Below are 72089 nucleotides of genomic sequence, written 5' to 3'. Positions count from 1 at the left end.
GTATAGTTTTGTATATGGCTACCCCATTAATATATTATTTGACTACTCCGAACAATTTTGTTGGTTTAAAGATGGATAATGTTAATAAAATATTGATAATCTATTTAATTTAGTGTCAATTATAGATAAATTTGATTTCTTAAAACTTTATAGAGTTCAACTTTTATAAATAATCATCGTTAGATTTTAGTTTCTTCATTGTCGTTTCATTAAATATAAGCAATAATTATTGTAAATTTATTTTCATTATTGATTAAATTTCATATATTAGTTTTCAAAATATATTTTATTTCTTCTTTATATTTTGCCCCCTCGTAAAAATTGTGCTAGCCGCTGGGACAACACACATCAAACTTTTATGGCTTAATACATCATTTGGTCCTTTAACTTATTTTCTGTTTTCACTTTGGTCCCCTAACTATAAAGTGTCTCAAATTGGTCCCTTATATCATCTGCCGTTTATTGTTTTGGTCCTCTCTGTTAGTTTTTAACATCAAATATCTAAGGTAAACCATGGTTAAAGATGGTCCACCATAGACCTTTTTAAATTTTAACCTTTTGATTTTTTTCTTTAAAAGAGGATTGTTCGATCATGTAGGGTCTATTGTATTTTAGTGTGAACCACTAACATTTAATATTCTTTTCACTTTTCTTCATCTTCTTCTCTCATCTTCATCAATCTTAACCCAAAAAAAAAAAAAAATCCAGAATCCAAATTCAACCATTTTTAAGTTCTTTATCATGAATTAAAAAAAAAAAAAAAGAATTTCTCCAAATACTCTAATCATCATCAACAACAGCAACAACAATGAAGCAACAACAATAGCAAATCAAATTCAACCCTTTTTTGCTCTCTTTCATCATCATCATCATGAATTAAAATTATAAGAGAAAAAAGAAGTGTTTAGGTTCTGTGTTTGTAACACCACCAGTAACCCTAACCTCCATGGTAGGTTGTCCCAATCTTCATCCGTTAATCTCAACCTCCCTATTATCACAACAACCACCAATCGACACATTAGCACTTCCAGATTTATCCAAAATCAATCTCTTCGGTAAGAAGAAACCAGATCCTGATTCAATCGTCAATACTTCTCAACCTCCCTTGGTGTCTTGAAACATGATTGGCTTCTTAAACACCGTACCAAAATCCCTTCCGTTGTTTCTTCGCTTAAACATGAAAGCGCCCCTCATGGTACTCTTTCTCATAGCACGTGTTTATTATCAAATCAACAAGAGCAACAACAGATCGAGAAGGAAGAAGAAAAGGGATTAAGATTTTAGGTAATCCAATTTTTTATTAAGAGAAGCAAGAAGAAAAAGGTTTTCTAGTGTTATCGCTTTTTGGTTTTGATTTGGGAATGAAGAATAAAAATATAAACTCAGATTTTATAGTGTTATTATTTATAAAAAGAAATTATTAGTTAAAAAATTGAATTGAATTTTAAAGGTGTTTTTAATAAACATGGTGAAGGGATTAAAAGGATTAGGATGAATTCTTTTTCTTCTCTGTTATGGTGACTGTTGATGGAACTCAGATTTTATTTTTTAGATATTTTGATTATTGGTTTTTTGTGATATTGTAAAGCTGAGGTTTGGTTTTTTTTTTGAATTTAAGTTTCAATTACAAAAAAATCTGGAAGTTAATGACGACATGAGGAAGAAGAAGAGAGAAGATGATGAAAAGTGAAAAAAATTAGGTGCTGACGGTTCACTATTAGATACAATGGACATGCAATCAAATGGTTAAAATCACATAAAAAAATTTAGACATTAAAAAACTAACGCAGAGGACCATATTAGTAAACGGAGGAAGACTTATGAGACCAAATTGAGACACTTTATAGTTAGAGACCAAAATAAAAACCAAAAATAAGTTAAAGGACCAAAATATGTATTAATCCAACTTTTATAGTATTGAATAACTTTTGGTCTTGTATGATTTTTGATAGATAAAATGTTATTTTAGTATCTTAGACAACCTGTGTTTGAGACGAAAAGTTGTGCTATGATTTAACAGAGGAACAACAATTTCAATTTTTATCATATATCTTGCCTTCAGTTTATTCTATTCCTGAAACAGTTTTACAAATCGAAAGTTGTACAACTAAAGTTGTTCTATGTTATTGTCATTTTTTTAGCAAATCAAATTAAAGTCACAAATCTATTTCCGTGTCCATGAGGGTCTCAACATCTCCTTTGTACAAAAAAAAAATTGAATCACGGATCTTTATTTTTTTTGAGGAGATGGTTCAAGGAGTTTAATTGTTGTAGTTTGAGCTGAAAATATTTTCCTATCTTATACTATGAGTATAATTTAATTTTCTCCAATGAATATTTTAAAAAGAAAGCTAAGCCAAGGTTCATTTCTTCTTTATATCTCTTTCATTTGAATCTCTCCCCTTCCCTTTGCATATTTCCAAAACCCTTCGATTGAATTGAATTCCCAAAGCTGCTATTCACACAATTAACAGCATAAACAGTTTAAATTCAAATTATATATAAAAAAAAAATTATTATTATTTTTAAAATACAGAGAAAAAATGTCTTGGCTCTTCAAGTCCAACAACCCTGACACAGAATCTTCCAATCTTCACCGCACCGCCACCCACTCCTCTCCACCACCGCCGTCCACCGCCGTCGATCATGGCGTCAAGGAAGACCTCTCCCTTATTTTCCGCGGTGTCGCCAACTTCCTCGCTCCACCTCCTTCATCATCTTCTTCTTCCGCTTCCTCTGGTGAGTCAACCTCACCTTCAAAAACTCTCACCGGAATCCGCAACGATCTCGTCGAAATCGGTGGAAGCTTCAAGAGCTCACTCTCTCTTCTCTCCCCAAGAAAAGCCGTCACCGGAATTTCAAAGCTTGCTTCTCAATTGTTGCAGTCAGAGCGTGATCATGAAGAAGATGATGACGGTGCGGTGCCTGGAACAACTGATGATGTTGTTCGTTTCGTCAAGGAGATTTCTTCAAGGCCCGAGTGTTGGACCGAATTTCCCTTCCCACTCCATAATGGTAATTAAATTTATTAATTTCTTCTGATTATGATTATCTCCTTTGTATAATCTAGTTATGGAAACTGATTAGTTACTTAATTCTATACATGTTCTCTTAATTTAATGACTTTTTTCTTATTAAGTTGAGTTGAGCATAAAGAAGTAGAATTTTGAAAAAGAAAAAAAAATTAATTAATTAAATGTAATCACATGTGTCGGTGTTGGACACCGGACATGCCTTCCACCAGAAGTGTCAGTGCTATAGAGATAGTTTATAATAATCGGCGGGAAGGCAATGTTTCCTACCAAGATGGGAGGAATGCATGACATGACATATTGAATTTGATCGGGTATAATTGATGATTTAATTAAATTAGTGACAATGGTGAATGCTAGTGGCATAGAGTTTGGTAAAAAGGGTTTTCAGGGTTGGAAGTGATACCTTAGTTTGTCTATGAAATCCTTTTGTGCCAATAAGGGTAGGTTTATCTGGTAAACATAAAGCAATGTCAACAAAAAGGTCTTGAGTTTAATTTCTTAGTGATAAAGCAATGTCAACAAAAAGTCTTGAGTTCAATCCCTTAAAGATAAAGCAATGTCAACAAAAAGGTCTTGAGTTCAAATACCACATGTAATACTTCATTGGTAGGTAATCTATTAGTGCAATCATAACCTTTTGTTAAGGTTTATGACATTCCATGACCCTAGAACAGGGCTACCTTAACCTCCCCTCAGTCTGAACTTGGATGCATGCTTACTCAAGGCTATCATTTTTTATAGAGATTATCTAAAGAATAAATGGTATGTCAATTCAGTTTAATTTTTTTAAGGAGGCAACTTTAATTGATCTATTTTTTGGCATTTTGTACTCAAATACAGATATTTTATTTAGCTATTAAGCTCACAAGTCACAAGGTTCATACGCAAAGGCTAATGTCTTAACAAATTTTAGAAATAATTGAAGGTTCATCTTACTCATTATGTGAGCATTATTACTGAAATGACAAGAAAAAGAGAGCAAGCTATCATACAAACAACCAGAGCAATATAATGCTCCTCAGAGTAGAGTCTCTTTCTCTCTCTGCCAACCATCAGGTTCTAACAGAATACTTGCATGACTCTCCAACTAATCATTATATCGAAATATTCTAACTAACTGCTGAAGTGGCAGCAGCTACCACTCAGCAGTATCCTATTTATTCTTCTTACGCTATAAACTCTCCAAACATTGGGTCTATTCCGATTAAAGCCTACCCACTAAAACATTTCCATCAGACCCAACTGCAGGTTTTATGTTCAGCACCCTATCATGTGTCATGGATAACTCTTACTCTTGCTTGTTTACTATTTTGTATTGTATCCTTAATGCTATTGCTTCTGTATAACAAAATACAGTTTTATTTGGCAAATTTTATTGTTTTGCCTGTCATTTCTTAGAATTATATTGGGGAAATTTCTATGAAAAACTGATGCAATGCTGATTTCAAAATAAACTATTTCCATGTGAAGCTAGTTCACACTCCCTGTCAATATAAAGTCCATAGTGCTTGTGTTTTTCTTAGCACGTATCTAGTTTAATACTTACAGAAATATTCATTGAAGAGAAATGGTTTTGATATTGAATCTTTATTCTTTAGATAGAATGAATACAATAAAGAAAAAAAATGAAGAAAAATGAATGTTTTTTTTGGCTATATTGTATTCACTAATATATAAGATTGTCATATATTAATACGGAAATTTGATTTCTTTCTCAGCAGATTGCAGCCTGTCCAATTCTCAAAGAGAACATGCACTGGCTATAGAGCAACTGGTGCCTGAATTTGTTACACTTAGAATGAACCTTTGCAGTTACATGAACGTGGAAAAGTTTTGGATGATCTATTTTTTGTTAATACTTCCAAGACTTAATCAGCATGACTTTGAGTGCCTATCGACTCCAAAGGCAAGTTATGTTTATTCAATATTTTCTTACTTTCATATGAATAATAACAAGGCCAAGCTTTTGTTAAATACGTAAATTCCTTTGATGTATATGCAGTCATTAGCCTTTTGAAGCCACTTTTTTATGTGAGTTTTATTCATGCATTTTACCAGTGAAACATGTTATATATGTATTTTTTCATTGTTGGTGATTGCGACTCAGAAAACTACAAATTATTGCATGTTTTGCTGAACATGTATAGTACACATAAGTAATAAAAATTGATTGTAGTCAGGAGAACATAAAGCATTGTATATGAAGTATTGTGGTGATATTCATATAACCATTGTCATATGCTCTTGATGACAGGTTATGCTTTATTTTATTTTTACATGCTTAATTGAAGTAATGCTCTCTATTATATTATTCTTCTAAAATGCAGCTTGTAGTGTTGTATCATGTATGTGATACATGTGTAAATACTAATGCTATTATTTGTACCCAGTCTCTGCATGGCCTGGTTATGTTATTGTTTTTTGATAAAATATCATAGATCATTGGCACGAGTTTCCTCTGTAGCTTGTGTTTGTCCTTGCTTTATTCATGGCATTCTATCCTTATGATTCAGTTATATTAAAATAAGTATTGTCAGATTATTTGGTCTATTGCACTCGATATTTATGTAATCGAAGATAAATTTATGGATAGTTATGGCTTGTGCTCTATATGAACGTATTCGGGTGGAAACATTTTCTAAGGCTTTGTTTGGAGGGGGTTTTGGATAACAGGGAAAGGGAGGGGAGGGTTTATTAAAATCTCTCACTTGCTTGGGAGTTCTTAAAACAAAGGAGAAGGGTTTGAGGTTTTTTTAGAAACTTTCCTCCAATGCCTTCCTTACTTGCTTTTTTTAATCCCCCTCATTTCAGGCTTTACCCTTCTTTCCAAACAAGGTGAGAGGTTACCCATCCTTCTCCCATTCCCTCTCCTTCAAAGTCTTTCCCTCCTCTTCCCCACTAACTTCCATACACAACTATAGGTTTGTCTCTGAAAGCATATTTTTAAACAAGGGGAAGGGTTTGAGGAGTTTTTAAAACCTTCCACAACAAAGCCCAACTGTCTGATATATTATGTATATGTTTTTCTCTTTTTATTTTGTTAGATTGTTGAAGCAAGAGAGGTTCTTCTACGGAAACTTGAAGAGAGGAAAGATATGCAGGCTGGAGAATGCGATAAATCAGATGTTGTGGGTACACATCAAGAGGGTAAGGAGGACAGTGGAACAGAAAGTATCACAGTTGATCAAAATAAGATATTGACCGAGGTTACAAATGCAGCAAAGGGTTTGGAAATCGATGATGCGGTCAATAGTGAAAAATGGTTGACAGATACTGATATTGATGTTACTTCATTGACTTCCTGTACAAAACATCAACAGGAAGACATCTCATTCAGCGACTTAGAGGAGGATGGAAGTTATAGCTCTGATAATAAATTATCAAGTCATGGGGAGGTCATCAGGGGTTCATCACCTGATGGTTCAAGTGATTGGGTTCAGCTAAGTGAACGCCAGAGAGGTGGCCGGCAGAAGGCAATCCGTTTGAAAGGTAAGGATTCTGAAGATGAGTCAAACGACTGGCTCGCTGTTTAATTAAATAAAAGGCTTTGTCTTTACTTGTAAAGGTACAACATTTTTTTTCCTTTTGAACTGCTCTGTATTTATTTAGGGATTGCAACTTCCTATAAATTAAAGTGTTTCTTATGTTTTAATTGTAATTAGAAAGTTTCATTAGCTGGTCATTACTGAGAATGTGATGTCATAGTTGTTAAAATAATAATTAAAACTACGATCACTTCCATTAACATTACTATAAGGTTTTTTCTAGATTACCTTTGAATAATGGTGGATAATTTACCCACCAACCAATGAAAATGAGTAATTTGTTAGTGGTGTCAATATAGTTAATGGATACCACTTAAAAATATGCTTATGTGGCTAATGTGTATTGGTTGGGGTAAATTACCCACCATTCTTCTATGGGTACCCTAGTTGTCACCTTAATATAATAATCAATTATTTAAAAAATTGACTCGTTATGAAGAGGTATGATTAGGTTTCAAGCTTTTTTTTAATACATAAATTAAAGCGACACTAATTGTCATTTTTGGGGGTAGCATTTGGGTGACATAGAGTTGGGTGACATTGGTGACATTGACCAATCACAATGTCACAATGCTTGTGAAAGAGAGAGAAACACAAGCATTGTGGCATTGTGATTGGCCAATGTCACCAATGTCACCCAAGTATTTTTCCATTTTTGGGGGCATTTTAACCTAAGCACCTCAAGTGTTATAATTAGGTTTCTAGGTTAGTTTTCAAGATTTTAACCCTGGCCTTTCTAGTTATAATCTTTGATGGTTTAGTTTTATCTTACCTTAAGTTTTGCAAGTCTTGATTGTCATGGGGGATGCTAAATGTTTGGCCTAATTTAAGAGAAGAATTAACATATAAATAAGAAATTTAAATGACACATTTCAAATAATTAGAATATCGAGTGAAATGAAGGGAACAATAGGGAAAAAATTAGTGTTCCTTCAGAATTGTAAATATACCCATACAATAGGGTATCTTGCAATGCAAACTCATCCACATTGCGTAACAATTTTCTAAAACGTGCACTAGCCTAAAACGGTAACATTGCATCCCAATAAATACAAGTATGAATATTTCTTTTTTCTTTGACCCAGTATACATTATTGGTCAAAAAAGCATTGCAAAAATAAAATAAAATTTACAGTTAGCCTTGAGAGCTTATCTCCAACACGAAGTCAGAAAAGGACCATGACACATAAATGCGAGTATAATGTAAAAGACGATGGCAAAAATCATAATGAGTGCAACCCTGCATAAAGAAGAGATGAAGAAACATTAGAAATTTAAATTTAAATAATCAAAAAGCTTAACCTCAACGTTTAGAAATTGACACTTACGTTAGCCTAACATTACTCCACCACATGTTATTTTTATATCGACGAGCCTGCCTTTTGAAACGAACTGAATTGGTATTCATTGTTGCTGTTTTCTCAACCAGCATTTCCAAACGACCACCTCTCTCCAACACTTTCTCAATGTTATCAAGCATAACGGTTCTCACCTATATATATTTATCATACCACAAATATATTAAGGTATAATTTAGTCTTCATATCTTAATGTAAATAAATGGAACATAATTAGCCAGCATTCAACTTTTTTTCATATAGAGAAACAAATTAACGATTGTGAACTTACCTGAGTCATTTCACCTTTGAGACGGTTTAATCTATCAGCATTTGGGTCGGTAGAGTAATAATCCATCTGTTGGCTGAGGATCCTTGAGAATTCATCATTCATGGTATAGGCAGGAGCTGAAAGAATTGCACCGGCATATGTCTTCACAAATCTATTATGAATATCTTCAAGAAATGAAAATGGAATCCTTCCTGCAGTCATTCAAACAGAACATTTGTTCAAGTTCATTCATGGATGGTAAACAACATAATATTTGGATCATAATTGTTTCATTCAATTGACCAATCCAAATTCCAAACACAATCAATAAAAATAAGAGAGATAGAAGAAATTGATGCATACTTCCGAATGCTTCATCAGCCATACAAAGAACCGTCAGGCCATCGGTTCTTCTAACATGAAAAACATAACGATCGTGTGAAAATGAAACATTGCTATCATTGTAACTATTAGTCCCTTGATTAATCTGGTTAAGTATTTGTTTAGCTACAACACTTGCATTGCTTTGAATCACGCTAAACTCGGCCAAAACAACCTGTCCCCTTGCCACCATTCCATACAATATCCCCATATTGATGCTCAAAACATGTAACTTTTCGAGTGAAAAATGAGATTTTTTAAAAGGTTAAGGTAAAGGGTCGTCGTTGTTGTTGTTGGGTGGAAAGAAAAGAAAAGTGTAACAGAATTGGTTTTGGAGAAGGTGCAACAACAACAACACCAAAACCCAAACAAGGAAGAAGAAAAAAACAAAGTGTCCATTTTGATTAGATTTAATGTCCAAAAATGGGGTTATGTTTTTGTTTGGGGTAAACGACAGTCTGGAAATTCAATAGGAAGCTCTGTCTCTTACCATTTTTTATGTCTAGTGTGGCGTTTTTGGTGCCATCATAATTGGCGGAAAGCTAGGAACCATTGTTGTTTGAACTATTTGAACAACATCACTATATATAAAGCATAGGAAAAAAAAAAAAAAAAGGTTAATTGTATTTTTGGTCATTTACATTCAGAAACGTGTTTTTCAATTCATTAATTCAATCAATCCCTAAAAGAAATTCATTTTTGACCATTTTCTTTTTAGGTATATTGCATTTTGATTACATCTTTATATTTCAACAAAAGCTAATCTATTAAATTATATAATCTCATTTATTAGTCAACAAATACACATTTTTTGTAATAAAAAAATTCACCTTTTTTTTTTTGCATAATCACACGTCATAGATGAGAGAAATGATGATTGTATAGGACAAACTATATAAGTAATAACCATCCATTTTTCTTATCCTCCCAATAGAGGTACCTACTAAAAGTTACGGTTTAAGAAGACAACATCCTAAAAAAAGACAACCTTATCATGAGGGTCAACTATCTAATCTAATTAGGTAAATGCTAAATGTGGTTTATATTAGGTAAGCAGCACTGTCAAGAATGATTTTAGTGGTTAATTAGTTTGGAGGTGAATAAATTATATCTTTTTTTTTTCCTTCCCCATCCCAACTGAATCCATGCCACTGATTGCACCTTGAGCATGATGAGTGGGTATAGAAGCAAGGACAAATCAGGGGGAGTACCCCATTATAATATACCTAGTAGATCTTATTAGTTGGATATGTTATGGTATTATTTCCTTCAAAACATATTTAAATATCTAAGTAGTGAGAAATGATTAATAAAACGCTATATGTAGAGTTAGTTAAAAAACACACTATATATATATATATATATATATATATATATATATATATATATATATATATATATATATATATATATATATATATATATATATATATATAGTGTAGATAACTTTTACGGTTAAATTTTTGGATTAAATATATTTTTATTCTCTTTAAAATTTCCTATTTTTGTAGTCATCGTTTTCACTTTTTAGTCCCGACTACACACTAACATCATATACTAACAATTAATATATTTTTTTTTGAAAGACTAACAATTAATATTTGTAAGTATTGAGAAATGTTTTGGACACAATCTAAGTACAACATCGTATAATTATGCGGTTTTCAACTTTTATATATTTTTCTCATAGCACATGCCATTTTCCGCTCTCATCACACGAGTTCAACATCCACACTCATTTGTATAAGGTGTTAATTTTTGTGTGTCTAAATAATATAGTTGTTTGGAATTTTGTAGGATGAAAAATTACATAATATTTTTACTAATATGATGTCATATTAGGTACTGCCTCCTTTTGTAAACAAAAATGGTTACTACCTCTATTTTTTAAGTGTTGTGAATTCAACATGTCCAAACAAATAACAACGACAACTAAAACTAGACGGTCAAGCAAATAGAGATTCAAACTCGAACAAATCTAGATTCTATTAAAATCAGATTTTGTATAACTCCCCATTTATAAAAAAAATACAACATGATCTGAATCAACCTTTCTAAGGTTTTACCATGATTCGATTCTTGTAAGAATGCAAACATGATACTAAAAAACTGAGATGATTCGAATGACGAGGCTTGTGTGAGATAATTGTTTTTGACATAGAATACTTTCTATTGATATAAGTAAATGACGCTTTTACTCCAGCGGCAGTTAACAACCGTTAGATCATACGCCAACAGTTAACTGCCACTAGCTTCCAGCAGTTGTTAACTGTCATTGTGTTCGTGATATATTCAAGTCAGTAGTCATAATCCAAACACTCACTCCATCATCACCATCACCATCTTTCTCTCAAATTTTCACTCTCTCTCTCTCCAACTAAAAAAACTCTACCAAATCATCCAAAATTTCTTCCACTAAATCACAAGTAAGTTATCACTTATGCTATTGTCATACATTTTAGTTAGTATATGTGTTTATATGTTTATAATTTTAGTTGTTGTTTAATTATTAAATTTTGAATTTTTGTTTTTAATATAGTTATGTTGTAGATCTGAAATGCTATTAACATATATTATGAATACATGTTATAATGAAGTTATATTGCTTGAATTTATATTTTTTTTCGAATTTTAAATACTTTGTAAGGTTTGAATATTTGTTTTTAATATAGTTATGTTGTAGATCTAAAATGCTATTAACATATATTATGAATACCTCTTATAATGAAGTTATATTGCTTATATTTTTTTTTTTTTAATTTTATAAAATTTTTAGGGTTTGTTTTGGATTTTTAGGGTTTATGTCAAATTTTCACTACAAGTGTTTGAATGAGTTTTTCATTGATTATTTTTAATTTCTAATTGTGTAGATTTGAAACAGTGGCCGAGTGAATCGATGTTCATGCACAATTCAACGGCGGAGAACCTCAGAGGATGAAGGTTGGTGTAACGTTAAGAGGTCTCAAGGATGAACTGGCTGAATTCAACCAAGGAATCAACCCCAGAGACACAAGGTGGGTGGAACACGTTCGGTATAAACATCCAACGCTCGACGATGGGAGAGTATCATTCACTTGGATGGAATTAACGAACGACCAAAACGTGACGAGCATATTTTGGGAGCACAACATGTTCCAGTGGATCGATATGCGGGTGACGTTGCTGAGATCAACTGAAGATATCATCAAAAGTTTGATTCCACCAGAAGATCGTCATTAGGTATCGAATGAATGCACATTCCAGCTACAACAATTGTCTTCCTTTGAATGAGGTAATTCAAACTTGTCAAACGGCAGGACTCCAATGTTCGACCGACATTCCCATTGTTCCTGTCAAAAAATTAAATTTTTGTTAGGCAGGTTTAAATGAAGGTATTGAAGTGTTAAGGAATGGACCTCATTCTTTTGAATAGCGGTTGAGATTATAACTCGTATATCTTATCATTTTTACCCTTATTAATTTACCTAAAATTAATTTATACCTAGGTTTAATTTTTATTGCTACTTTTATCATTTAATTTTTTCATTGTTACATTTTTTTTTTGTAAAGTATAAAAACTGAAATGAATATAAGTTTAAAATTAAATTTCAACCGAATTTTTTTTAATATTATGTACAAGTAAAAGACATTCTTTTTTATTATTAAAAAATGAGTGGAAAAAAATATGGAGAGAACCCACTCTTGAGAAAGAATGGCTCTGAGTTATAGAAAAAATATAATAATAAAAAGGTAGGCGACTCATTTCTATTTCTAAAGAGAAGAAAACATTAGGGCAAAATACTGAAGCATACTTATTTAAGATTCTAATTTTTTTTATACCATTTAAGATTCTAAGTTGGTTCACAATGTTTTTGTAATTATTCAGGGTAGATCCAAGAATAAGATTCTCTAACTTTAAACCTACCAATAAAAATTTACTTTTACTAGATTTTATAAAAAAAAAAAAAAAAAAAAAAAAACAAGAGCGTTGCTATATCGCACGATAAAAAAAAACTGCACGAACCCACACGAACAAGCTTTCAACACATCTGTGCTTACACGTCTCTTGACCAGCACCTTCATAAAAGCCGCAAGCACCGTCTCCGCCGTTGTCTTGATCATTGTCGCCCCAACCACCATCATAACACCAGAATTGGTTGCTGCCACAGGTTGCCAACCACTGCAGAATCACCACCAACAATATGTCTCTGGCAGGTGAATTGTTTCAACATGTTTACTAGTTCCGACGTCGCTGTCGGCGGCGAGAACATTTGGAAAGGCACCGCCATGGGAGGTTACTCTTTTTACTACCATTAGAGCATTTTTATGTCAAATTACTTTCAAAGCCACCATTTTTTTTAGGAACTTTCAAAGCCACCATTGGAGAGTTGATTACTAGTAACGATTTCATGTAAAATGTTATTTCAAAGGACTAACAATGTTACGGTTAGTATAAAAAAGAAACACAATCATTTTTTTTAATAAAAATAATATGCAAAGAGAGAAGTTAACTATTTCGTGGGATTTACACGACACATCTTGTCGTGCGCTCCCCCTCCATTTGGCTCCCCCTCCATCCATGCCATTGATCACATCATATACCATGGTTGTCTCTGATATTATTCATTGAAATCGATTTAAGCCACCCATCATCTCAATCTAGATATTTATTCATGATCGATCTCCCCCGTTTCTGTAAACTATTGCCACTTGACACATTGCATATCAATAATTTTCATCAAAAACATTATGTTATTATTATATTATTTCTCATGCATATATGTCTAAACACCCCATGTGTTTACACCTTCATGTACATTTTGATATATCCAGCCAATCCTCCCCCACCCCAGTAAACCTCCAAAAATGGGAGTACTTGATTCAATCGCATTGTTGTTATTGATAGCCACGTCCAATACAATTATGATGACACATGAGAAACCATATGCTTTTTTTTTTAATTTCTTGCTGGAAAATTAAGGATCTATTCATTTCAATGTTTGCTGGCTGCAGTATGGAACCTTTGGAGATACCACACACGACAAATTCCATTTAATTGGTTTTAATGTCATTTGTCTATCATCTTGCTGGATCCTGTGGTCAAAAAGTTGTGGACCGAACCTTTTTTAACATTTAACTTGCATCAAAATTTCATAAAATTTTAACTTAGTTGTGGCGATTTCCAATGCTTCTTTTTTTACATATAAAAAAAAATGAAATTATTGTTGCACACCCAAAATTCATTCGACGTCATGAAATAGATAAAAATAGAGAGAGTGATATGATAGATGTGATAAATAAATAATATAAAAGGAAGAGACAGAAGTAAAAAAATGAAATGTTGAATGAGTGTATGAATATAAAGAGTGTTTAAATATAAGGGTCGTATCTCTCTAAAAAAAATAAGGATTGTAAAAAAAATTATATTTATATTAGGAGAAACATGCAATGATACATGTTCATCTTATAAATACGGTAAATGATGCATTTATAAGGTGAACAAGCATGTTGTCTATGATATATGTTCATATAGCATTACTCTTTTGTATGGATTTCATACCATGTTACTTCAATGTATAGGCACAAGATACTTGAGTTTGAGTTTAATTTTTATACTTTGACCTTGGGCCATTTAATTAGTTCTATCATTAACCTCTTCATATGATAATATGATATACATATTGTTTAGAGTTGGCCCCTACAACTTGAAATCTAAGATCTTTTAAAAAAAAAAAAAACTTGAAATCTAAGATCCGTTTCTATTTATAAGTTGATCTTGTAAGGATGGGTTAAGTCTAATATAACAAACATAATATGATATTAAGAGTCATGACATTTACAATAAAAAAAAAATTATCTTATTTCCTAATTTTGTTTTTCTCTTTCTTTGTTTCATTTTATTTAGAGAAAATATTGTTTCGGATTTCACCTTTTTTTTTCTTTCTGATTTAAATTTCTTTTCCATTCTTTTTTCTCTTTCGTTATGTGTCTATGATAATGGTTTATGAATGGAATATCATAGATGATGATCATGGCCATGGAAAGTCTCGTGGGTTTGGGTATTTGGATTTGTGGTTTAGTGCAATGCAAGCTACCTGAAGCAAATGCGGCATGTTTTGAAGGACAACAAACTTCAAGCGATGTGGTGAACAGACCAGTGTTCTGATTGTATGTTTGAAAGATTCAAGAAGCATTAATTAGAGCAGATAAAATGTCATTTTGTTGAAGTTTTTGGCGCATATAAAGTTTTTCATATTGATTTGCGTTGAACATGGTTCATAGGTACGCACAAGTGGGTAGGGATGGTTCGTACACGATTATACGGGCACAATTGACCGAATTTTATTACCAAACTTTGTTTATCTATTGTTTACGGTTGCCGTTTAATTTCCCTTTCATAATTGGTTGTTGTTCTAACAGTTTATTTATGTTGGAGATTTATGAAGAGCGCCGAAAATAACAACAAACCAACGATCTAGGATTACGAGATCAAAAATCATGTCTCCATATAAAATCTCAATGCATTGAGTATATGAGTCTTCTCTTGCATATATCTGACATTAAATTCATTCATATGTTGATACGAGACTAATCACTCACACTTGAAGTCAACAATCTTCCCTCAAGTGTGGACCTATATCCAATACTTGCATCACCATTATTACCGGCATAATAACATGTCTTCTGACTACACTAACATGAAGACTTTTGTAGCAAGTCCAAACATTGAGATATTCACTTTCGCTCTCTCGCCAATTAAAACTTGGCCTTTGATACAACTTGTTGGGAGAGATCAATGGAGCTTTGAGGAAAAAAAAAACAAACTAATGCCATGACCACTATGATATCTATACATCTTTATCCAAAACTTCAAGACATTCGCATATAGGTCACCTCTCTTATATATCAAACATTCAATTCATTTACGGTCAATGTGAGACTAATCACTCACATATGAACTCAACAATCTTCCCCTCAATTATCAGCCTTTCATATATTATACTTGCACTGTCGTTACAACCAACAAAACATGCCTCGTGACTACATCGTTAAAAATACTTCTTATACAACAATCAAACATCGTGGTTACTATTGCTCCTCCGTCAAGTCAAACTAGAGCTATAATATCATTTGTTGGAGAATCTGGAGAGTACATCGAGAGCAATAGTATGCCAATTATCTAGGACCACCAAGAGATCTAACACTACATCTTCATCCAAACATTAAGCCATTACATATATATATAAGTCATATCTCTTATATATCAAATATTTAACACATTTATAGTAGATGTGCCACTGACATTTAAACTCAACCATTACACTATTGTCTCGTTGTTGTTAACCCGTTATTGGCTTTGTTGTATGCTTCTATCACATAGTGGTTAACCATTTTTTATTCTCTTGGTGCTATTTTTTCCCATGATGATATATCAATAACTTCAACTTAGGAGATCATCAAATATCAAAATAGGCAAATGAGTTTGTAGGCGTGGCATATTCTTTCGTATGATCACATTTATCCAATGCTGACAATTTCAATCAATATGCCAATTCAATCGTAATTAAACTTATGATTAAAAAATTTCTTCTTTCATTCATTGGAATACAAATGATTATTCTCACGTGGTATTGGGCACATGCACGTTAAGCTAACACAGAAATTGGGTGGTGAAAGAAAGGAAAATAAGAGATATGATATCACATCAAAGGAAGGAAAGTTCATTCACGGATATACAAAATTACAAAAACTAAGAAAACTTTATAAAGTCTTTATCCCATCACGGACATGCAAACACCAATATTACAATACATCACAATCAGAGAGACATGTACAGTAGCTACTACTCTGAATCTTTCTCTATTCTTTCCCCATTCTCTTAACAAACTTTTTCACATGGTTGCCAACCTGTACTCTTTCCCCACTTTCCCTTACTATATATCTACACACTCTTCTTTTATCTTTTCATGGTGTACTTTGCGGTACATATTTGACATTGCTTTGGTCATTTCTACTTGTTTTACTCATGCTTCTTTCTTTACAATTATTTTCCTACAACCTTCCTTTGGTTGCGATAAATATTCATCTTGAACTTTTTTATTAACAAACGGTCTTGTGTAACATTTTATATATAATAATAATCATCTTTATCCTTTCTATCATTTGAATAGAAGTAAATCACATCACTTATTATTGTTTATATTTACTTTAATTAGTGATTATATCATTTTATATGTATTATCATTGGAGTACCTTTTATACTTTTTTGAATTAATATATTATCTTTGATTATCAATAAAACAATCACAAGACTTATTATTATTACAATCAGTCCGATTTCTTGATCACAAATTGTCAATGTGACAGCTAACTATATTAGTGTCTGAGTCTTCTTATTTTCTAAGATATGTTTCGAAGATGGTGGTTTTAGAAGGGAAATTTTTGGAGGGAGCTATATTCTTTTTCTCGTGGTGGTCGGGGTTCGAACTCCAGATCTTGCATATACTATGCATTGTTCCTACTAATTAACTGAGATAAGCTCACGAGGAGTACGGTTATAACAATATTCTGATTTAATTTTAAAAAATTGAAATAAGAAAACAATTCAAAGTAATCTTATTTGGGATATAAAGAACACTACTAAACACCTCTTTTAATCAAAATTTGAACGTCGTGTTGTAGTAGAGTAGCATATTGCTATAAGCCAATAATAAGAGTCTTACTAACGAGTGCATCCGATGCACTCTTAAAAAAAATTTAAATTAAAAAAATCAAATAAGAGAGACGGATTGTTTAGAGATCAATTCCAATAATATGTAGACACGTATTTATAACCATCTGAGTCTTCGCACGCTGGTTTCTCTAAAAACAAAGCATGATTTGCATTGCATGCATGTACCCTGTTATCTCTTCGTGATTATACTGCTCTTAATCAGAGAAAGAGATACAGTATTATTCTATTATTAATAAATAAAATAAAATAAGTGAAAGAAAGCAACATGATAAAGTAAAAAAGCGAAGTTGACTTCAAACCCAATATGTAATATAGTACAGATTCGATTCTGTCTAAGCGCTAAATGCGGTCCTCCTAATAAGGCAACAAGTGTTAAATTGGTAAATTTGTGATATTAATTCCCATGAGTGTGTTTGGGGAAGATGATATACACAGCAAGAAGAATGATCCTCAATGAAAAGGAGTTTTGAGCGGAAATCAATGGGAGGATGGTAGAAAAAGATGGAAACCATAAAATAGTGGATGGATAGCAATGCATACATACATGTCATATGTGTCGTGTAAAATTTTAACAAGAAAAATGATATTTAAAGTGAAATAGTAATATCTCGAATTTTTCACGACACATGTGGCATGTATGTCATCCATCCACTATTTTATGATTTTCATCTTTTTCTCCCTTCCTCCCATGATTTCCGCTTAAACCTCCTATATTGGCTTGTTTTCATTCGTGATCGATTCAAGATCATTCTTCTCGCTGTGTATAGCATCGTTGTTCTCACAAATACTCGAAATATTTAAAAACTTATAAATGAAAATGAAATATCTAAAAATAATGTGAGGGTTGGAAGTTTAGTTCACTATTTTTTTACAATGAAACTTTAAGATTTTCACCCTTCAGCATGAAAATAAAAATTGAGTAAGTAAACCGCTTATTAGTGTGAATAAAAAAAAATAGGTATAAACTGTTATACCCGTCAAAACTAACATAGTCTATCGGTGAGGTCTAGATTACCCTATCTTATTTAGGGGGTATTTACCCTTTTAAGATAGCAACCAATCAAAAAAAATAATAATAATAATTTTAATCCTAAGGTAACATTTAATTTAATTATATATTTAGGTATTCAATCTTAATTAATTTACACTATAGGTCTTGTAACAATTAAAATTTCACATCAAATTTAACCCATCATATAACACTAAAGGTCCTTTATCTTATTTATTTGTAACGCATTAGCCCTTTAACTTTTTTTTGTCCCATTAAGGTCCTTTATCTATTAAAATGTGCACAAGTTAATCCTTTTTTTCATATTTCTATTAAAAAAAATGAAAATAATAATTTTATTAATACCTTTGTTTTATAAAATATTTTTTTAATAAAAATAAATAAATTCATAAATCCTATGAACATTTCATCCTCATATTCATCACATTCATCTTCTTCCTTAAATCAAAAAAATTGTCCATCCAAACAAACCTTCAAATTCCTTAAATATTTCTACTTCCATCTTCTTCTAAACACAAAATTCAAAATACTCAAATTTTATAAACCCTAAGTTTACCAAACCCATAAATCTGAATTTTGGATTTAAAGAAAGAAATCGAGAATTCTAAGTATCGGGTTTCTTGTTTTCTATGAAATTTGATTATAATGGTGTTTGATGTGAACTTGACGAGGATTGTGCATATGAGCTAGCTGTTTAGCTTTAATTTTTAGATTCTTAACCTTTTTGGATTTTGGACTAGTGCTATACAATGGTATAAACAATTTTTTATTGTTGCAGGCCAACCTCGCCTTCACTAACATCGGAGATAGGAAAGCTATAGGGAAAGTGATGATTGTATTTGATGAGAAAATTACAAGATCTAAGTTGTGATGATCTTTACTAAAACTATGCTTGAGCACTCAAACATGAGAGGTTCACAATCCAAATTGTGAGATTTTTCTTTAAATCCAAATTTATAGGTTTGGTAAAATTAGGGTTTATGAAATTTGGGGATTTTGAATTTGGTGTTTAGAAGAAGATGAAAGTGAAAATATTTAAGAAATTTGAAGGTTTATTTGGATGGACAATTTTTTTGATTTAAGGAAGAAGATGAAGATGAATATGAGGATGAAATGTTTATAGGGTTTATGAATTTATTTATTAAAAAATATTTTATAAAACAAAGTTATTAATAAAATTAATATTTTCATGTTTTTTTAATAGAAAAATGAAGAAAAAGATTAACTTGTGCACATTTTAATAGATAAATGACCTAAATGGGATTAAAAAAAAAGATAAAGGACTAATGTGTTGCAAATAAATAAAATAAAGGACATTTAGTGTAATTTTGCTTAAAAAAATTGACTCGTTTATTTGACATTTAATGTTACATTTTGTATATTACATTTTGATTGGTTGATATCTTGAAGGGGTAAATACCCTCTAAACAAGATAGGGTAATGTAGAAAAAACCTAATCTATGTGGTATCATGAAGATATTTAAGGATTGTTACATTGACCTTTAAGTAACCACGTAAGTGAAATTAAACATAATTTCTTCATCCAAAATTTTGAGACATTAAATACGTGTATCTCACTTGTAGATGTTCACCCTCCTTTTTTTCATTTAATTTTGGAACTCTTACTCATACTTTACATCCAATCTCATATTCCTCAAACATCCCATATAAAAAGTTTATTTGATTTTAGTAAAAAAAAAAATATTAAATAATTGACATAGGAGAATTAGTATATAAACATATTTCACTCGAAAAAAGAAAAGAGATAGAAAAATATAACTATATATATGTGTGGGTGAAGAAATCAGGATAAAAACAAAATTAAATAATTGACTTAGGATAATTAGTAGACAAAAAAAAATGTTACATTCGTCATAGACTTCCACGAAACTCCGTTTCTACATATTATCCCTTAGGTTAGGAGTAGTCCAAAATTTTCCCATATCTCAGGGTCTATTAACATATAATTGATGACTTTAGCATCTACCCAAACTTATTCTATAAAAAAACAGAAGAAAACTAAATCAAACTTGAGGACAATTATTTGTTGGACATAATGAAGTTAATGTATGTGTGACTTGCTAAATTGCCAATGGAAGTTTATACTTTCGATATTTGTGAAAATATTCGATTTGCCTAAAACGCAGCTATATTGTCCTGTTTATCTTTTCTAGGAACTATTTGAATGGTGAAAAGAGTGCATAGAGAACAATTACTATTCATTTCAATATATGATTTTCAAATCTAATAATTTATTTTAAAAATTAATCAGCAACAATATTTATAAAGTAGTACAAGGAATATATGCTCATGGTCTCATTCATCACTCTCTTAAGAGGATTGCTTGATGTCACAAATATCATAGGATTGAGAGCATGCTGTCTACATTTCTGCATATAGGTGTATATGCCTTTGCTAGCTCATCCTAGCATTTAAATTTCTTGTGCTATGGATTAGTGATTGACTACGATATTTTGCTTTTTCTAAAATAACAATTAATGAAATTTTTACAAATTGAAAAACCATTTCAAAGAAAATAATTTTGTCACAAGTAAGAATCTGAGGAATACAATTAGGGTAAGGAAAGTTCAATCACAAATTCCCAAAAATAAACTAGTGCATGACATTATGCAAAATTGACATCTAAGTGGACCATGTTATATATATGTTAAAACAAAAAAAAATGTGGACCATTTATATATGCTATTATATATTATCAAATATTAATCAAAAACCTAGATCTCAGATATCAATCATTTTTATCATCAAAAACAAAATTCACTTGATCATTAATAGTTCAATTTTTTATTTTGATTGGGCAAATAAATCAAACGAGAAAAGTTATTAATTACTCAATTAAAGAAAAAGATCACTAATAATTGAAACTTTTATCTACACATACACTTTAATCAATCAAAGTAAGAATTAGACCAAATTATGAATCCCTACAAAAGGAAGGTACTGTTTTGATTAAACTTTATAAGGTGTTTCATTTCCCCTAAAACACTAGCAAGCTTTAACAAATTAATTAAGGTAAGATAGCACAGATAAGATGGCAGTAAATTAAAGGTGTTTCATGAATTTTTTTACATATAGATGGAAATTGATTCATGTAATGTACACTTGTAAGGTTTGCCAGCTTGCAAAACTTGGAAGTAGGCTTTAGAATGTGTCTAGCACCATGTTCACGTGATATGCTATAATAAAGCCCTTTTGTATTCTTATCATACTCCTTCCTATCACAATTCCTATATATCACCTCTCACTTCTTCTTCTTACAATCACTCCATTCTACACTCTAATTCCCTTTTTCTCCATTTCTTTCTCTTTGTAATTACTAAGAGAAAAACATGGAGTCCTCATCATCAAAGTTCTATGCTTACCTCATCATTTGCATGCTCTTCATCTCTTCAGCTACACCAATTCTTGGTTGTGGCACTTGTGGAAAACCCCCTAAGAAACACAAGCCAGGTAAAAAACCAATTGTGAAACCACCAATTGTGAAACCACCTGTTACAATTCCTCCAACATTGCCTATTCCTCCAGTTCTTCCACACCTTCCAATCCCTCCAACTTTGCCTATTCCTCCAGTCCTTCCACACCTTCCAATCCCTCCAACTTTGCCTATTCCACCAACTTTGCCAATTCCTCCAACTTTGCCTATCCCTCCAACTTTGCCTATTCCACCAGTCCTACCACACCTTCCAGTCCCTCCAGTGCTTAACCCGCCAAGCTCAGGAGGGAGTACTCCTAGTCCTACTAGTCCATGTCCACCAAAAAATAAACCGGCGAAAGACACATGTCCAATTGACACTTTGAAATTGGGTGCTTGTGTTGATTTGCTTGGTGGTTTGGTTCACATTGGACTTGGTGACCCTGTTGTGAATAAGTGTTGTCCAGTTCTTCAAGGACTTGCTGAAATTGAAGCTGCTGCTTGTCTTTGCACTACTCTTAAGCTTAAACTTTTGAACCTTAACATTTATGTTCCACTTGCTCTTCAGCTGCTTTTGACTTGTGGGAAAACTCCTCCTCCTGGTTACACTTGCTCCCTCTAAACCAGTTAAGTTTACCTCTAAACCCTAGTTTTGGCTTACATTTAAAAATAAAAAAATAAAAAAAAACAGTTTTTTTTAAACACTAAAAATAAATCTTCTACTAGGTCACTTAATTCTATACTAGCTAGTACCTACTGGATTGTATTCTCTCAAGGAAAAAATACTTGAGAAAATAATGTGTGAATCTTAACCACTGAAATATAAAGGATCTATTCCCAGAGTGTGCCTACTGTATGCATGCGTTAGGACAAGCTAAGTGGTTGATATGAAAGTTAAGAAATTTAGACATCAGTGGTAATTTGAACATATTTAGTATTATATACATAAAACTTAGTCAGAGAAAAGTTAAGTTCTCCAAGGAGATTCGTTGCACTTAAACAAATGTGATACATATTAAAAAAATCATGCATGCATCATTATCTACTGTATTATTTTTTTTTTGGTACAATTATCTACTGTATTATTATTATTTTTTTCTTTTTTTTTTAAGCTTTATGACCCATGCATAGTATACTAAAAAGAGAATGTGCCTAAGGAATTTAATATTGTTTATATAAAAATCATTATAATGATTGGATAAGCTTACAGAATTGAGATTAATTTTCTATATCACAGAACAAGAATATTTGTTTGTAAATAATAACTTTACCCGATCTAATATTCATTAAAAAAAAGTGGTGAGTTCAATTAACATTTAAACAGAAACAGTAATTTAGTGCAGTCAAAAGGAAAAGGAACAGCAATTTAACACATCGTAAATCTTAGGATTAAGATTGCATCACACCCCGAGGAAAGATATGTGATGTGAGAGGAGTAGGAAAATGATATGAAAGAAAAAAAATAGTGTTAGAAGATTAGGGCACAAGTTAACAAGATTATTTTTAAAATGGAAAAGTTAACTTGTGCCCATAATATGAAAATTAAATGTAAAATTTTAATATTAAAAATTGTGTATTTAACATCTAAAAAGTTTAAGAGTTTGTTTTTTCAATACAAAATTTATTTTTCATTTTTTCTTTTTAGTTTTTAATTTTTGCCCTAAGGGCAGAAGTTAGCCTGACCTTATTTTTAATTAGACTTAAATGCATTTTTTGTCCTTTATGTTTGCCTTCGTAGCAATTTTGATCCCCTAACAAAAACAATGCAATTTTGACCCCCTAATTTTCTCAACTATGCTAAGAAGCCGCCACGTATCCTAAAAAAGAGACCAAAATTGTAACTTTTTGGTAAAGATAAGGGGCCAAAAGAGCATATTTTCCTAAACATGGCAAAATTAGGGGGTCAATATTACATTTTTTTTCGTTAGGAGGCCAAAATTGCTACGATGGCAAACATAGGGGACCAAAAGTACATTTAAACCTTTTAATTATATTACCTTTAAAAAAAATATTTTATCTATATTATTTTCCAAGCAAAGAAAATAGAAAACCAATATAAGGTTTTGGATGAGCTAGTATTGTATATCTGATAAATGATATTTATATAATTATTTTATGATAATTTTTAAAATAATTCTCTTTCATACTTACATTGTATTTTTATTTTCTCTCTCTCTTTTTATCTATTGTTTTTATCCCTAAATAAAAAGAAAAAAACAGTTGTTTAAAAAATGTTCATACATATATAATTTATTTTTGTGATTTGTGTTACTATTTTAGCAATTATTTAAAATTATGAACATTGTCAGACAAACCAAGAAAAGCACATGGAATGATATGTGGATTCGTGATTTATTTGGTAGTAATGTTGTTTCCTATAAATTATTGATATTGTCGTGTTTGTGCCCGTGAACTTGAAGTCACTGTCTCATTGGATGTCAATGTCTACGTTTTGCAGGTGAATGGATTGAGGAATATATGGTTGAAATCGACATGAGAGGATGTCGAGCCATTCTCTCTCTTCTCTCTGGATTGTTGTTTGTTTGGCTATTAATTATTTGTAAAACCATTTGTTTTTAATTGAGATCAATGTTGCATGTATGTTTAATCTTAGGCAAGTAAAGTTGCAGCAAACATGCTTCTATGTAACCTTTTAAAATTATTCATTTCATTTGTGTTTTGGTGAATATTGAACTGATTCGAGCTTCTAGTATTATATATATTATTTGTTTCAATCGGGGATCATACACCTGCTTTAATCTTTAATCTCTAAAAAAATAATTATATAACCATGTTAAACGTATCACCGAGTCCGTTTCTAAGATTTTGATAGCCTAAGGCAGAGGTGGAACTAGGGGGCGGCATGAAAAGGCCATGGCCACCATATTCTTATCCCGTTTATTTATCTATAGTGCTATAAATAATTCTTCTACTTTTCTTAGTTTTGTTTTGGTTTTTAAGTTTTTTCTCCTTTTATTTTTGTCATTAAATTATAAGTATTAGACAATTTAATCTTTAAGGTTATTTCATTTCATTTTGGTCACTTAACCTATTTAATACTAGATACTTTGATCTTTAAGTTACAAACATTAGACATTTTAGTCTATCTTGTTAAGAACCAAAATGTCTTAGAATTTGTGACTTAAAAGACCAAAATATCCAACATTCCTTCAAAAAACAAAATCCAACGTTCACTACTTAAGGGTCCAAAATAAAAACAAAAAAAATTAAAGGACTAAATTATATATATTTGTAACTTAAGGGACAAATAAAAAAGACTTAAGGGATCAAAGCAAAATCTAAAAATAACTTAAAGGATTAGTAAATAATAAATTATCATTAATATATATTCTAATTTTTATTTAGAAGATATAAAAAATATTGTTAACTAATTGATTAGTGACAAACAATTGACATGTGTCCTCGTAAGCTTAACTCAGTTAGTATAGACAATGCATAATACATGTAAGGTCCGGGATTCAAATCCCAACCACCACCAAAAAACAATCGACATGTGCATGAATTTCATGCTCCATCGACATTTTATGGTGACTCATTTAGAGGAAAATAATGTAGTATGAAAAAATATAATTATTGTTATCATTTGTTTTCTTTTTTATGTCAAAGATATTAAAAAAAATACATATTTTAAGTAATTATTTTAGTGACAAAAAATTGGTTTCCGTGTGACTTTTATAATAATTAGAAATAGTATATTAAAATTATTTTTATTTTTATTTAGAAGATATAAGAAAGTAAATTTACCTTGTAAAAAAAAGTAAATTTAACTAATTTATTAGTGACAGATAATTGTCTTGTATATGAATTATAATTTTTATTTTGTCAAAAAAATAATTATAATTTTTATGTCAAAGATATTAAAAAATATTTATTTTAAGTATATAGCTGCTGGCATTTGTCATGTGTGCGATATTTATAATGAATTATAATTAGTGTAATATAATGATGCTCATTTTTATTTATGATATATAAAAAACTAAATATAACCAATTTATTGGTGACAAAAATTTGTTCCATGTGTGAATTGTAGTCTCAATGTCACTCTTTAATGACTCATTTGTGTAAAAAAAAAAATTGTGGCTTTGACAAATTCAAGATTTTCAAATGCTAACGTCAACACATTTGTCAATGACATTGACAACACTTTCAATTCAGACAAAAAATATTATGTGCAACATCGTCCGACAAATCTTTAAGAGAAAACACAGCCTTAAGTTGTAGTGAGAACCCTTTTCTTCCTTCTCTTTAAGTTGCCGCTCCAACTTTGTTATTTTCTCTTTATACGCTGCTGCTACATTGTTGTTGTTGCAAATTAAGGATTTGAACTCCCTTTAGTAACATCGCATGATAAATTCTAAAGGGGTCAACGGAGAAGTAAGCTCATTACTAAAAACCACACCTTCCTTTCAAATTTAATCATTTCGTTTTGCCTCAACGGTCGTTATCTTCACCTGCTCAAATATGACCATGTGTGTTGAGTCTTGAGACATACAACTATTATTTACCGTTTTTTGGAAGGAAATTTTATATATATATTAACAAGATTAAAATTGTATGACTTATTTTGCATATATAATTAACAAGATTTAAATGAGTATTGATTTTCATGCACTTCTATTAATATTGTCCTAAAAAAAAAAAAGTCAATAGTCTAATCGCTAGAAATTTACACCATAAGTGAGTAAGTTGAGAGTTAGGGTGCGTTTGGTTTGCAAAACAACAAGTATAGTACAGAACAGTACAAGAAAGAACAACACAATACAAGGGAGAACAGCACAGGATAAATTTTTATGACATTGAATAATTTTTTGTTTTATACGATTTTTGGGGGACAAAATGCTATTTTGATATTTTAGACAACTTGTACGTGGGACAAAAAGTTGTGTTGTGGTTTGCTGAGGGACAAAAATATCAGTTTTTATCTTGTCTCTTACCTCCAGTTTGTCCTGTGCCTGAAACAGTTTTACAAATCAAACACTGAACAACTGGAGTTGTTCTGTCCTGTCCTTCAAACTCTAATCTCTACGTATACAATGTTGTAGAGATTACTACCTCTAGTTAATTAATTTAACTTTACTATGGTTCAAACTCCTTCCGGAAGGCGAACGAGTGTGATGCATCCAAAGTTCATTAAATTCTAATTTGATGTTTTTTTTGTTCTTGTCCGTCGTAGTTTAGCCATCGTTTGGCAACTGATTACTACCCGTCATTTAGTTTTTGTGTAGTTGTTCTTTTTTGGGCTCGTGTCCTCTTTGTAATAAAAATAATAATTAAAAATTAAAGTACGAGAAAATGAATGCACCAATAGAGAAACATGAAATAAGATAAAAAGGAAGGAAAAAGTTGATACGAGGTCGAAATCGAAGCGGCGGTGATTTGAGGTGCACTGCACGAAAATTTCATATTAGCTGCCAGAATTCCCCTACCAATTGCTTTGGTTGTTAATTTCAATTTATAAAATGTTGTAGTTTAACCGGAGATAGTATTAATTGTGTGTAAGTGCATTTCTGCACAATTTATGCTGTTCGAAGCACTAGATATTCGAGATTTTTTGTGCCAGGTGACTCATGCATGATAAAGGATACCCTGTGACAACACTAATCAAAAGTGATGGGAATGGTGGTTGTGGTGGTGGTCGCGTTATTAAGGTGGCAATAACGATGAAGTATGACAACATTAGTTGACGATGCAAACTGCCAATAGTAACAATTAAAACGTCATACAACATCAATGAAGGTTATCCTACCGTGACAAATTGACAATGGTGGAGGATGATGACGTAAAACAATGACAGTTGAATGTGAACGCAACGGTGACTGGTAGGAAGTGTTGTGGAGGGTGCCAGCAACAATAGTGGATTAGGTAGCTTAAGCTGCCAGGCAATTGTGGCAATAGAGAGCGTTTCGGAGGGGCCTGGTGAGTAAAAAAAATAGATTGTCACAGGAAGAAAAATAATCATAACCTACTGAATTTTAAACTAGCCTGCATCGCTGATTTAATTGTTCATTAGTGAACAAGATATGATAAACTTCCTTCAACCCAAAAAAAAAAAAAAAAAAAGATATAAACTTGATAGAATAAATTTAAGTTATAGCTTTTTGTTAGGAGTGGATCGGGTATAACTTATTTTAACATATCTACCTTGTACTAAATTCAAATGAACCCAACAAAGTAATCCAGTAGTTTGACTCTATCTCCTTTGTTAACATTATTACATCCTGCAATGTCTCCTGCCTCTAAATTAGTAAAGGCACTAAGCAAGATTGCACAGAACAGAAGAAAAGAAGGCATCCGTCAATATTTCTAAATCGCCTGCCCGCACAAAACAAATATATGCAACTACCTGCATAGCAAATAGCAGCTGGGGAAAACGCGTGAAATACGATAATAGCAACAGAGAATTAGAAAGAGCGAACTCCCTCAGATTAAAAATGGAATTCCAAAACAACTATCCACTTTTTAGTTTTCTCAATATAAGCACATGAACTATTCTTGAATATGAACTAAATTAGCCTCTAGAAAATAAAAAAACACAATCCGAATCAGATCTACACCTCAAATTTCAAAGGTGGGCACTAACACTAACCAGCCTCCACCTGTAACTGACCCCTAAATTTGAGAATTATAAAAACAATGAATCACAAAAAAATTATTCCCTGAATTGAACTTATATATGTTACAAATGCTATGGAAGGATTAAGCTACCTGCTAACTAAAACTGAGAGGTGGGCCAGGCACAATGATATAACCATGCATACAACACTCATGAAGATTTATTTAAACTTACTCCACTGGGCAGGAACCTAATACGGCTACAACTTTTTAGTTTGGCTAGAGCTTCTTGTGGCTTACCAAGCAAGAGATCAACATAAACTGCAGTAAGTGTGGCCTCTGGACTGTTGGGCAATATGGACAATGCCTGTGTAACCAATATATTGGCTTTCTCAAGTTCACCCTGCATTGCAGACATTACAGCAAAGTTAGCATAAATTGATGCCCTTGCCTCCTCTGGCTTGAGGAAAACAATACTTTGAGGATCCTGAAGAGAAGAATTCTTCGCAGCAGTGGATCCTCCATTTCCGTCTTCAAATTCAACAGTCCTCTCTACTTGCAATTTCTCACAGTCATCTTGACTAAATGGCAATTCAACACTGTTTCCTCCAGACAAATAATATGATAAGTAATCAGCAGCTTCCTTTCCTTTGGTCTATTCAGCAAGCAAAGAGCCTCTGCCGCATAAACATGGCCTAGAAAGATGTAAATTCTGGAACATTCTGGAAGTTCAAAAAGAGATTTTGCAGCTGCAAGTGCCTTCACAGGATTGTCCAATTCCAGCTCCACATATGCTAAATTAGCTAGAACAGCTTGCTTGACCAATTGATTATCTCTTCTACAGACATCTTCATAATACGAGAGGGAGTTCTGGAAGAGTTCCTGACTAGCTCCTCCCTTCTGTTCTTTTGTGTCCCCATTTGAATTTACCTGACCTACAGCTACTGCTACTGAAAATGCCTTTGAATCAGCGCCATGCGAGTTTTTACGACTTAAATTCTTTGACGGCAACATTTCACTTGTATCATCCTCCACAGAAGAATTAGAGGGCAAGCCAGACTTCAAACGATTTGTACTGTAGGAGTCTAGCAAGTGAAGAGCATTCAAGAGGCACTGCCGAGCAAGGGACATCGATAACTTCAGCCGCCCATCTTCACCTGGAACGCAATCATCCCCTTTGGAGGATTCCATGTGTCCATTACCTGGAATTTGATCTTCCACAACAAGTTGCCTCCATTTTTCCAACCCAACAACGCAAACTCCAACCTCCATCTTCTCTGAAGGAACTCGACATGATTTGATTAGGCCCTTTTCTAAAGCCATCAGACAGCATTCTGAGAGTCGGAGCCACAAGAGGGGCTGTTTGTAGAAGACCAAACTTGCCTTCTGAAAACATCGAGCTGCAAGTATTGGCTTTCCACAAGCCAAGTGCTGCACGCCACAATTATAAATTATAAGGAGAGACTTATCCTGCGAGAAAGTGGCCAGCTTTTTTTGTTGCTCCTTCCGTAGCGACGAACAATTAGTTAATGCCTTTGAGAAGAAGAATGAGGACGTCTGATATTTCCCGAGCTGATAATAAATGCACCCAAGATTGTTGTTAAAAATGCTTGAAAACTCCGTGTCTGTCCTATTACTTGATGCCATCAATAGCTTTATTGCCTTGCGGTGGTTACCACGAGCATATTCAAGCTGAGATTTCAAAATCAGAGCCATGGATGAATCTCTTCCACGTGCAATGTTCATAGCCAGCTTGACTTCTCGTTTTGCTATCTTCAGGTTCCTAGTAAGAATCAGAAACTGCACCTTGCAAAGTTGCAACTTGAGCTTTAAATCAAGAGTAGAAAACCTGTCAACCAAAGTCCTAGAAAGATAATTTGAAGGAGGGACCGTTGGCCTAGTTAAATTTTGTGAACCCATATCCAAAATCATGGCTTCATAATCAAGCCCATCTTCAGAGAAAGTTCTGGATAGATTATTTTCCGATGCATTAGCACTTGACCCTAAATCGGAACTGGATGGATCGGCAGCAGATTCACTAATGGTGACAGGAACAGACTTTGTCGTTAGATTTGCAGATTGTTGCTGTGTTGTATTCCCATTGTCAACTTGATTCGCACTACCAACACCAAATGCTCTTTCCAGGTAAGTCAACACATCCTAAGCAAAATGATCCAGCTCAGAACAGTGCACATGTACAATTAGAGAATTTAAAAAGGCAAACAAAAATGAAATCTCTTCCCATTGACTAACAAAATTAAGACAGAAAGTGATTGGTTCCTAACAGAGAGTCTGCAGCTATGAGTGCAAGAATTTATGCCAGCTATCAAGAAAGTTTTACATCATCTTTAATCAGAGAAAACAATCAAGTCAAGTAAACCCAATTCTACAACAAACTTTCAGTTTAATCACATTAATAGAGATGGTGAAGCAAAATATACAAAATATAGATCCTGATATATCCTTGTCTATTATGCGGTTAGGTACCAAAAACGGAATAGAAGAAAACCCATAAGTAATGATAATAGAGGATTGAGATTCTCTACAAGATGAATAAAACAGTAAAGTTGCAAAATGATCAGTAACAAACAATAAAGATATATCCAATTCCCAGACCCAAACCAATTGCTAATTTCAAGATAGCCCCACCAGTTATCCCTCCCTTTTTATACTTCTCCCTTATCAATTGCAGCGCATTTTGAGTGGGTGTTTTCAATATTTCCCACCCTATCATCCTTACAACCTTGGTTCTAAGTCTAACATATGCAAAGAGATAAACAGTTAGATATAACACATACAGCAAACCCACATTTTCTGTGCATGGACCTAACATTTATGTATCTCACCCCCCATGAGAATGCACAAAGCTTAACAAATAATGTATAGGCTAATTTATAATCAGCATAAATTGATTTCTAACTCTGACAACTGAGAATTACATATAAGTATATCATTTATGCACAACAAAGAAAACCTCCAGACAGCTGCAAATAATGGATTAAAACAGATTAACTCGACAAATCACCAATGAAAACATTCAGCAATCATGCCCAACATTAGCTTGGGAAGAAGAATTTGAGTTGCAACAGGAGAGAGGTTTGTAGTTCAACTGTTAAATGTAAATTTAAATTGAAAATGCATATAAATTACATATACAATACAGCATTTAATAATTTATTGAAAATAACAAGCCACGCTAATAAAAGAAGTAAAAAAAACATAATACACTCGTGAGATGTGAAAATCATGTTTGTCAGCAATGCATTAAGCAACAGACCTTGCAATCATTAAAAAATAAACCAGCTAATATAATTATCGTAGAGAACTTACAGCTGATTTTGATGCATCATGGCATGCAAGGCTAGCATCAAGCAGCAGAAGACAGATATGTAGAGCTGTTGACTGCTTTAGGAAAGAGAACACAGAGTTAGGGGCAAAATAAATCCATTAACACCCCCATTATAATTTTTAAAGAAAATAACATCAAATAGTATATAATATATGCCATACCTCTTTTATGGGATCAATCTTTTGAAATAGGGGTTCCAAAACCGATACCGTCTTTGCATAGTCATGAAGATGGAACCAGATAATAGCCTAGAGAGATTGAAATAACAAAAATCACATCAAGAAATATATTCAAATCAAAAGTATAATCAAAACAACAATTGACAAAGTTAATTGAAATTGATATAAGGATCAAAATGAGCATACAATATTTAGTGTTGCGACGGAAGAGTCAAGTTCATCTGGATGCATTGTGTCAGTGCTATTTACACCTGAAAACTGTGGTGCTGAGGCATTGCTTCCTTTGGACCCCAAAGCAACTTTATTTCCGACGTTGTTAACTAGCTCTCCTTGATCCACATACGTCAGGGAAAGCTCGTCATATTTTCTCTGAATAAACTCCCAAAGAGAAAAAGGATAAGTAGTAAGTACGAAATCACAAATGAATAGAGAAGCGAGCTTAAGCTGCAATTTTATAGATCCTAAACAGCATTAAGTTGAATATAAAACGTATTTGAAGGCGAACACCGGTTGATCCTTTCATTGGGGATAAACCATAACAGAAGCGAGAACATAAAAGTCTACATGCTGTAGGCATGTAAACATGACTTCCTATCTTCTGCACTAGCTATTACTTGGTAAACATTCTAAGAGAAAATCCTATTCCACTCATCTCCACCAGTATTTCCTAACTTATAATATTATCTTTCAGGTGAATTCTAAGAGAAAATCCTATTCCACTCATCTCCACCAGTATTTCTTAACTTATAAATATTATCTTTAAGGTTATTTGCATATATATTTTCCTCCTTTAAGAATACCAAGAGACCCAGAAGAAAGATTTGAACAAAAAATTGTCACCAACCACAGTATACTGGGTACAAAAGGTGGTGAAAACTTATCTGTATTCTTTTATTCAAATGAAGGAAACCAAACTCACGGATTAAAATAATGGGAAACTATCAATAACAAATAAGGCCTTCATCAATTGAAAACACTCATTCCATCTACTGAAGCCATTTGCCAATTGAGAAATTAATTGGCCCCAAAATATTTACATTAATAAGCATCAAAGGCTCAGAAATTAGCCAAACTTTTTGTTTACAAAAGTCGAAATAATGACCTAGGTCTACCTTCATTTTAATCTTGCTGTCGTGATTTCAATTGGTGTCATTCAATTCCAGTTTTCTAATACATAACGGTAAAAAAAAAAGTTTCCTCAAATATGAACCATGAAAAACTAAAGCTATTGCAAAATTGAGACTGTGGAATTTTTAATAGAATAGTATACGTGTAAAAAGTAACATACCTTGATGCTATAAATTACTTCAAGCAACTTTTTGGGATCAGAACAACCATCTCGGAAGAATTCCGCAATTGCTGTATTATGAAGTACCTGAAATATATAGGAACTTCAAGACTTAGAAAAAGGAATTGTGGACTACATCATAAAATACACAACGAAAAGATAACGCAAGGCTTGATGGGTTATATTAACTCATGAACCCACCAAAATCATTGTCCTTTGCTCTTAACAAGCTTGAAAATGGATGATGAAGAATTTCATTGTTTTACAAACATAGTTGATGTCACAAATACCATCCCCAAAATAAATCACATACTGAATACTTATGACTTTTAACTGTAAACCTGTAACAGATACTAGAGAGCACAAACAAAATATGCATAAACTCGAAAACACCTACATACACGCACACACGCACACAGCCAAACAAACAAATAATGATTCAATTTTTTCTCTTCCACAGCAGTCACTTTTGCAGGTATACTTACTCCAAGGTTCCTTCAATTATTTAAATTTATCATATAGCATATACTAATTATCCGTTGTAAGAATACAAAAAGATGCAAGAAAGATCTACGCATCAAGACCCAAAAGGCCCGAAACATTTAAAATTCTAAATATGCAAAGTATGTGCACAATCTTAACCATTCATGAAGAAAAATAACACTGCAGCCATGATATTATCATTACTCAATTTACTATGTTTGACTTAGAGCTGCACCTTAGATGAGACCAGTAACCGTCATGTATACAAATATACCGAAAATCAAGTAGCATCGATGTCACTAATAACAAAATAAACCAACTCATAAAAATTTCCCTTATCAAGAAAATGAACGCAAAATCCCTCTTTTAGCAAAATCATTGGAACTTTCAAACTTTCTATAGTGAGATCCATAACATCCATTTCATCTCCCATCTAACAAAAATTTATTTCCGATACTCGTTACTTACATCACATCACATCACATGGCATCAAACAGATTGCTGCAAGCATCTACTCAAAGCAGCTTATAACAAAGTTATCCAACTAATTCACATGTTTTCTACACTCTTCAATCAAAATTTCATATCAATATATTAACTTATACACATTTAACAATCTACAGCAACAAAAAACTTAATCAAACTGATAAATTAACAACTTAATTAAACTGATAAATTAACAACTTAATTAAACTGAAAAATTAGCAACTTAATTTTTACCTCATGAATAAAATAACAAAATCAAAGCAATTAATGAATTAAACCTAATACTTTGCAATTAAGATGAAAACGAAATCGAAGCAATCGGAATCAAGTGAATTAGATAGATTGAATACCTTTGGATCGGTAGGTTTGTTTAGCAAGAGATGTTGCATGACATCAACACATTCAGCGAACTTGCCAGATTGATAATGCAAAGCAGCGTCTTTGGCAAGAGCGACGGTGAGAGCGAGAACGCCATCGTCGACTTCGGCGGAAGGAGAGTCGCGGTTGGTGGTTGAAGAAGGAGAAGACGATGTCAAATCTCGAGATTCCATAGCGAGATCGAGGAATTGGAATACAGAAATCGAAGGTTGAAAGGGTTTTGGGGAAGAGAGAGAGAGAGAAGAAGAAGACCTAAAATTGAATGAGGGAAAGTGAATCTTAATTTTTCAATTACATTTAAATTGAAGTTAATTAAGATGAAAACATGGTTTGGTTTGGTTTGGTTGAAAAGAAAAAGAAAAACCCTTTGAGTGTGTTGTTTTTGCTAAGCTTTGTTTTGTTGGATAGAGAGAAAAGAAGAGATGAGTAGTGTGAGTCGAAAGAAGATTGATTGATATGTGAGAAAACCTATACGCCGAATCGGGGCTGATTCAGATAGAAAAAAGAGACTGCAATTTTTATTTATTTTTAAATAATAATAATGCATAAAACTTATTATCTCTCACAACATTAATCATATGTCACATAAATTAAAATGAGAAATTAAAGTTACTCTTATTTATATGAATGTTGTGTTGATTTTTAATAATTATTGTTGTTTCATTTGTCCCATTGCAAATTTGCAATAAGCAAAACGTTCCAAAAATGAACGTGAAATATGGAGAGATCAAATCCTTTACCTAAAAATAAAATTGATAACAAAAAAGTTAGCTTATAGCTTGTTGGATTAGCTTATAAGCTCGTTAGATGAAAACGTGACGTGTTTGGTAACAAGCTTTTTTCATGAGTTTATAACGTTTTTTGAAAAGCTATTTCAAGTAGCTTTTTAGCTTATAGCTGGTAGCTTTTTATATTTTCTTCCAACTTTAACTCTATTAATTTAAATTAATTATTTTTTTAATTAAACATTACCCATGTTCATCTTTATAACCGCCCCATTTTTTCCCTTAAATAAAATGCCTTTTTTTTTTAAGGAGCACTTTATATATATATATATATTTTATGGAAATGTTTTATATTTTGTTATAACTAACCTGTCGTACACCACACACAAAAAATAACTAACCTATTTTTTTTTTAAAGAAAAAAATAACTAGTCTATTGTACGTTGTAAAATTTTATATATTCTACCTCACATTTTGTTTCCACCTTTCTCTTATTTTTGGGACTCATAAAGCAGAGATCAAAATTGTTAGTGAATTTTTTTTTAGGATTAAAGGTCGAAGAATTTTTTTATGGAGACTAAGACCAAAAGTTTGAATATTTATAGGGACCAAAAACATATTTAACTATAATTAAAAATATTAAAAAATAAATACATTAAAAAAAATGTGTGTGTCTATATGTATATTAAAAAAAATGTCCTTTTATGTCATTTTATACTTATCAGCCACTTCAACAGCTAATTTTACCAAACACATTATTTTTAATAAGCAAGCTTTTCAGCTATAAGCTGTCAGCTATCAGCTAGCTTATGGCTTCTTTTTACCAAACAAAGCCTACTTGATAAGCTATTTATATTGGATTGTGTACACTAAAAAATACTTACATAAATTGAAGTGTTTGAATGTGACATTACATAAGCAATTATCGAAATTTTAAATATTTTAATTTAACAAAAAATCAAAGAATCGAACCACAATTATCAAGATTTTTTTATAAATTAATCAAGATGTAAAAAACAATATTATAATATATTAATTAAATTATATATATATATATTATATATATAGTATAATCAATATTAATTCGTCCTTAAAAATATATCAATATTCATATAAGACAAAATTAACATTCGAGGTGTAAATAATAGTCTAAACATCATATATAACGATTTGTTAAAAGTATAATAATATAAATATAACCTTGAGAAATTATGATTGTAAATTTATCATATATATAGATATTAATGTACAGTTTGTTACAAAAAAAAAAAACAAGTTAAGTTTATTTTTTTATTCAGTTTCATTTTGTTACGTAACAAAAAAATAATAAAAATCATCCTTAAAAAAAAATCTTAGTTACGTGTGATACTTTAGTAAGATAAGTATATAGCAATTTTGTTACTCATGCACAACCAAAGATAACTAACATTATAATTAAAATATATGTTTTTTTCCTAAAAACAAAAAAATAAAAATAAAAATATATGTTTTGAAAAAGTGGATCCAGAGAGAATTGAAGGAGGTTACATAAATTCATAAGCTCCTTGTTAAGCCGGAGGGTAAGCTGAAAATTTAAGCTTATTAAAATATGGCATAAGCAGCTTATGAAACTATGAGAAGCTATTTTTATTTATTTACCCAAACACCTTTTAAAAAGGTTTATGAGAGTAGATAAGTCCACATAAACTCAAAATAAGCCAATCCAAACGGGGCATTTATCAAAATTAGGGCATTCTGTTTGTAAACGTATTAAATAAGGGTAGAAAATATCGTCAAAAAAAAAAGGCAACATGATAGGAATGAAATAAAGACATAAAATTGGTTCAAAAAAAAAGTGTACAAAATATTGTCAAAAAAAAAAAAGCATGAAATACAAAATATTGTCAAAAAAAATCTCGTAAAAAAAGTATAAAATAGAAGGCATCAAACGTGATCATTGATATGCTCATAGTTTTTAGAACAAAAAAAGTATAAAATTGAAGACATCAAACGTGATCATTGATAGGCCCATTGTTTCTAGAACAAACTTACAGGTATAAAATATTTTCTTCAAAAAAAAAAAAAGACAAGAGGATAGGAATGAAATTGGGGCGATGCATTTTTTTTTGGATGAATTTGTTAGGTTAAATAATTGCAAACCTAATAAAGCAAAAGAGCAGAATAAATTAGGTTAAATTGATGCAGACCTGACAAAATTAATAAATAAGAATAAGTGTATAAAATATTTTCTTCAAAAAAATAAAGGCAGGAGGATAAGAATGAAATTGGTGCGATGCATTTTTTTAGATGAAATTTGTTAGGTTAAATAATTGCAAACCTAACAAAGCAAATTAGCAGAAATAAATTAGGTTAAATTGATGCATACCTAACAAAATTAATAAATAAGAATATGCCATGAGAAATTATATGACAAAACCTCATGCCACAAGAACTTAATTAAGTTGTATATCCAAACATATCTAAGTATTTAATGAATAACTTCACAAGCAATCCTTTATCTTTTCTTTCCCTTCATTCTCTCTTTCATTCAAACCAAACAACTAAATAATCATCTTACTTTTCATTCACTTTCTACTCATTTCATTCCTACCATTATCTTTCCTCATACTTTCTTTCCTTCAACTTTCTTTTCTCATCCAAACCATTCATAAAAGATCAATAATATCATCTTCCAATACATCTAGCGTCTAATATGAAAAAATAATTTATAATAACCTAGTATCAGACTTACGTGCACAATTAAATTTTCAGCTATTTATCTTCATGTACATACTGATTTTGTTTGTGGGTGGGCTAAGACCCATGAAATTGGCATTGATATTTCTAATTTTAGAAAATCAGGCAAGTAGGTAGTCGCCTTCATTCCTGATGTTCAAAACATATGGTATTATATAGGTTGTTTCTACAATGAACTATATCTACCTCTGTGATCTAGATTCACTGGAATGTATTGGTATTATTTTATGTCATTTATTGATGTTGAGATCACATCCGTGGGAAAATATAAATTGGAAATTCCGGGTTCACCAGAGACTATTGAGGTGGATACTGCAAATTATAAAGATGTTAATTCTCACTTGTTCGATAAAATATCTTCCTCAAAAGGATTAGCAAGAGAATTTGTTCAGTATTTTTTTCAATCTGGTGTCGTATCTAAAGATGTACCAACTATTAAATTAAAAAAAAGGGTGAACTTTGAAATCATACTAACCGTGACTTGAATGTAATACATGCATGTGACCTTTTAAGTGTTGAGGAAAAAAACACTTTTCAATTCTAATTATAAATAAATGAACAGTAAGGAAGCTTAACACTCTCTAACTTTGGACTTAGATTGACGATCCTTGATTTTCACAAGCATCTTTAATTAGTAATATAAAAAACAAAGAACAGTGCAATAGATAAATAAAATAGGGAGTGGGTTTGGTTGTAGAAAACATAATTTGACTGTGAAGTTATGAATTTGGTGAAAGTAACCAACCCATTAAGCTTCACACACTTCTTTTTGGATATATATTAGCATTGGTTCTATAATTTTTATAATTGTTTGGTAGAAAGTAATCGAACAAGCGTCGAATAATTTCTATTTGGACTCTTATTGATTATTAAGCATAAAAAAGTTCAATCGATTAGTCATGAGAGAACAAACACCTATAACACAAGTGACCTAAATTTGAATTTGATCAAACCTATATTAAGCATTTTATCAATTGTTATTCGATTAAGCTAAACAAGCGATAAATCAATTGAACAAAATTAAAAATTTAAGGTAAAAGGTTTATGAGTTCTTTCATTTATAATCGAACGTGAGACCTTAAGAAAGAGCAAATTAATTGGTCGCAAACCAACGTCACCAAATCAACCTAACCTAAGTGAGTTTCCTTTTACTCGTTTCCAATCACAAAACCCCAATGAACTTCTTCCATCTCTTCAACCATTTGATATCATAACCCTGTTTCATAAACCGTACGATATCACCGCGAAGGTATCAGATTCTATACAAATTCTACCGCACAAGCAGTACAATAACCACATATGGCTACTTTAGATCTCTAGATCTGAACAAAAAAATTAGCCTGTAGTACTTTTCATCTTCATCTTCTTCTTGGAATGAGAATGATTCGTCTTCTGATTATTTGATCGATGAAAACTATGTAGTGTTTTAGCTTTTTAACTCAATTTTAAAGTTGAAAACAAAAAATTAAATTGTCTCAAAATACAATGCATCAACTGATCCAACACAAACCACATTGATTTGGGGGGCAAAACTGCCAAAGATCCAATGCATAGGGGGCTGTTTTGTATTTTAATTAGTTAGGGGGCCAAAATCGCAAATTTTGAAAAGATAGGGGCCAAAAGTACAATTAAGCTTTTTTTTAAGTAATTTCCAATGTGAAAAATACATCAAATAATTATTTCAAATATAAATATAGAAGAGAATGTTCATTCCTATACAAATAAAGGTGTCCTTTATTACATCAAACTATAAAGGGTTAATGATGTTTTACCCCCTATAATATAGGTCATTTTCGGTTTTCTTCCTGTAATATTTTTTATTTACATTAAAAATGATGTACAAATATCATTACTCTCATACTTAATGGATGTACAAATATCATTGCTCTTTAACATTAAAATTTTTTATTTGCATAAGTTGTCAAATTGTGAAACTAACCACTTTTATAGAAGGAAAAATGTCTACCAATATTATAAACTTTTATAAATCATATTAGAAATTTTGCAAATACAAATAAATTATAAACCATACATTATATAAAATAAGATTAAATATTTTTTGGTCCTTATAAATACATCAACTTTTTGTTTTAGTCCCTTTAAATTTTTTCTTCAATTTTTAGTCCCTATAAAATTTTCAATCACTACTTTTGGTCCATATTTTTAAGTTAACTTTTGTATTTTTTGAATGAAACTGTGCAAAAATGTGTAGAATATTGTAAAAATATTCCCCAATATGTATAATATAAACTAGGCTTAAATATGTAATCAGCCTCTGCAAATAGGCGTCATTTGAGTTTTCATCATCGAACTTACTAATTCTTTCGAATATCCACTACAAATATCAATCATTTTAGTTTTGATCATAATCCCATTTGATCATTGCCGTGAATGTATTTAGTGAAGTGGCATCGACGTGACACAACACTGACCGAGCAAGGACATTGACGACTCGGCAAAAGCCATCCGAAATTACCATTTTGCCCATAATGACTTCATGCCCATGAGAAAAGTCCATTATACCCTTTTTTCTTCTACTTTTTGCTGTACAATGAAGAAAAATAATAAAGACATAAATCCATCTACTCCCTCCGTTTCAAAATATAAGCAAAATTCACTTTTTAGGTTCATTCATATAATGATGTATGTAGTCCATATTATGAACCAGATACATCATTAAATGAATGAACCTAAAAAGTAAATTTTGCTTATATTTTGAAACGGAGGGAATATGTCACAAGACTCTAAAGCTGTCAATCAAAAGTCAATAATAACATCAAAATCATGGGAAACTACATAAACAACAATACCAACAAAGTATGTTTATATGAATTTTGGAGTCGCATTTATGTAGATAATGATTCAAAATTAAAAGGAGAGAAGTATGTCACATTTGTTGATTATGAGCCTTGAATTCAATTCATCGATCTTCTTTTCCTAAACTAAATTTGATTTTTTTCCCCACATGTGATGACTACTATCTCATAAGCTGTTTCGGATTATTTAGTAAGCTGTTCAAAATAACTCAAGCAAAAAACTTGTGAGGAACTTATTCTACTAACTGTTTGAAAGAATAGGTAAGTTTAGGGACAAAAACTTAAACGACCCATATTTATAAGGATTGATTACATATTTAAGCATATAAGTTAATAGTTAACAAATTATAAGTAGATATAATATGTATATCATAAAAAATTACGAGCTTGTTAAAACAACAACCTTTAATTTTCTCACTATATGTTAGTCACCTTTGAGGAACCAAACCACTTTCTATCATAATAACCATAACATTTTTTAATCGACTTTGTATAAAATATTTAGTTTGTTGCAGAGTCTTTTAACAATAGTCTACGAAAAAGGTTTATAAATGTAACTATACAACTAGTAAAATATTTGATAAGGTACTTGAAAAAAAAAAACTAGATTTGCCAATGCAATTGTTCGAGCTAATTTCTTTTTTTTTTTTTTCCAATGAAATGAAGGATGAGTGTATTCAAAAATGTCAAATTCCTAGAAAAAATATTTTCATAAATGTAAGCAACAAACATCGAGTCTGTTTACAGATCTTTTTGGATCTGTTATTTTTTATGTATTGTAAATTAAAACATTTGAGTCATTTTTTTTCCTGTAAATACAACTGATGATAATAATATCGCATGAGACAAGTTTGAACTTGCAATACTCATCTTCTCTATATTTTGTGTATGATCATGCAACAAAAAAACACTTCATATACGAAACAAATCTAATAATATATGATTGTACACGACACCGAAAATCGTAGGCCGACTTTGCATGCAACCAATATAATATTTTTCTAATAAAATAAATTAACATCATTTATACAAAGTAAAAAATGTTGGTAATATACTCCCAAACATTGAATCCGAGAGAACCCGGATTCGAGAGCCCCACTAGTGCCTTTGAAGGGAGGTAAATGTAAATACCTCTATAAATACTCTTTGAACTCGAAGGTCTTCCCTGCCTTGGACTGGAACACCATCTCCTCACCCTAAAATTTTTGTAACAAAAAAAAATAGCTACTGAAGCAACGAAATTCCCAATGATAGAAAACACATATACAATTGTACTTGAAGTTCACTTCATTTGTTTGGGTATAAAAAAAACTACTCAATTTACTATTGGACCTCACTTTAGGGAAATAAAAACCCCAAACCCACGTTTTGGCGCGAAAGATTGCTTCATTCTCTCGTTTCTTCCACCACTCATCACTACTAGGGTTTAATCGTTTTGTAATCTCTGCAACAAAACAATGTCAAAAGAAGAGATTCTTGAAATCCAAACCCTAATTTCTTCCAATGACAACTCCAACAAATCTTCAGGCTACTCTACACTCCTTCAATTCCAACAACATTCTTGCATTAACCCTTCTTCCCTTCAATCCCTTGCACAGAATTCCAATTCCATCATTTCCTCCACCCTTTCTGATATCGAACACCACGACGAGGAAATGTAAGCATCCAAGAAATTTTTCCACTTTTTTCTTTTAATCTTTTGTAAAATTTGAATATTTTTTTTTTTTAAATTTATTTATTTGTTTGTTAGAGCTGCACAAGCCTTGAAATGTTTGGGATTCATGATTTATCATCCCTCCATTGTTTCTGAGCTTCGAGGTAACAATTTTCGCTATTTTCTTAACTTTGTGATTCGATTTTATGCAATGCTTATTTTTTTTATATTGTTTTGCAGTGGATGATGTTAATTTGGTGTTGGATTCATTAGCCAAACTAATTACAACCACAAAATTGAAGGTTCAGTAGGTTTTTTTTTATTGTTCTGGAAAGTTTTTATCTTTTCTATGTTTTGTGATGTTTTTAACATTAATTTTCTATACTATTGTTGCAGACTGTTTGTAATTTAGGGGTGTGGTGCTTTTCTGTACAACAGTTAGGTGTATCGTTTCTTGTTGCTCACTTTCACTCTTTGTTACGAGCGATTGTTCATGCTCTGGACAATCCAATGGGTTCTTTGTCAACAACATTTGAAGCTACTCAGGTACTTGTTTACTTTCTTTAAGAACTTATGAAGTGGTTGTTCTTATACTGGGTCATACACGTTTTTTAAACAAAATAGATAGAAAAACTTCATCTTTCTAATAGTTTTTATTGGTATAATGATTTTCCTATGGGCCGTTTTTAATGTGTTTTCTTACCAAGTTAACTGGCTTATCATGAAATCAGCATTCTGATACACAAATTTGGGGATAAATCCTCATATTGAAATAGAATTCGAGCTTATGCTTGACCCTTGCCTATTTCTAGCTGTCTGATAGCTTTGCATTATTGCATATCTGCGGAAACATCGTGTCCACTATGAGCCATTAAGATGACCGAAAATGGAGTCTCAGATTTAGGAAGTTATCATATAAATTTAACTTATCTTCTATTCTCTTTGCCTTTTTTATCAAAATATTTTTTTGTCTTAAAATTTATTACAGAGAGAACCAAAGATCATCATTTGTATTATTATTCATCAACAATGCCACTGACTAACTAAAAATAGACTTTTATGCATGCCTGGCTATGTTGCTCTGGATCTCCTTTGTGTTTATTATTTGAATTCATATTAAAGTGTAGAAATTTCTTTTGATAACCAATTTCAACCTTTCGTCGGCAGGCTATAATGAAGCTATCTGGTCAATTAAGTGAGCAAATGAGAGACTCATCACATATATGGGCTCCTCCAATATACAGGAGAATTCTCAGCACAGACAAGAGGGAGAAAGATTCTTCAGAGAGGTGCCTGTTGAAGATCAGCTCTATAGTTATTCCTCCTTCACTGGAGCTCTCCAAGGTAACAATTACCTTCAATATTAAGAGATGACTCTGTACTGTCAGTGGCATGACATGATTTTACTATAGCTGTTTAAGCTGCTAGATTATTGTTGTTTAGTGTTTATATGTCTGTGCAAATTATTCAAGTTAACTCTGCTGCCTGCAAGTTTTGCTGTGGTAGACAATGATCTAAATATCGTTTTTTGGGGTATTGCAATGTGGAAAACAAAACAAACTATGTCATGACCATGACATTTCATAACTGTACTATAAAGTTTCATGCAATGGTTTATACATGTGCTCTCTGGTCTCCTTTTTCAACAGGTTCTTGTCAAAGATATGAAGATAAAATTGCTCAATGGGATGAAGGATTTGCTAGATAGATAGTGGTACGAAGATTCAGGCTGTTCAAGCATGGGGATGGTTTATTCGAATGCTCGGGTCCCATGCTTTGAAAAACAAGCATTTAGTTAATGATATGTTGAAAATACCTGAGCGTACATTTACAGATCCTGACCCTCAAGTTCAGATTGCCACACAGGTACCATATATCAGTTACTGCATTATCCCATGAATGATTCGTAGTGGTGAGTTATGTGTAGATGCAATTCTAGTCAGATTTTATGTGACAAACATAAAGCAGCTTAACAAAGCTTGATTAACATTTGAAGACCGATGAATAGAGCACTCACTTGTTATTTTTTTTTGTAAGCAAAGAAAAGTGTGAAACAATCGAGCACTCACTAGCTGTTGGCATATTGTTCGTTGATTTCTGCTTATGTGACTGTTCAAGTGTCTTAAGTGCAGGTTGCCTGGGAAGGTCTTATCGATGCCCTTATTTCTCATCCAATATTGGTTTCAGAGAAAAAGACACCGTCTAAGGATACTTCTCTCCAGAAACAGCATTCATCTAGTAAGACCAATTGTGTGGATCAAGTAAATGGGATTTACAAAAGCATAAAACTTATAATGACTCCACTGATTGGCATTGTGTCTAGTAAATGTGATATATCAGTTCATTCATCCTGCTTGAATACATGGTGTTATTTGCTACATAAGCTTGATACCTCTGTCAATGAATCATCATTGATAAAAATGGTTTTAGAGCCTATTCTTAAAGTAATATTTCAGAATGGACCCGACAGCAAGACCATCTGGTTATGGAACCTGGGCCTTGATCTACTCAGTGATAGTGTGTCACAGAAGTGTAGAGATGCACACTGCATTGAAACCGGACATTCTTCATCTGACAAAAGCTCTTGGAAGCAACATCCAATTAGATGGCTGCCATGGGATATCAGTCGATTGGACTTTTATCTGAGTATCATTTTTGTTATCATTCGTCAAGCATCAGGGGCAACAGTCACACGTGATCACAGAAGTCATGTTTATGATGCTGCCTTAAAGATATTTAAATATGTTCTGAAAGGAGTCAAGCTGGACATGGAAAGTCCATCTACCAATTATGATGCTGTTATATGCTGCTTGAACACATTACTAACATTTGTCAAAATAGTATGTGAAGATTTATACTCAGATGGAAGTGAAAATTATGATGTGTATTATACTTCCCTTCGGTTTATAGATGCCGTCACAAAGGAGTTAGGTTCTTCTATCTTGGGATCTCCTCTGTACAAGTTTCCCTTAGACCTAAAGTACATTAATGACATGCAATCAGTCGATCATAACAAACACCTAAAATTTCTGACTGTCAACTGTATTTGTTATATGGACAAGGTCTCTCCATTGGTTTATCTGATAGTGCTTTACTTCCATATGATGGTTCAGTTAACATTAAAGTTCCAGCAATCAGACCACATTTCACAAGGGATGTCTGAATATTTTAAATTTATTTTTTCTTCAAGTAATCTCCTGGACAATCTCCTTACTTGTACTGGCCTCTTGTACAAACATGCTGAGCCTATTTACTTAAATATATGGGTAGCAGTGGCTCAAGGTCTAAATTACTGTGTATGCAATGCAAACTGCAAGTCACTAAAGGAATCCTTGTCTGACGGTAATGAATATTATTCCATATGCCACCTTTTAATTTACCCCATCGTGGCACATTCTGAAGTTCCAAGATTGACCTCGTCAAATGCTAGTGGTTCTATGGAAAAGTATCCTGTATCAGCAGACGAAAAGCCAAGTCTTGAACTTGTTATTCAAACATGGAAATCACTTTATGGTTCTCTTAGTGCAGGCTTTGGATGTTCAACAACCACCAATTTCTCAGGGGATCTGTGCAAATTGATAAATAGGTGGCTTGATGAAAATGTCAGCATGTTAGGGAGTGGCACTGATTTCAAGTTAACATACAATGATATAGATCTTGGTGTTCTTCATCTATCTGGCAATTTCTTGATATGCATTCTTGAACAGATTCAGACTTTGGAATTAGTTTCAGAAACCAGCAGAAGTAAATCTGAATGTGATAGCAAAATACTCTACAGTATAAAGAACTGCCTAACCTTTGCTTCCAAGTAAGTTAGAACATGTCTTGTTAAGATATGATATGCTTTGTTTGATAACTGATCTCTCTGTCTCTTTCTCTGATTGTGTGAGACTGTGACTATTTTTTTCATACTCTTGTGTGAAATAAAGTTTAATGGTAGAATTCCCTCTTCAGCATGAATATACTTTTTTCAATAGCCTGATAACAGCGACAATTTTCTCATCCTACATTGAGTTGGAGATGTGAAAAGCAATTTCATTGCCATTTCAAATTTCAATTAATTCACTTATTTGATTTTCCCTTATGTTTTTATTTTTTATATAGTATTGGTTCCTATTTGTTTTTGGGGCTAAGTTATTAGAATGCTGAGATTATGATCACAGCTTAGACGGGTAATTGACCGCCTGATATGGTTTTTGAATATCAAATATGATTTTAGCCCAACCTTTGGCGTGTCAATTATTTTCAAAATCAAAGAGAATTTGGTTTATATAAATCGCTGCTGATCATTTTCACATGGCATTTTTCAGGTACATGCATTTGTTGAGGATAAAGATGGTGACAGACCCACCGCCTAGTTTTGTTGGGACATCAAGGTCAGTCAATATAAACTTTCTAATCCACAATGCATTCTTGGTTAATCAATGAGTAACTCCTTTTGACTCTCACTTTATCATAAATCACAGGCTATCTTCTGCATTAGCATGCTTTATTGATCACCTTCACCGGAAGCAAGATATTCTTCTTTTTCTGGAGGTTTGTTTCCCTATATCTACTTCACAGTTCGTTGAAGTTACCTCTATATGTCATTAAAGTACTTCTACTTCACATTTCTAGACTTCTAGTGGCTGATGACTTTTATTAAGGGTTAATAGGGCTTTACCCCCTGTAATATAGAGCACTTTTGGTTTTGCCTCCTGTAAAAAAAAAAGTTTTGGATTCCGTCCTTGTAAAACCAAAAACTGCTAGGGCTCAGGGGGCAATCTTGAAGAATCTTTATTTTACGAGGACGGAATCCAAAACTTTTTTTTTACAGGGGGCAAAACCAAAAATGCCCTATATTACAGGGGGTAAAGCCCTATTAAAGTACCTCTATATGTCATTAAAGTACTTCTACTTCACAGTTCTAGACTTCTAGTGGCTGATGACTTTTATTAATTATATGTTTTTGTTAATAAATGACATTCAACGCGTTGTTGATTATCAGAACAATGATAGTAGATTAAATTTCTTTCAGTTGGTCTTTCTTTTCCCCTTTGTGTTTCATTATTTTGTTTCGAGGGAAATGGATTTGACTTTGCAGAAAACCTCCATTGCTTGAAAAGTTTTGTTCTGTTAAAAACTAGTATTTGATTTTCTGTATAATTGATTGCAGATTATTTCCTGTCCACTACTTCAATGGCTATCAAATATGGGAGTGCAGAATGAAGGAACAAACAATAACCTAAAACTTCTGTGGAATGAAATTCTCAGTTCCTTAAGAAGAAGTCAACCTCCATTACACTTCGGTTCAGCCTTACTCGAACTTCATGAACCTCTATTTGAAAAAACTCTTGATCACCCATATCCCTCCATATCAGAGGCAACTATAGAATTTTGGAATTCTACATTTGCTCAACAAATTATTTTTGATTTCCCCCCACGCCTGCTTCATGTCTTGGACAAGCTATCCAGACAGGGGAAATTAAAACTTCAGAGTAGAAGCATATCATCTTTTAAAAAATGTAATACTCGTGAAGAAGTTGGCGACGCTCTGCAGGGATACAGAGTTGCTGCAAAACATAACAGGACTTCTAAGAGGGTGGAATTAGTGTTGGATACACAAAAAGACGCACCTTTTTCAAGTTTTAAAAAGAAGAGGTTGGAACTGACTGAGCATCAAAAAGAAGTCAGGCGAGCTCAGCAAGGAAGGCAAAGGGATACCGGAGGACATGGGCCAGGAATTAGAACTTACACCAATGCTGACTTTTCACAACAAGGGTTTGATGATTCACAAGAAAGCTTAGATGCCATTAGAGATTCTGAAGCCATACTAGAGATGTTGAGAAAAACCATTTAATTGACTTTAAGTGCTGCACTGTGCGCTACCACAACTTATGGAGGGGGCTGTATTTCTAAATGCCTAAATTATTATCTAAAGACTAATTTAACTTGTATTGGTAAAAAATAAAAATTGTAAACTTTTTTAACTTAGATATAGTTAATCCAGTTTGTCCTTACTGGGATGGAGGGAGGAACCATGTCCCCAAACTCTACTCTTTCGCTGTCTTTATAATATTTTTGGCTTTGTATTGTATATAGCATACTTATGGTTTGGTGAAGTATTTGTATAAGTTTTTGTCTTGTTAAAAATGATCATAAAAAATGAAATGCTTTTAAAAAGGCTTAAATATGATTTTTAAGAATAGTGGACTGAATTTGTGTTTGTGCTGTTTTTAGAACATTGAGGTGTTTGAATAGCAGCTGCTCTGTCTTTTCCTCTTGCCTCTGATGTTTTTCTGGTGCTGAATCTATAATTTTGTACTGTTAGTGGAGGGCTGTGATGTGGGAGTATTCATGTGTTGACCTTTATGTTGCATCATTGTTTTTGGTTAGGGGTCTTGTGTATACCTTGGCATCATGCTTTAGTATTGGCTAGTCTCTTGTTTATGGGGTTCCTTTGGTTTGTGTTTTATTTTCTCCGGTGTTCCGCCCATATACGGCAACGTGTGTTTGTTGCCTTATTGGCTTGTCCGCGAATGTCTTTTGTGCGCCTTGCACTCATTCGAAGTGAATAATATTGGCTGTTTCAAAACAAAAAAAAAGTCTGCAGAATTGACTCCTGCTGCTTTAGTCCTACAATTGTTGGAGGAGCATCGGTGTATATGTATGAACCGATGTTTTAGAACCATAAGAGAGGTATAGGTATACTTCACATCTCTATAAAAAATCCAAAGAAATTAGATTTATGAATCAACCTCTCTTATAACATATACATAATTAACCACATTTTCCAAAGAGTAAAAATAGCTCTTAAATCAGTATAGTTCCATCTATCCCACAAGCCAATTAAAATATTTACATCCGTGCCCACAACTAAATTAAAAAGTTCCCCAAAAAAATCCACGAAATAAAACAATTATATGTTTTTTCTTCTCTCCATTTCTATTTTCCTTTAATCTTGTCAATCTTGTAAGCCATACAGTAGATTTGATATACAATTTAATTTAGTATTTAGTATTCAATAGTTAGATGAGAGACAAGCATGATTAAGATGCAAACTTGACCAATGTACAATTATCATAGTAGATTTGTTAGGCCTACCATTACCTTTTGAACTTGAGCTTGATATGATCATATGAATATGATATGTCGAATTTTGAATGCATCACCATAAGTATATTAAAATAAACTAATATGATAATTGACAACAAATCATGGAGATAAGTTTTTTTGAAAACATCGATAAAATATGAAAATTAAAATCACACCTACTTAGAGATTTGAGATGTAAGGGTGAAAATTGATGTTTGGGTTCAACAATTAAAAAAAAAAAGATGTCTGGGTTCTACAAGGTTTGAGTATGATTTTATAATTTTTTCTTAATGTTTAATTAGTTTTTTTTTTAGAAAGTTTAACCTGATTTGAGAGTTTATCTAAAGTCTATTTTGTAATAAGACTTCAAAAAAGTTTTGAAGTGTTTGAGTAGGCTTGAGCTTGATATTTTTAAATTTTTAAAAATATGGAACATGATAAGATATATCTAAGAAAATATGTTAAATAATTACATATAATAATTATGTCTTAAAAATCATGTGTTTAAAATCTCAAGTGCATAAAAGTTACTTTTTTTAATGTAAATAAATTTTTTATTTTTGAGTTTCTTAACATGTACTCTTTGTTATAAGTTAACAAGACCGCAAAAATATTATTTATTAGAACAAATTAATATTATTAAATGTAACATGCTCAATATTATAACACTTTCAACATTCACATACGCTCCACACACCATCACTTGTGCTAAATCCCCAATCGTAAAGAATTAAAAATTTAGAAATAGGACAAATTTTTCTTAAGCGAATGATCGTTGGATCAACTCGACCATGTCTCATCACTATCCCATATATTTATTTTTTGAGAAAACTATCCCATATATTCAAGTACTCAAAGAGTAATGTTTTCTCTTTTTTTGAACAAGTATTCAAAGATGTTATTTAAACATAAAAAATTAACATTGTATTCTACACCATATATAAACACACCATTTGTTTTTTTTTTCAAGAAATAAATATACCATTTGTAATTGTTGATTAAGAGAAAGAAGAAAATATAATATTCAAATTACATAAAAATACGGCGTTGAAAATCATTTATGATATCCACTTAACAATCATCGTGAGCTTAGATCAGTTAATAGAAACAATATATAATATATGCTTGGTTCGGGTTCAAACTCCGACAAAAAAAAAATAACATCCACTTAACATTTCTCGTATTCAAAACATCAATAGTTCAATTCAATACCTTCTGAAAAAAAGGGTTAAACAAGTTGATCTATCATACTCTAGGAGCTTTGAAACTCCTAAATCATAAAGTTATGTTGTGACAAATTAACCATATGCATGTGGTATATTTGAATAAGTTATCTTGCTATTTTCAGCATGGCATTCTGAGATGCATTGAATCCTTTCAGTTTGTAATAACTTCAGGTTGATTGAACCTATTTTGATCAACAAGGCTTCAAAATCTTATCCTCTCCCACATGCTTGCACCATTTCCTCCAATAATAATTAAGTTAAATGTTCACACCAAAATTGAAAACCAATTTTTAGATTTTAATGCAACAAAGAAACAATTTTTTTCATCCAATCCGTGTGATACAAGTCTAAAAAGACCATCAATCAATCTCGAACTTTTACCCATATATGAATATTCAGAATGTACCAATACCCAATTGACCAAGTGGATGGATGATGGACCACGTTCATTCATATTCTCATGTCATTCCCAAGATATTTCCTACTTGTGCCTGCAAATATCATGTTAGTTCCAACTCACTTCACTAAACCTCCATAATACACTTTTTTTTATCACCAAAATACGTTTACATCAAGTGGGCCATTTCTAATCATACTAGCATTCGTGGCATAACGAATGGGTCCAATGTCATGATCAATCTCCAATAATTGTACCAAAATTTCAACAAGCCACGGAATTATTAAAGTAAAATAAAATTCTCACTGATTAACCATTAATTAAATACTTAAACTTTAAACTAACCCTCAAAATCTTATCTATGTAGGAGTATATATACACGTATTAGTACATAACTTAACCCCAACCCCCATCAAATTAAGCTTAAGCAAATAAGTAACGCGGTTGTGTATTTAACTAGCCTTCGCAAAGCAAAGCCCATAATATACGACAGTCAACATAAATAAAATATACTTATCTCAAAATTCTCATTCTAACTCTTATCCAAAAAATTATTTATACCCAATGGAAATTATTCATGTGTCCAATAATGTAACGTCGCAAAGTATGACACATTTTTCCAAATCATATTACTACCGGTTAAGGTAAGCAAGTTGGATTAAATTTGCGTGGATCCAACGTGGCGATAGAACTAGTTGGACCAAAAGCAATTAATATAATATTAAATATATTTATTTAATACTGGAAAAAGTTGGAAACAGTACTATGATAGTTCTTGTTAACAACACTTTGACAAGAAAGATAAGAACAAAGAGTAACATGTTAACAACAATGGTGTTCAACTCATGTTACTGTAATCCTTCTTCCTCTCTTCCTATAAATACCAAATCTAATCCATTTCTTTCCCAACAACAACATAACACATTCCTTTCACGTATTCCAACTATAATCAAATATCATCTCCAAATTTCTGGTACTCACTCTTCTCAATCTTAATCTTCTTTATTTCATTTTCCATTTTATTCATACATTTCTTTGTTTCATGTTTCAGATTTTACAAAACACTATAATTCAAATCCATCATTTCCCTTAATTTCTTCTTTTAAGGTACTATAGAAACAACATTTAGTATATCAAACATGATGCTACACTACAATGCTATTTTATTTTATTTTCAATTCAACCTCCATATACACTTGTTTTTAAATTTTGTTATCTCATGTAGAGAAGAGAGGTTGAGGTTGAAGAAGAAATGACGATCAAACCCGCAATTCGTGTTTCTGACGGGAAACTAATGGTAAAAGATCGGCCAATTCTAACCGGAGTATCCGCCAACGTAACTGAGACTTCAGCGGCTACTACCAGACCAGTGGACGGAATCTTTCTCGGAGCAGAAATGGATAATTCAGATAGCAGACACATAGTTTCACTCGGAAAATTAACAGATGTTAGATTCATGGCATGTTTCCGTTTCAAGCTATGGTGGATGGCACAAAGAATGGGAGATAAAGGAAGCCAAGTTCCATTAGAAACTCAATTCTTATTGGTTGAAACCAAAGATGGGTCCCATCTTGAAGAAGATTCAGATATTACTTACACCATTTTTCTTCCTCTTGTTGAAGGCTCATTCAGAGCTTGTCTTCAAGGAAACGTTTCCAACGATAATCTTGAACTTTGCATTGAAAGCGGCGACGTTGATACCAAAACGTCGTCGTTTTCTCATGCTTTGTTCATCACCGCTGGTACCGATCCGTTTGCGACGATCCACAATGCTTTCACTGCGGTTAGGAATCATCTCAACACATTCCGGCTTCGTCATGAGAAGAAGCTTCCTGGAATTGTTGATTACTTTGGTTGGTGTACTTGGGATGCGTTTTATCAGGATGTTACGCAGGAAGGTGTGGAGGATGGTTTACAGTCCCTTTCTGGTGGCGGAACGCCGCCAAAATTTGTTATCATCGACGATGGATGGCAATCTGTCGCCGGTGATTTGGAGGATTCTTCATCGTTGCAGAGGTTAACTGATATAAAAGAAAATCCTAAATTTCAGAACAAGGAAAATCCAGAAGTAGGGATAAAGAGTATTGTGAATATTGCAAAGGAAAAGCATGGTGTGAAATTTGTTTATGTTTGGCATGCTATAACGGGTTATTGGGGAGGGGTTAGACCGGGTTTGAAGGACACTGAGGAGTACGGTTCAGTGATGAGTTACCCTGAGATTTCAAAGGGTGTTAGAGAGAATGAACCAACGTGGAAAACCGATCCATTAGCGGTTCAGGGTTTGGGTTTAGTGAACCCAAAGAAGGTTTTTAGTTTCTATGATAATTTACACAAGTATCTTTCAAGGGCTGGTGTTGATGGTGTTAAAGTTGATGTGCAGTGTATTTTGGAGACACTGGGGGCCGGCTTAGGTGGTCGAGTTGAAATTACCAAACAGTATCATCAGGCCTTAGATGCTTCTGTTGCAAGAAACTTTTCGGACAACGGTTGCATCGCGTGTATGAGTCATAACACTGATGCGCTTTACTGTTCGAAACAAGCTGCTGTTGTTAGAGCTTCTGATGATTTCTATCCGCGTGATCCAGTTTCACATACAATCCACATTGCCTCGGTTGCGTATAATAGTATTTTTCTTGGGGAGATTATGCAGCCAGATTGGGATATGTTTCATTCACTACATCCTGCGGCTGAGTATCATGGTTCGGCCAGGGCTATTAGTGGTGGGCCTGTTTATGTTAGTGATAAGCCTGGGAATCATGACTTTGATTTGTTGAAAAAGATGGTGTTGCCTGATGGGTCGGTTTTAAGGGCGCGCTTGCCTGGAAGGCCGACTGCAGATTGTTTGTTTAATGATCCGGCCCGTGATGGGGCGAGTTTGCTTAAGATATGGAACATGAATGCTTGTGGTGGGGTGCTTGGAGTGTATAATTGTCAAGGTGCTGCTTGGTGTGCTAATGAGAGGAAGAATGCTTTCCATGAAACGGATTCTGCTGCTCTTACTGGCTACGTTAGAGGACGGGATGTTCATCTGATATCGGAGGCTGTTGCTGGAGATGGTGATTGGAACGGTGACTGTGCCTTTTATGCTCACCATTCCCGTGAGCTTGTGGTTCTTCCTCACAACGTTGCTATGCCGTTGACCTTGAAGGTGTTGGAACACGAGGTATTTGCTGTTGCGCCTGTTAAGGTTTTCAATTCTGGGTATAGGTTTGCTCCTATTGGGCTTGTGAACATGTTCAATGCCGGTGGAGCGGTTGAGGGGCTTGTGTACAAGGACGATGCTGTTCGCTTGGAGATTAAGGGGTGTGGCAAGTTTGGTGCTTATTGTTCCGCTAGACCAACAAGGTGTTTGTTGGAAGACAGTGTTGTAGATTTCGAGTATGATAATGATTCTGGTTTGTTGAGTTTCGCAATAGATTATTTGCCACAGGAGGGACACAATGTTCACCATGTTCAGATTGAGTTATGACTTGATTAATTGTCTTTTTAGTCAGATTTAAAGTAGCTGTTGTAATACGGAGAGGGTAATAGAAGAGAGGGGACGGGAGGGGTTTCAATCATTTAATTTCCACTTATTGTGTATTCATTCACATCCATTGTTTGTACTAGCTGTGATTTATTGAATTATCATTATTGGTGAAACTTGAGTTTATGATATTCCACAAGAGTAGACTAGTACTGGTACTTTTTTTTGTTTATTTTGAAATCGAAATTGGTGAGTTCATAGCAATTAGCAACAGCTTATGTGAAAATGGTGATAATAAATTCTTCACTTATTTTAACTGAACTATGGAGAAACTGATTCATTGTAAAATGTGGAAATGAATAGAACAGTTTATTCAGTCTGTACTGCAATCTTATGCCTTCAATAAGTTATCAGTCTTGTACCGTGTATGAATCAAGCCAGATTGCTTGCATGTCCTTGGAATATATGAATTAAAATAAGTGCTTTGCCTTATTTGTGTTTCATGGACTCCAAATACTATATGTATGCAATGTTGTCCATTTGTTCAAATTGCCCTACACAACGCTGCTATAACACTGCTATAACCGGTACTTCACAATAATTTACACTAAATAAATTATGACAGAACAATAGCAATTTGTTCAATTTCTGCTCTGCATACACAATTGTTCAATTTGTTCGCCGCTGTAGAAACAATTGGCTACAACTCCTTTTTTTTATTTATTTTTAAAGCTGACAATTAAGTCATTTTATGTCATGTTCTTTTCATGGTATTAAATTTAGGCTTATAAATAACTTTGCTGAAATTCTTGTGTTCAGTGTTCAAACAAGATAATTTTTTTAAAGAAGGACTTTCAATCCTCTAAAAAGTGCACTCTTTTTAGGCTGTTATCGCTAGAATTATACTAGTGGCAGCACACTAAAGTTTAGTGGTCTGTTTAGCTTTGGCAATTTAATCTTTTTGCAGTTTAGGTGCCCTTGGCTCAATCCAAAGTTGCAGCTTGTTGGATGTTTGAGTTTGTATGGAACGTCTAAACTCTAAATTTTGTTTAGTTATTGGCTTGGGCATATGTTAACATAGTAACAGAGGTGGTTAATTTTTGAGCAGTATCACTTCATTATCTCTGTCTCAAATTCAGTTGTGCCGATTCTATTCAAGCTTTATCATCTTTATATCACTGTTTGGCATTGGTGTATCAGTGTAGTTTGATCTTTTTGCAGAAGGTGTGGGCGAATATTGAGTAGTAATGGCTCACTGTCATTTATCTTATGCTATCTTTGTTATGCATGTGTAATTTTGGGTGTAGCTAGTAATGTACAGGTTGTTGGTATGATTGTAAGTGGAGCTTGATTGTTTTGTGCCTCAGATACTTTTATTCAGCTGTGTAATTTCTGTTGATGGTACCACTGATACCTTACATCTATAATAAAATTTTGTTTGGCTTTTAAAAAAAAACTTGTACACATGTCTTTTGTTGTCACAAAGAGGTTAAGAGAAGAAAGGGAATGGTTTTCAATCATTTAATTTTTCCACTTGTTTCTGTACCAGCTGTGCTTTATTGTTGTGTTACAACATTATTTGTGAACCCTCTTCAGTTTATGAAATTCCACAGGTGGTATTTTTTTTTTGAGAAATCGAAATTGGTGTTCATACTTCGTAGCAAGTCAATAAATACACCAGCAAAATACTCCAAATCTAGCTTGGAGCAGCCTTTTGTTCAAATGTAGCTATGTTGCTTTCTTATTTAATCAGTCATTTTCTACAAATGCTAGGTATCCTCATTGTATTTTTCGCAAGCTTCTTTAGAATGCAAAACAAGAGCATCATTTTACCCTGCTATAAAATCATGTCTTCCTCTTGGGTTTCATGTAAATTTTAATTTAAAAAAAAAAAAAAAAAACTTGTGTTAAGTATTCAAATGTGATACTTCAGAATGCAAAGGACTTTAAATCTTCTATTAGAAAACATCCTTCTTTGAAATGACATGCAATCCAAGCTTTATCCCACTAATTGGAGACTGTCGGGTCAGCTATATAGATCAAATTACGCCATATTGCCACAATGTTCTATCATAAACCATATTTTGGTCCACCTCATTAATCTCCAAGTCTTATCTAATAGTTTCTCTTCTAGTTTTTCTAGGTCTCCTCTACCTCACGTGCAATCTATACAAGACTATAAGTTTGTGAAATTCCCTATAAACAAGAAACTAGAACTTAGACGTTTGTTTTCAGTCTTGATTAAGTTAATCATCATCTGAGTACTGCTGTAGAAGTAATTGCTCCAGCTCCTGTTCATATTCGTCGGTCTCTCCCAATCCTGTTTGTTTATAAAATGTTTGTTTCTGGACGTGCCAATCACCAGCAATCTTCTCCACAACATCTCCTATCAACTCCTTGTCTTCTGATATGTGCTTTATGTTTTGGACGTCCAATATACTGCTTGCTTCTTTAAGAAAGAAAAAAAGACAAGGACCACCAATTGATTTAGACAACGGTCAAAATTGATGTATCATGAATCAGACAAATTGTACAACTAGATAGAACATTCAAAATAGTCCTCAAAGAAAAGTTCAGGAGTTCTAAATGTAAGAGATTGACATTAACATATTGTCATTCATTAAAGATTTTTTTCTTCATCAAATCAATTTGGAGAACCACAAACCTCAATAAACATAGCTTATCATTCTTCAAATAAAAAACAACAACCAAAGCCTTTATCCCACTAATGTTCTATCGTAAAGCATATTTTGGTCCAACTCATTAGTCTCCTAGTCTTTCCTAATAGTTTCAATTATAATTTTTCTAGGTCTTCCTCTGCCTCTAAGGGTCTGACTCTCCTCCATCTGATTTACTCTCCTTATTACAAAATCTCTAGGTCTTCTCTCTACATGCCCAAACCACCTAAGCCTATTTTCCATCATCTTTTCTACTCCAGGTCTTCTCTCTCTAATATTTACATTTCTACTCCCCATCCAGTCTTACCATAAATAAAAAACAAAATGTTCAAAATACACATTCTTTCACTTACATTTGGTGGACAAATTATTTTTTATTCGATTGTTGTATAGGTTCAGATTAGTTTAGCAAGTCAGAAATCAACATTAGTTTGGACTTGAACAAATTAAGAAAAACATTCATTTCTAGCAAATGACAGGGAAAACACAAAGACTTTGCTTCACAAAAAGAAAACAGTTCCAAGATATAGAAAATGTTCCTTTCTCAAGCAGTGTTATATAGTATACAAATGAAATAAATACCTTTAATAGCTACATTTTTTGCCTCAGCATATTCAGCTGACATTTTCTTCAGCAAATTGAGGTCTACTTCCAATCCCTGGTACGTAGAAAGGAGAGGGGAAGTTGTGAAAAAAAATCACAAACTAATATAAAGACAATTTATATTTTATAGCATGAGATTAATGATATACATAATACATTTATCAACAGGCTGATTGGTTTCTAAAAAGACAGATATCAAAATCTACCAAGACTGATTAGTATGCTAAAATCATGTACTTGAAACCCATCAAGCTCGGTTAGTCACCAACAAATACCCCCACAACCCAATAAGTTCAATATGGACATCTGTTTTTGTTCCATCTTCCTAATGTTAGCTGACTGTATAATACCATAGTTGAAGAAGATTAACGAATAAATCATTTTGTGGTCACAAAGAACCGGAAACTTACAAGGTCCATGCGGACATAGTTTTCAATTGGCATGCTATCAAACAACCTGTCATCCACATGGAACACATTCAAACAAATAAGTTGTTGGGCTAAAACACTAACATGACAACACGACAAAGAAAGAAGGATATTGAGCATAAGTTCATAAGTTCAATATGGTGATTTACTTTTCATATGCAGCTTGAATACGGGCCTTCTGTAATTGTTCGAGTTGGTTTACTGTTTCTGTGGCAGAACATTCCGCTAAGTCAACAGCACCAAAAAGGAACGTGTTACTTTCCAGCATTCTTTTGACTAAAGCAGGCACAACTCCGATATCATTTGCCTTTGCATCAATAACAAGAATTCTAAGATTTTTTAACTCTCCTGTAGAAACATGCAAATTTGAGTCTTAATTATTAAAACTCATGAAATCATCTCATTCTCATAAAACCACATCATCTTTATGTTATGACACACTCAAAGTTTTCATATTAAATTAAATAATATTCTTTTCTCCTTAACTAATTATCAATCAAATGAAATTTTACCCTAGTTAAAAATGAAGGAACGTATGCATGACTGTATAGACCACTCGGAACAATGAAGCTTGACTCATTAGGGAAACCGAATAACATATTAAGAAATTAGTAAGATAAAGATTTCTTCTGTCACAAGTCATAGTGCCTATCATATAAAAAAGCCAGCATCTACCCTACCAAATGCATGTGCAGTGTCAAAAAATATCAATAACCATGAAGACATTTCACCAAAATAAAATTCCATTGGACACCCATATTAGAAAGCATCATCAGCGCACCTACAATATCTTCACCTGACAATGAAGTTCATGAGAAAAAATTGGGCCTGTCACTAAAACACAACAATGCTGCAATATGAATATTGAATAATGGCTAGATTGGAAATAAACTTTGTTGCAAAAGCATGTATATGTCATTCTACCATCGTAACTAAAAAAAAAAATATTAAATACATGAATGCAGACATATTTTCATTGTACAAAACATGTTGATTCAAATACTAAATCAGAGATATAATTAGTGAACCTACGAAACCACAAACAGAAAATAGAAACATACATGTGTAGCTTTATACAGCTCAATTGAGTCAATACAAAACCATAATTAAAGCTTATGTTACGAGCAAATCAAATAATTCATTCCTTCGAACAAGAATAACTGTATGGCACTTATGATTCAACTGCAAAATTGTCATACCAAGGGATATATAGACCTTAAAAGGAGGTTTGAATGGTTGAGTCTCGTAAAGACAGTACAGGCAATACAGGCCACCCAGTTTGTATGATAAGGAACCATTGCTAACCATGTAACCTGCATAGGAATATAAAAGAGTTTCTATATTAAAATAAAAGGTAAAGGCTAAACGTAAAACCTCTACAATATGACATAATTATCGAATACGGAATACCGCTGAATATTCACTAATACATTGTGATTTTTAATTAGTCTGTGCTTTTCAGAACAAAATAAAGCAATTCAACACCCAAATTACCCAGAAAAAAATTCAGAACTCAAGCTTGCATTTACTATTTATAGAAATAAAAATAGTTAAAATCAGAACTGCATATCCCAGGTAAACATGTACCTATACAATGAGCATACAGAGATTGCATAAAGAAGGCCAAGTTTTTAGAAGGAGAAGCTTCATAAATGTAGGAAAACTTCTTAGAAATCCATACTCTCTTCATATCAGCCAAAGTTTTTGACTCATCCTGTCATTAATCAAAATCGAACAACAAAAATTTATTTGTTAATAATCGAATAATAGGAAACAAGTAGGACCGGTTGAAAAATGGTTTTGAATAAAATCAAACTGGTACAGCTAAAAGAAAAAAAAAGTTAATTGAGTTACTGAAACAAGCTGTTTCCGTTTAACCAGTTTTTAAAATAGCTTCACCAAAACAACCAAACAGTCTCCTTTCAAACTTTCAAGATTAGAACCTTCACTGACAAGCCCTAATCTTCTTTCAGATAAAGATAGTACACAAGGATGAGGTATTACCTCTCGATCGTATACTGTCTGTGACAACTTTATAAATCCATGGTAACAAGAGTAGTGGTTTTCTAAAAACAGTAATTTACTAACAAGTATCTGTTTTATTACAGCCTCGGAATTTTGAGAGGGAACAAGGGCCTAGCTGGCCCACAAAGGCATTATGAGAATGGTAATGAAGGAATGAATTTCATAGTCCTTCCGATTGTAATATTTAAAATACAAACTTTTCTCGGAATACTTTACCAGCAGTATTGTTTTGTTATTTTAGGCTATTTTGAAAGTTTAATGTGTGATGCTCTGAATAGTCTCTTAGTCAGAATGAGCATTCATATATTTTCAATGCAAATGTTAATTTTTTTGAATGAGTTTTTAACTCACAGTAAATTAGTTAATAGTTTTGATTATTGTTATAGAACCCAACAACTACTTAGTAAACTAATACAATACAATCTAGGTGATGACCCTTGAAACCATGTTGCATATAGGTTTCATTCCGCAGTTATGATACTCTTCATAACAAAATTGGACATTATATTTAACATCAAAGAGTTCCAAAACAATTCTAAAGTTATATTGGTTTTAAACAAAAAAACAATGAAGCATGTTCACAACAACAAGAAACAATGTCATTATATTCAAAATGAAGAAAGCTCGGGTGATTTTATTGAAGAATACCTGAGCGAATTGATCTATAAGTTCATCAATGTCCTTCTTGAAATTATCCGTATTCATGGTGAAGAACCCTAATTTACAGCAGAGAAATCTGTAGCAGCAGGTTGTGAAAAAGGTGAGAACAAAGTACATAGATAAACCTTGAAAAGCAAGAAGAACGTGTTAATTCGTTGAATCAAATAGTTAATGTGCAACGGAAGAAGAAGAAGGTGAAATTACCATTTAGCATAGAGAATTGAGCGAAAAAAAAAAAACAGAGTGGTGGGGAGCTGCAGTGTTTCGAACAGCTTGTGAGGGTGCTGTCTGGTGTGAGGAATAGCTCCTGCGCACCTGCAGTTTTTTTCTGTTGGGGATTTTGTTTTGCAGTTTGGTTTGGGGCCTGTGTCAGGGGTGCTTTTGCGCCCTTTTGTTTTTTTCTTTCATCCGAGCTTGTTAGTGCGTCTTGCGCGGACTTGTGATTAATAATATTTATCGATTTAAAAAAAAAAAAAAGGCAGAGTGGTTAGACCTTGTGCCGCCATCAGTTTGAAATGTACGAAAATACCCTCAAAGTATACTCTTAAAAAAGGTACTTTGGTGGAAGGGTTTAAAACTGTGGAAAAGTTGGGTACAATGCTCTGAATACGAGATACGATATTGCATCGATATGGAAATTTTTTAAAATCAAGATACGATACGGCTGGGATACGTTAATAAAAAAATTATATAATTAAATGTATAATATAATTATAACAATTTTTTTAATATGCAAATATATTAACAAACAAAAGAAATCAGTCATAGGCTCGTAGCACATCAACATAAATATAAATAATATTGACGATTAAGATAGTGATAATTAGTCAATTACATACACAATATATCCCAAAAAGAGCACCATAAGTGCTATACTATATCCAAAAGAAACATTGTTGGTGCTATATTATATCGATCCAAAAAAAAAGCATTATACTCAACAGTTAAGTTATCTTAGTTAACATTAATTAGGAAGTATTGGGGCAGAATAATTATCGGATACTATCCTGATACGTATCGGGAAGTATCAGATAATTTTTTATTTATTTTTTAAATAAAATTTAATCTTCAGATGCTCTCCTGATACGTATCAGGAAATATCAGGCAGATATCGTGCAGGATACGCAGGAGATACGATATGTCATCCATTTTGAAGTATCGGGGCTTCACAGGTACAACGTCAAACTGCCAAAAAACACGGTGGCTCTGATGCTTCACAAATTCAAGAACATGTGGCATTAAACTTATTGATCTTTTTTTTTTTTATAGCTTTAGGGCCCGTTTAAAAAAAAATGGATTTTCCTTTGTATTTTTAAAAATGGTTTTTTTTTAAAAAATTTACTAAAAAATAGTAAAAGTTATTTCAAACTCATTTGATATAAGTTAAAAAAGAGATTTTAACATTCACCGACTTAAATATTCATTTTTGAGATTTTACATAGTAAAAATCACATAATTTTTCAAAATGACATCTTTCAAAAATGATTTTTTATGAAAACTAGTTGAAATTGCTTTTTTTTTTAGAGATTTTTTCAAAATTTTAGTATAAAAAAATTAGGCTTAATTGATCCCTTAGTCCCTTAACTTAATTCTTTTTTTCAAAATGGTTCCATAACTCTAAAACGTCTCAATTTGGTCTATTATCTTTATTTCCGTCATTCAAGTTAGTCTTTTCCGTTAGTTTTTTTGCTAAAACCGTTAAATCTTGCCACGTGTCACTTAGGATTGGTGATCAAGGGTTGGATTTAAAAAGCACACAAAATTTACAATAAACTCACAACATATGATCATTTATAATCTTTCCCCGTTTGTCTTGAATTTCCTAAAATTAAAAATCACCAACAATCTTCATCTTCTTCCCTCTTCATATCTCTACTTCATACCCAAAATAAAAATTCAGCAGCACATAAACATAACAAAATTAAAGTAAAATTGTATAATTTAATAAAACATTTCTACCTCACTCTCTCTCTAACCATATCTCTTCTCTCAAAATTATCAATTGAAACGAAAACACCAGAATGTTTGCCATTAATTTGATTTCTGTATGGTTACCATTAATTTCAATTTCCCTTCTCCCTAACCTTGGTCTGTTTGGAACGAAAACACCAATGTTTAGTCCTATAAAGTTATCAGTTTTTTATGATCAATGCCTCTACTAAAGGCTTTTATGTGTGGAATTAGTAGTTTGGGCTCTATCAACAATTTGTTGCTTATAATCAAAGTGGAAGATTTGTTTCTTGTGTTTTCATTTGATTATGTGATTACGGGAATTATGGGTTTGTTATTGGTATTGTTGTCATTTGATTCCTTTCAGATTCCTTTCACATCCTTCCTGTATTTATAGGGATAGAGAGACTTGATCCCCACTTCATAAAACAACTGTCATGCTTTAATTCAAAAGTGATTTGCGCTTCAAAATGAAGCTTGGAGAGAAAGTATGAATTTCCGTTCTTGCAGAATGTTCAGGAGAACGTTCTCTACGTTCAACTAGAACGTTCTCTACGTTCAACTGTTCTTGGCAGAAACTTCACACACTTTTGATTAGCTGTAATGAGCTGTTTGAGAGTTGATAATTGCTTCCAGCAAGTTGATTAGACTTGGTGTGATCATGATGATGTCATCTTGATGATGTCACATGCTTTACATCCAAGGTTTGCACTTTCCAAAGATTCCTTCTTTTCTTTCCTTAATGGATCGAAATTCTCTTTAGGCTTTTGCCTAAATTTGTCCACTTATGGCCCATGTGCATTTAAGATAGACTATTACTTTTTCCACCCCATATCTTTCCTCGCGCGCCCTATTTTTTTCCAATTTTACCCCTGGTCTGGATTTCGTTTTCCGGATTGTATTGTTAGAATTTTGCATTCCGGATTTGAAAATTCAGAATAATGTTTTACCCGAACTTTTGCAATTTTAATCTTCAAAATTCGTAAAATAAAATGCAAATAAAATAAAAAACAGAAATAAAAAGACACAAACATAAAAACAACTCATTTTATTAATATATGAACAATACATTACAATAATTTTCAAGCTTTTTAAGCTTATTACATAAGATGCTAAAACTATTTCTACTATTAACTTATTACATAAGCAATACCGGTGGCTCCAGACACCGGTGGAGAGGAAAGGGGGGGCGGGGGGGGGGGGGAGGTAAGAAGATGGCGGGGAAGAAGAAACCAATGCTGCCTGATAGGACATACCAGTAGCTTTGATGTTGGTGGGGAGACATAGGGGGCACATGGGCCTCAAGGGAACAAGAGACCATGATGGTCAACATGACACTTGGGCAAACTAACCTCACATCCAGACTGACCCCTTCCCTATTGACCGATCATATGAACCCTGATGGATTCCAAAGAGGTCTCTTTCTATGAAAGGCCTCTTTATGTGTTGTTGAATTAAGTTGTTGCATTATGTTTTGAATAATATAATATTATTTAAACTTTCATTATGTTTTAATTTACGTCAAATATGTTCATTTAATCGATAAAATAACCAAATATATATTTCTCGGATTACGAAATCCGGATTGACCTAGGGCGTAAGTGTGTTCTGGAAAACAAAATTCGGAATACCTTAGCATAGGATTCTTTTGTATGGACTAAATTGCACCAGGAGTTTATGTGGTCCACAACTTCCAAGGACCTCTATAAATACATCCTCTCCAGTTTTGAGCTTCAATACCATTAAAACACATCAAAGAAAACCATGCAAATTTTTGTCATTAAGCTGAGGATCTTTCTCATGCGGTCGCAAATAGATGAGTTAGCTCTCTATTTGACTGCATGATGAAGATCCTCAGCATGTTGTCAAAAATACAAACAACCACACCAAAGAGACCAGACCAAATTTTTGTCATTGTGCTTAGGATCTTTCTCATGCTGTTTTAAATATATAGATCTCTATATAACAGCATGATGAAGATCCTCAACATGCTGTCAAAAATATTAGATACTCCTTGATGCCTCCTTGATACAGAGATAACTCAAAAATATCAAGAGGTTGATATGAGTTAGATCTTGCTGTCTGCCAGATGAATATGTCATTTGGCAAGGCAGCAGGATCTAACTCAAAGAAATCCTCTTGAAAATACCTTCCTAAAAGATTCATCATTTATGTTATTATGATTTTTTTAACACCTTCCCATAAATATCGCTTTATCCGTGATTCTCAAGATTACTTTAAATATTAACCAAATAAATTTTCGACCATTAGCGCCACTTTGATTAATAAAAATTTTCCCTTGAAAATGTTGCAACTTTGATCTGGACAATCTTTTCGGTAAGCAATTTAAAAATAAACACTACTATTAGTATTGTAATCAAGGTTTGTCTAACATGTGCAATTAATAGAATTTCTACACACATGCTTCTTGAAGCTAGCTATCGAGTTTTTCCTTGAACACTTATCAACTTATATATGACGCTTTCTTAGTTAGAAAATAATACTTAAATTTAGGCTAAATTACCTTTTTGGTCCTCTAACTATTTAATTGGTATCAGATTGGTCCTCTAACTAAAAATTAATTTATTTCGGTCCCTTAAGTTTCTCACCGTTACATATTTTGGTCATTTTCGTTAAATTTAATTAAAAACCGTTAGGGTTTATCAATTTCTGGAAAATAGGAAGAACACCATCAACAAAACAAAACCCAAAACCCAGCAGCAAGAACAAACAATAACAAAACTCATCATCAACAACAACCCAGCAATAACAACCTACAACAACAATCCAGAAACAACAACAACCAATAACAACAACAACCCAACAGCCACAACAACTAGAAAAAGGAGTAGGAAAAACAACATATTAGGGTTTGTGAAAGTTAGAGGGTCAGAAGAAGAATAAGAAGTTTGGGAGAAATTGATATCTCAACCCAAATCGATTGAGAAATAGAGTTGAAGTTCTCTGAATTTCTTTGTATATTTAGATCTTAAAAATCTGTAAAATTCGAATTTGGGGGTGAATTGAAATTGGATGGAATGGAATTGGGGGTGAGTAAATTAGGGAAGGTACTAAAATAGAATTTGAAAGAGAGGCCATGGGAGAGGAGAGAGGGAGAGAAAGAATTTTATTGATTTTTCTTGGTTTTTTCTTCTTATGGGTTATGTTGGATGTTTTTATGAAGGTGAATGAGGAAGATAATGAAAAAGTTGAATAAAGATGATGATTTAATAAATCCTAACGTTTTTTTAATTAAATTTAACGGAAAGGACTAAATGTAGTAACAGTGAGAAACTTAAGGGACCAAAATAAATCAATTTTTAATTAGAGGACCAATCCGATACCAATTAAATAGTTAGAGGACCAAAAAGATAATTTAGCCTATATTAATTTAATTAAGAAGCTCTCAAATGATTTGTGCACCCTTTCTAAAGTCTTTCACCTCAACTTCAGGTAACATGCAATCTGAGTACTTCTCACTGAAATTATACTTATTCCACTGAATAATACATATGTATATATATATATGCTATAATCTCAAATTGAAAGTGAAACTTATTTGACATTGAAAGGTGACTACTATTAATTTAAATTTTTAGAAGAAGAAAATGAGATCATCTTTTAAATGACAACAATTGATTAGAATTTATTTGAGAGAAAGCAAAAACATTCCAATGATAGTGATTCAGTTCGATAAGAAGTTGACTTCACCCTTCACAAAAGTGTAAGTTCAACTTTCGATTTTAGCATAATCTCGTTGTTCGTAATCTATAAGTACATACAACTGTCAACAATATTTTAATTTTTAGATATGTCATGACTTTAATGAACTCTTAAGATCCAATTCACGTAAACTTTTTATGCATAAAAGAAAAAAAAGATCAAACCAGCCAAAAACACTTTATAGTTATACATAACCTAACGCATAGAGACAACTCAACGAATACTTCAATAGAAGAACAACAACCCTCACTACACTACAAATGGTTCATTCATAAATAGTCCCATATAGCTTCCACACCACATATATGTGTGTGATATAGATAACATAGTACTTTCATTGCTACACACTACACAAAGAGACACAATTTATTCACTTCTTTTTCGTCACGGTTGAAATGGGATCACAACCTCAATTTGAGCATCCAAATAAGGCCTTTGGTTGGGCAGCAAGAGACCAATCTGGTCTTCTCTCCCCTTTCAATTTCTCCAGAAGGTTCATTCATTCACCTCTTCATTTCTATATTTATTTAACTACATTTTTTGTAAATGTCTTTAAGCCTCCAACCAAAAAAAGAAAAGATTAAATACAGTTATCAGATGATAAAGTTTTTTTATCTCACGTAGCACAGTTTTTTTAATTATACACATTGATCATTGATACATTTTTAATTAACTTACAAAAAAATTAGTTTATTTTTATTTTTTAAAAATTAGTTTATTTGAACATGTTGAGAGTCAAAGTGTTGTTAGCTTAATAACTCACATTATTGTGTCTCCAAACTTTCAGGGAAACAAATGAAAAAGATGTGTCACTCAAAATATTGTTTTGTGGAATATGTCACACAGATCTCCACATGATTAAGAATGAATGGGGCATATCCACCTATCCACTAGTTCCTGGGTATGCTTTAATTAAAATCACCACTACTTCACCATTATCTTAGAAATTGTCTTAGCTTTTTCCATTACTTTATTTTGATTCTAATTTATATAAGAAATACAGACATGAGATTGTTGGTATAGTGACAAAAGTGGGAAGCAAAGTAGAAAAGTTCAAAGTTGGAGACAAAGTGGGTGTTGGCTTCATGATCGATTCATGCAGATCGTGTCAAAATTGTGCTGAAAATCTTGAAAGTTATTGTCCTCGCTTTACAGCCACATGTGGTGCCAAATATCGTGATGGCACCACCACATACGGAGGTTACTCTGACTCAATGGTTGTAGACGAGCACTTTGTGGTTCACATTCCCGATGGTTTGCCACTTGAAGCTACTGCTCCTCTTCTTTGTGCCGGTATCACAGTGTATAGTCCTCTTCGATATTTTGGACTCGATAAACCTGGTATGCATATAGGTGTTGTTGGTCTTGGTGGACTTGGTCACATGGCTGTTAAGTTTGCTAAAGCTTTTGGGGCTAATGTGACTGTAATTAGTACATCACCTAACAAAGAAAAAGAAGCAAGAGAATGCTTAGGAGCTGACTCATTTTTGATAAGTCGTGACCAAGATAAGATGCAAGTATAAATACAATAGTTAAACATTCTAATATTCTTAAATTGGAAATGGTAATCAATTAGTAATTAACAAACTATGTTAATAATAATATTATAGGCTGCAGTGAATACTTTGGATGGTATCATTGACACAGTTTCAGCTGAACATCCTCTCTCACCTCTAATTGGATTACTGAAGTCTCATGGAAAACTTGTAATGGTTGGTGCTCCAGCGAAGCCTCTGGAGCTCCCTGTCTTTACTTTGCTTTCGGGTAAGTTAGCTAGCATATACAACTGAAGGTAGTATATGAAAAACATGTCCATAGATCTCTTGTTTGATTTGAAGCAATAACAAAATGCATATATATAAGTATAATGCACATGAGAATATTAATTTAATTTACAAATAAACATTTTGATGATGCTCGCATGCATATTCATGGCAGGGAGAAAGATAGTAGCTGGAAGTAATATTGGAGGGATGAAGGAGACTCAAGATATGCTTGATTTTGCTGCTAAACACAATGTAAAACCTACCATTGAAGTCATCCCTATGGATTATGTTAACACTGCAATGGAGCGACTCCTCAAAGCAGATGTCAAATATCGATTTGTGATTGACATTGGAAACACTCTCAAACCAAGCTCTTAAATTCTATACAACTCTATTGTCTGAAGTTGGGTTTGATGAAATAAATGATTTTGGATAGTGGACATCTCAAAGATTTTGTGCTTGAACTTGTTTATGTTGCTGAACTCAAATGAGTTTGATAAGCATGTAATGGTTAGATCCTAGATATTCCCTATGTTAGCATTACTATTATCTACTATGGATTTGTAGATAATAGTAATAATATGGATTTGATGTTGCTGAACTCACTTACTATTATCTACGATTCATGCAATCCACTTACCTCTGTTTATGTTGCTGAATGCTGTGGATTTGATGCACAGACTCTGCTTTCGAGGGACCAGAATGGGTTTGTGGGGTTTTCTTTCTTCATTCGTTATACCAGAAAATTTCATCTTTGCATTTTCATCATCAACAATCTTAACATATTCATGAGAATCATCACATAGACTTTTATGAAGCTGAACTCAAAGTTTCATCTTGAAACAAGGATCCATAACAACCGCAATTGCAATTGCCAGAACCAGACTACAATCTTGAAATTCCAATCAGAAAGACAAGCAGATACAGCATGGCTAATAGCAGCAGAGTCAGAATCAGGGTATGGTTCCATCACAACATTGAGATAAAGCCACCTCATTGCCCCATCATTTAATTTGTTGTGTTCAATGGTAGTATTGTCCAACTCATCATCAGATGTCCTTCCATTTGTATCACCACCACAAACTTTTAATTCAGATGTAGAAAATATAATAATGTAATAATAATATGAACAAAACATAGATACGAAAAGTATGCATAACAGATTCTCAATCAAGTACTACCCACATAGCTCAAATCAACAATGCTCAAAAATAAAACTGTAATATTTGATCATCAATGTACTAACACTTCAAGAACTGATAATTTTTTTTTTTTTACTTTTTTTACGTAAAAAAAATTATACTTTTTTTTCATAATTATTATAAAAACACATCCAGAAATCGATCTAAATAACTAGATCATAAAAAAACAGATTCAATGACATGAAGTAATGAAATAGAAAGAAAAAAAACCCCTCCTTGGATTAGGATTTTAAAGGACAATTTTTGCTTAAAAAAGTCTTAAGGATTTTAAAAGACTTCGGAGGATTTTGATGACTTTGATGATTTTAAAAGACTATTAAGGATTTCAATGGATTTAATTCATAAGATTTTAAAGCATTTGAAATGATTTTATAAATTTCAAGAGATTTCAACAGATTTAGCTCACCAACCAGAGCGTAAGCAACATCCGTGGACTCCCATCAGTGTCATTCAAAGGTTTAGCTCTGCCTCAAAATCCTTGCATGCGTTACATCAAATAACTCTCTACCTCAAAATCCATTGGGTAAACAAATATTTTGAAATATTTTTATTTTATTTTACATATTTTCACAATTTGTGGAGGGTTTCTTCTTACTAAAAATAAAAATAAAAATACAATCTGTGGGGTTTAAACCCCGCAAAATAACTCCCTCAATTTGGGCACCACCAAACCTATTTTCTAAAATTATATTACAGCTGCCTACTTATTTTCTAGAGCACTTAATTATATATGTACATCGTAATTACTTTTCAGACATATATCCAACATTTTATTTTCTTTTTATCTCTCTTTTTCAATCACATCATCAACCTATCACTTCTATCATTTTACTCTCTTTATTTCTTTATCTCTTTAGTAGTATATTGAATATTTAATGTCTAAGAATTATTTTACTATTTTCTAAGATTTTCAAAGAACTCGATATGAATCTCAATCATGTTCAAGCGCCAAATCACTGATACCCTTCCACTATGAAGAAGCAATTGTTTGAACCAGCCATAACGATACTCAAATAAGTAACTTAGACTATCCACCAAGGTGGGTGCGTCACCTATTTAACATTGAGTTGAATAGGCATCCCCATTGTAGAGTTAAAAAAATGTTAATACATACATAGAAGAGTGGATATAGAATCACCCTCGAGTTCCACTTAATAAATCTTATTAAAATAAATTAATTTTATTGAAATATAATGACATAGATTTATTTTCGGTATCCATTTTTTTAAAAGTTTTGTTCGAGAACTTAATTTATTTATTAAGTGGTAACATAATTTTATTTATAAAATAAGTCATGTGTATATATGAGATCTATTTAATCATTTAAAATAGGAAGCTTTATTGCAGACGCTCTTAGACTACAACTCATCAGCCATTTGTATTAAATATTTCACTGTTTTCCCGAAAGTATAATGGTTTGGATTTTCTAAAACTATTTAAAGTGCATTTAACGGGTAAAATATTTGTTATAATTTTTTTCAAAGTGTGTTATAGTTGTCGTTAAATATTTCACATGACTATCTTTGAAGCGGATTTCCAAAGGCCGAATAATCCAAATATACTAATCCAAACATTCGTTAGAGATATTGAAGACTACAACTTGGAGCACTTTCATAGAGGGCCTAAGGTGACAGACATTATCTACATAGGATGGAAACGACCTCAAGAAGGTTGGATCAAACTCAACAGCGACGGTGCCTGCAAGGATATGGGTCATATTTCCGGTTGTGGTGGTATTTTTCGTGATGCAGATGGTAAATGGATTAAAGGCTACACTAAGAAGATTGGAGCTTGTGATGCCTTACATGCTGAGATGTGGGGGTTGTATTTGGGTATAAAGATGGCTTGAAGGGAGCATTTTGATCATCTTATTGTGGAAAGTGACTCGAAGATATTGATCGACATGATTTCTGACAAGTTCAAGTTTAATGGGAATATGCCTATTTTAGTTCATTGTATCAGGAAGCTGCTGAGAATGGATTGGCATGTGCAAATCAACCATACTTGGCATAAAGGAAATAGAAGTGCCGATTGGCTTGCTAATTTTAGCATTTTTGTGAATCATTTGAATTTGATTATTTTGGAGACTCCTCCTATTGAGCTTCGAAAGCTGATGTTTGATTATATTTCCGAGGCTTGCATGCCTAAGAATGTCCGGTTAATTTCGTAGTTTCTTTTCTCTTGGACTTTGCCCTCTTTTGTACCAAAAAAAAAAAAATTGAAAATGAAATTCAATAGTATTTACATTCTTTTTCTGTATTTGGATGATGTAGTTTTAAATCAAATTTATTTAATTATATTATATGTTTTAAAAATAATATACTTTATTTTTGGATCACAACGGACATGACAAAGTTTCTTTAAAAAAAAATGGACATGACAAAATTTTCTCTTAGAAAATTTAACGTTGCTATAAATTTATGGTCGAATTTAAATCTAAGATCTATAATATAAGTTGAAAGAGATTTGAACCATCTTATTCAAACACTCTTAAATGTAC

The 72089-nt window shown here is 32.5% G+C and overlaps 8 protein-coding genes across 11 annotated transcripts; 5 read left to right on the top strand and 3 right to left on the bottom strand.

The window, feature by feature from the left end:
- Nucleotides 1–2248: 2248 nt before the first annotated feature.
- On the top strand, nt 2249–6717 carry LOC11438798 (uncharacterized). 2 transcript variants are annotated; one of them, XM_003609362.4, is made up of 3 exons: nt 2249–3015; nt 4754–4941; nt 6080–6717. In XM_003609362.4, the coding sequence occupies exons 1-3, from the start codon at nt 2544–2546 to the stop codon at nt 6566–6568; spliced, it is 1149 nt and encodes a 382-aa protein (XP_003609410.1). In that variant the 5' UTR covers nt 2249–2543; the 3' UTR covers nt 6569–6717. The 2 variants fall into 2 exon arrangements, with proteins under 2 accessions (XP_003609410.1, XP_024638416.1); XM_024782648.2 differs by having other exon boundaries at nt 2250–3015; nt 4757–4941.
- A 733-nt stretch (nt 6718–7450) lies between these two features.
- On the bottom strand, nt 7451–9113 carry LOC11441237 (vesicle-associated membrane protein 711). The gene is made up of 4 exons (XM_003609361.4): nt 8552–9113; nt 8210–8400; nt 7909–8072; nt 7451–7820 (listed from the first exon to the last, which is right to left on the bottom strand). Exons 1-4 carry the CDS (start codon nt 8778–8780, stop codon nt 7730–7732), a joined length of 675 nt encoding a protein of 224 aa, XP_003609409.1. The 5' UTR covers nt 8781–9113; the 3' UTR covers nt 7451–7729.
- Nucleotides 9114–21426: 12313 nt separating this feature from the next.
- Nucleotides 21427–24459, top strand: LOC11440673 (36.4 kDa proline-rich protein). The gene is given in 3 exon segments (XM_003609358.4): nt 21427–22328; nt 22330–22350; nt 24183–24459. Coding segments are annotated over 3 exon segments (747 nt in total). The 5' UTR covers nt 21427–21641; the 3' UTR covers nt 24222–24459.
- A 3687-nt stretch (nt 24460–28146) lies between these two features.
- Nucleotides 28147–34935, bottom strand: LOC11444960 (CCR4-NOT transcription complex subunit 10). The gene is given in 7 exon segments (XM_024781106.2): nt 28147–28946; nt 28949–30457; nt 31628–31699; nt 31808–31894; nt 32012–32194; nt 33114–33200; nt 34433–34935. Coding segments are annotated over 7 exon segments (2577 nt in total). The 5' UTR covers nt 34634–34935; the 3' UTR covers nt 28147–28508.
- An 8659-nt stretch (nt 34936–43594) lies between these two features.
- LOC11444959 (uncharacterized) lies at nt 43595–48390 on the top strand. The gene is made up of 6 exons (XM_003609356.4): nt 43595–43735; nt 44041–44257; nt 44524–46199; nt 46702–46767; nt 46858–46927; nt 47547–48390. Exons 2-6 carry the CDS (start codon nt 44150–44152, stop codon nt 48228–48230), a joined length of 2604 nt encoding a protein of 867 aa, XP_003609404.2. The 5' UTR covers nt 43595–43735; nt 44041–44149; the 3' UTR covers nt 48231–48390.
- A 3443-nt stretch (nt 48391–51833) lies between these two features.
- On the top strand, nt 51834–54786 carry LOC11445472 (probable galactinol--sucrose galactosyltransferase 6). 2 transcript variants are annotated; one of them, XM_024782630.2, is made up of 3 exons: nt 51835–52061; nt 52140–52195; nt 52314–54786. In XM_024782630.2, the coding sequence occupies exons 1-3, from the start codon at nt 51854–51856 to the stop codon at nt 54555–54557; spliced, it is 2508 nt and encodes an 835-aa protein (XP_024638398.1). In that variant the 5' UTR covers nt 51835–51853; the 3' UTR covers nt 54558–54786. The 2 variants fall into 2 exon arrangements, with proteins under 2 accessions (XP_039689804.1, XP_024638398.1); XM_039833870.1 differs by lacking the exon at nt 52140–52195 and having other exon boundaries at nt 51834–52061.
- Nucleotides 54787–56489: 1703 nt separating this feature from the next.
- On the bottom strand, nt 56490–61368 carry LOC25493963 (uncharacterized). Of its 2 annotated transcripts, none has more exons than XM_013602647.3 (8): nt 61153–61368; nt 60937–61073; nt 59851–59977; nt 59463–59576; nt 58413–58611; nt 58246–58291; nt 57815–57890; nt 56490–57003 (listed from the first exon to the last, which is right to left on the bottom strand). In XM_013602647.3, exons 1-8 carry the CDS (start codon nt 61160–61162, stop codon nt 56801–56803), a joined length of 912 nt encoding a protein of 303 aa, XP_013458101.1. In that variant the 5' UTR covers nt 61163–61368; the 3' UTR covers nt 56490–56800. The 2 variants fall into 2 exon arrangements, with proteins under 2 accessions (XP_013458101.1, XP_013458100.1); XM_013602646.3 differs by having other exon boundaries at nt 60937–61024.
- Nucleotides 61369–66856: 5488 nt separating this feature from the next.
- Nucleotides 66857–69543, top strand: LOC11441675 (probable mannitol dehydrogenase). The gene is made up of 5 exons (XM_003609353.3): nt 66857–67114; nt 67409–67522; nt 67625–68138; nt 68232–68385; nt 68560–69543. Exons 1-5 carry the CDS (start codon nt 67017–67019, stop codon nt 68763–68765), a joined length of 1086 nt encoding a protein of 361 aa, XP_003609401.1. The 5' UTR covers nt 66857–67016; the 3' UTR covers nt 68766–69543.
- Nucleotides 69544–72089: the final 2546 nt, after the last annotated feature.

This window comes from Medicago truncatula, chromosome 4 (assembly GCF_003473485.1).
Source record: "Medicago truncatula cultivar Jemalong A17 chromosome 4, MtrunA17r5.0-ANR, whole genome shotgun sequence".
In the NCBI taxonomy this organism is placed as follows: Eukaryota; Viridiplantae; Streptophyta; class Magnoliopsida; order Fabales; family Fabaceae; genus Medicago; species Medicago truncatula.
Note: the sequence above shows the minus strand (reverse complement) of the source record. Positions and strands in the feature narration are given on the sequence as shown.

Coding starts and splice junctions, on each gene's coding strand:
- LOC11438798 (XM_003609362.4), top strand. CDS start 2,544: ATGTCTTGGCTCTTCAAGTCCAACAACCCTGACACAGAATCTTCCAAT. Junction 3,016..4,753: donor TCCCTTCCCACTCCATAATG/GTAATTAAATTT, acceptor TTTCTTTCTCAG/CAGATTGCAGCCTGTCCAAT. Junction 4,942..6,079: donor AGTGCCTATCGACTCCAAAG/GCAAGTTATGTT, acceptor TTATTTTGTTAG/ATTGTTGAAGCAAGAGAGGT.
- LOC11441237 (XM_003609361.4), bottom strand. CDS start 8,780: ATGGGGATATTGTATGGAATGGTGGCAAGGGGACAGGTTGTTTTGGCC. Junction 8,401..8,551: donor GGCTGATGAAGCATTCGGAA/GTATGCATCAAT, acceptor GAATGACTGCAG/GAAGGATTCCATTTTCATTT. Junction 8,073..8,209: donor TCAAAGGTGAAATGACTCAG/GTAAGTTCACAA, acceptor AAATATATATAG/GTGAGAACCGTTATGCTTGA.
- LOC11444959 (XM_003609356.4), top strand. CDS start 44,150: ATGCTCGGGTCCCATGCTTTGAAAAACAAGCATTTAGTTAATGATATG. Junction 44,258..44,523: donor AAGTTCAGATTGCCACACAG/GTACCATATATC, acceptor TCTTAAGTGCAG/GTTGCCTGGGAAGGTCTTAT. Junction 46,200..46,701: donor TGCCTAACCTTTGCTTCCAA/GTAAGTTAGAAC, acceptor GGCATTTTTCAG/GTACATGCATTTGTTGAGGA.
- LOC11445472 (XM_024782630.2), top strand. CDS start 51,854: ATGATAGTTCTTGTTAACAACACTTTGACAAGAAAGATAAGAACAAAG. Junction 52,062..52,139: donor ATATCATCTCCAAATTTCTG/GTACTCACTCTT, acceptor TTCATGTTTCAG/ATTTTACAAAACACTATAAT. Junction 52,196..52,313: donor CCTTAATTTCTTCTTTTAAG/GTACTATAGAAA, acceptor TATCTCATGTAG/AGAAGAGAGGTTGAGGTTGA.
- LOC25493963 (XM_013602647.3), bottom strand. Junction 57,891..58,245: donor ACTATGTCCGCATGGACCTT/GTAAGTTTCCGG, acceptor TCTACGTACCAG/GGATTGGAAGTAGACCTCAA. Junction 57,004..57,814: donor AAAAAATGTAGCTATTAAAG/GTATTTATTTCA, acceptor TCTTTCTTAAAG/AAGCAAGCAGTATATTGGAC.
- LOC11441675 (XM_003609353.3), top strand. CDS start 67,017: ATGGGATCACAACCTCAATTTGAGCATCCAAATAAGGCCTTTGGTTGG. Junction 67,115..67,408: donor CCTTTCAATTTCTCCAGAAG/GTTCATTCATTC, acceptor CCAAACTTTCAG/GGAAACAAATGAAAAAGATG. Junction 68,139..68,231: donor GTGACCAAGATAAGATGCAA/GTATAAATACAA, acceptor ATAATATTATAG/GCTGCAGTGAATACTTTGGA.